Source organism: Cyprinodon tularosa, unplaced genomic scaffold (assembly GCF_016077235.1).
Source record: "Cyprinodon tularosa strain WSP-4 unplaced genomic scaffold, ASM1607723v1 ctg598, whole genome shotgun sequence".
NCBI classification, from domain to species: domain Eukaryota; kingdom Metazoa; phylum Chordata; class Actinopteri; order Cyprinodontiformes; family Cyprinodontidae; genus Cyprinodon; species Cyprinodon tularosa.
This window is the reverse complement of record NW_024039338.1, coordinates 444857-516249: the sequence shown is the minus strand read 5'-3', so window position 1 is coordinate 516249 and position 71393 is coordinate 444857. Positions and strand designations below refer to the sequence as shown.

At 39.6% G+C, this 71393-nt stretch overlaps 4 protein-coding genes across 5 annotated transcripts in view; 2 read left to right on the top strand and 2 right to left on the bottom strand.

Annotated features, from left to right (window-relative positions):
* Positions 1-16684, top strand: part of fbxw2 (F-box and WD repeat domain containing 2) — an 18128-nt gene extending 1444 nt beyond the window's left edge. The window contains exons 2-9 of one of the 2 annotated variants that reach the window (XM_038306961.1): positions 432-510; positions 3470-3756; positions 6217-6439; positions 6520-6714; positions 12436-12569; positions 12659-12745; positions 12842-13011; positions 15823-16684. In XM_038306961.1, the coding sequence (XP_038162889.1) occupies positions 498-510; positions 3470-3756; positions 6217-6439; positions 6520-6714; positions 12436-12569; positions 12659-12745; positions 12842-13011; positions 15823-16111 (1398 nt within the window). In that variant the 5' untranslated portion in view covers positions 432-497 and the 3' untranslated portion in view covers positions 16112-16684. The remainder of the gene's footprint in view (positions 1-431; positions 511-3469; positions 3757-6216; positions 6440-6519; positions 6715-12435; positions 12570-12658; positions 12746-12841; positions 13012-15822) is intronic. The other variant, XM_038306962.1, reaches the window with a different exon arrangement.
* A 3888-nt stretch (positions 16685-20572) lies between these two features.
* Positions 20573-37165, bottom strand: wdr45 (WD repeat domain 45). The gene is made up of 10 exons (XM_038306934.1): positions 36897-37165; positions 30729-30803; positions 29776-29880; positions 29569-29674; positions 29380-29474; positions 29222-29301; positions 28935-29143; positions 26438-26539; positions 26219-26364; positions 20573-20988 (listed from the first exon to the last, which is right to left on the bottom strand). Exons 1-10 carry the CDS (start codon positions 36943-36945, stop codon positions 20879-20881), a joined length of 1077 nt encoding a protein of 358 aa, XP_038162862.1. The 5' UTR covers positions 36946-37165; the 3' UTR covers positions 20573-20878.
* Positions 37166-39494: 2329 nt separating this feature from the next.
* LOC119797759 (astacin-like metalloprotease toxin 5) lies at positions 39495-49253 on the bottom strand. Its single transcript, XM_038306968.1, has 10 exons — positions 49109-49253; positions 48900-48959; positions 48701-48750; positions 44942-44983; positions 44750-44819; positions 44557-44674; positions 44264-44436; positions 41277-41358; positions 39945-40066; positions 39495-39649 (listed from the first exon to the last, which is right to left on the bottom strand). The coding sequence occupies exons 1-10, from the start codon at positions 49200-49202 to the stop codon at positions 39615-39617; spliced, it is 846 nt and encodes a 281-aa protein (XP_038162896.1). The 5' UTR covers positions 49203-49253; the 3' UTR covers positions 39495-39614.
* Positions 49254-55860: 6607 nt separating this feature from the next.
* On the top strand, positions 55861-70746 carry zcchc9 (zinc finger, CCHC domain containing 9). Its single transcript, XM_038306935.1, has 6 exons — positions 55861-55944; positions 56622-57036; positions 58596-58746; positions 58822-58914; positions 63951-64019; positions 70294-70746. The coding sequence occupies exons 2-6, from the start codon at positions 56644-56646 to the stop codon at positions 70404-70406; spliced, it is 819 nt and encodes a 272-aa protein (XP_038162863.1). The 5' UTR covers positions 55861-55944; positions 56622-56643; the 3' UTR covers positions 70407-70746.
* The last annotated feature ends 647 nt before the right edge of the window (positions 70747-71393 follow it).

The window sequence follows — 71393 nt, the reverse complement described above, 5'->3', positions numbered from 1 at the left end:
CAATATCGTATCCACAAAATAATGTTCCATTTTATTGTCTCTGATGACATCTGCTGTCATTTTGGATAGCAGGACTGTGTAGGATCTTATGACTGACATGTTGCAATTTTAAAGGACAAGTCTGTTCATATGAGGAACTCAAACTTCTGAAAGTTCTTTAAATATGAAATTATTCCATCCTGTTCAATAAATGATCAGTGTTTTTAATTCAGAGTAATTTTCATGTGAATGTGCTTTACTGGAGGCATCCATGTTTGTCAAAGAACACTACTGCCACCTACTGGTTTGTGACGTCACGGTGCGGTATCGGCTGTTGATCAAGTCCCAGTGCTGTATCTGGTGTTTGTCACAACGCGCTATTATCCAAGTCATCTTGAAAACATTCTTCTTCCAAATGTTGGCTACATATTACGTGTTTTTTCTCTGGCCAGAAGTTCGATGGCAAATCCTCCCTCTTCAAGTTGGCGATCCAACAACCAAACCGTCCGTGGAGGATCATGAATCGGAAAGGTGAAATAACGCTTTTTTTTCTCTTTTACCTGATGTATTCCAACATCCAGCTGCCATGCACGTGGGCATTGTCAGTTTCACTATAGCTCTGGTGAATTTCAATGGTGAAGTCCTCTGGAAATCTTCAATAATTGTTGTTGATTGCAGATGTGTCTAGTAGTTCCCATTGATTTAGCTTGTAAAGCGGGGAGAATGGCGCTAGACTTACCGCACCGTGACGTCACTGCTGGAAGATGGCAGGAGGGGGGGTTACTAGATTTGGGCAAAAATGGACGCTAGTTTTTTTTACTGATTAATGCTAAATTCATTAAATCACCGCCAACGTATTAATTTTAGGTATAGATAATGATCCATTGATTATTCCTTGGTGACAAGCCTTTTCCTTTAAATTGAGAAAGTGATGTCAGAATAGGAGTGGGAGGGAAGAATGAGCAGAAGTAAATTGGGGTTTCTTTCATCAACCCCCAACCCCCCCCCCCACCCACCCCCTCTCCTGGTAACTGGACTTCTCCTTTAAAGAAAAAGGTATAAAGCACTTATCCTATTGTTGCAAAAGTTTGTCCTTCATTCTCTATTTATTTTTGGTAGAATTAGGAGTATACACAAATGCATAATTTATTTAATATAATATTCCCTTTGTTAATTAATTCCCCCAAAACATAATGATGAAGCCACCTCCTGCATGACAGCTAATCACATGTTACTAGTTTATAGTGCTAGAAAAAATGAAGCTTAATTGTGTAGCAGTAGGAATTAGGCATGGTTTTGTATTTGTCTTATAAATAAGAAATGAAGAAGGGTGTGGGGTGTTTGTTTAGCCCACATGTGACCCACCTCTCTGCCTCTAGCTGCAAAATGTTTTTTTTTATGTTTTTTATGTATGTCAGCTTTGCACATCAAAAAGCTAAAATATTTTACCATTTTATTTTTCAATAATTGATTACAAAAGGATTTATATTTTAGAATTTCAATACAAATGTTTGCTCCAGATTTTGGGATTGTTGACTGGACCATTATAGCTGGTAAATATGCTGGGATCTTTACCATGTAGCTCAGGTTTTACTCTGGATGTCCTAATAAAAGAAGGCCGGTTCTCTTCCAGTATTTAGCTCTTTCCATCTCCTGTATGAACTCTAATGCTACGTTCAGACCACAAGCAGCAGGAGCAGCAAAAACGCATAGCGGCTTCATTTTTGGTGCTAAAGGCAGCCCTATAGGGAACCGTCTCACATTGGCAGCCATAAGAGCGCACCAAAGGCAACGTTCTGCGGCACGCATGGCCTCAGGAAATACAGAAACTGAAATCTGGATTACAATGTAAATTGTAGTTGACGAAACTGATTGATTGTACAGGTGTAGTTCTGTTGCGCAGCTGAAGCATCTTTGCTGCTCCAGCTGCGCGATCGATAAGTGGGGTCTGATGCGCGTTGGGCGGAGCTAACCTGTCCTTTCTCTGCCTGTAACAATGGCAGCTATATTTGCTTATATTTGCTGTGATCAGTGGGTAAAAAGTAGTTTGAATATGTTTTAAAGTAAGAAAGTTTATCTGAAAAATGTTGCTGTCTGAACCGCTCAGACCCCCGTATACCGGCGGTGCGCTGTCACTGGGAATCCCGGTCGCCTCTTTGCGGTTTTCCGCTACTGTTGTAGTGTCTGGAAGGCGTTTTTTACGTATGTAATCTAAACTGCAGCACCAGAATAATCAAATCAGACATATTTTGCCAGCAGATAAAACACATTTAAGTTACATTTGAAGTTAATTTAGGTGTTAATAAACTGTTTCAGAGGAGTGATCATAGCGCTCTGCATCAGCAGTGCTGTGTCTGACTCCCTGCCAGCTCCCAGATCAGCTCTGATTGGTCGCTGTGGCTCGTTGAGAAGCAAAAGTTCAATTTTTTTCCAACTCTAGCAACTGCTGCTTCTGAAGCCCATCAGAAGCTCATGAGGCGCCACTTCGGCTGCTCAGACGCGCCGCAGGACCTTTTGCTGCACCTTGATGCGCGTCAACCCTCGACTTTGCATGTAAGCTAGCTGTTTCCGCTGCCTCTGCTGCTGGCGGTCTGAATGTAGCATCAGCTCCTATCCTGTCCCTGCTGAACTAACATAACCACTAAAATGACTGTTATATTCTGGGTGATGCGCAAGCGTTCATTTTCCTCCAGACATGGTACTTTGCCTCTATGCAAGAAAAAACCCCAAAAACATTCAGGTTAGATAGTTAGCACCTACTCTCATGTAGGTTCTGGATGTTCTGTAACTTCAGTCGGCTTTATTATCTCACCTTATCCCTGACCTTTCTCCTGTCGTCGTGTTTACACTATTGTTCCTTAAATATTTTTTATCAAGAACTTAGCTTCCCAAAACATTTGTTTTATTTTCTTTTCTGTGTGTTTTCACCCAGAGACTTGAAACTTGGATTGTTAATTATTAATCTTTGATTTTATCACAGCAGTTATGGTTTAAAATCCACTGGCAAATATTAGATTTGATTTTTAAATGAACTATTCTGATTAAAACTCGAGGGAAAAAAAGTAGAGCTCAGATGAGGTTAACAATAGTTAATGAAAGTTTGATAAAGGAGAACTTTTGGATTAAAATGCATCTTAATTCAAAGGAAGTATATTCTGTCAGTAATATTTACATAAATGAAATAGTTCAAGCCTGCAAGATATGAAGAGTAAGTGTGGTTGTAGTGGGATGATGTTAGAGAAATGTTGGGACATTTTTAAAGGGCTCTATGTGTGATATTCTGGAGATTTAATCCATAAAGCTGCTCCGCTTGTTAGATGAGCCGTCAAGTTTAAAAATTCTTGTGTGGTTTCAATTTGAGGAAAATCACAAACGTCTTCCAATGTCTTTTCATTTTAGCAAAATAAATGGGATTATGTTTGATATTAGCAGACACTTTGATGAACGGCTTACTTTGGAACATTTAAAACCCGCTGCCACGCTCTTGCAGGTGTTGCTGGTCATGTGCCCATGGACAAAACGGCGTTTGAGGGGTGGCTGGAGTCTGTCTCTGCCACTTTCCTTTCTCTCAATGACCAGCAGCGTAACCAGTGTCTGGATCAGCTCATATCTCTGAGCGGCGCCGCCCAGCTTCGGCATCTATCCAACGGTCTGGAGACGCTCCTGAAGCGGGATTTCCTGCGCCTCCTTCCTCTGGAGCTGGCTTTCTACCTTTTGCGGTGGCTGGATCCTCAGACCCTGCTCACCTGCTGCTTGGTCTGCAAACAATGGAATAAGGTGAGCATCCTGCTCTCTGACCTCATGTTGTTATTTAGCCTATTGAGATATTTTCTGTTTGATATGGAAGCTCTGTTCGCCGCTCGTAATGACAGTCAGCGGCTAGGATGGAGCTGCCACCAGTTCATCTCACTAAATGATGCAAAATATGTTAAACTTGTATGATGGAGTATTAGAGCCATGCTAGAGATTTAGTATTTTAAATATGAGTCATAACTAAAAGTCAGAACATTATTAGAATAATGTTGAAACATTACACAGTTGCAACATGATTTACGAAAATAAAGTGGAAAAATTCTGAGAATTAAGTCATCATACCTGGTGAAGATGACTTCAATTTGGGTTGCTTTGTCAGTCAACTTTTAAGTCTCAACACTTCAGTTAACAATTAATAAAAAAAGTCATGTGACCGATCCAGGAGTTGTTTCTGACTGACTGACTCGCTAAACCGAGTTTAAAAACCTATCTGTCAACATGATGCATCTGCTAAATAAATGTCTCATCTTTTAAGGTTTATTATTAAAATGATCAATAACTTAGTAGCAGCCTAAAAGGAATAGGAATGTTTCAGCCGTTGCCTTCTTATTTTAATTTTCTCATCTAGTCATCACTGGAATTATCTGAATAAAAGTTTATTTCAAATTGACTCTTAGTTTCTTTACTGGTTTATTGTACTTATCGTTTCAAAATTATGATTTAAAATCCACGTCCAGCAGCATCCTCATTCACATTTTCCCCTAAATTATAACGTTATCATATATGTTTAAATTATTTATTGACTGCATCTGAAAATATAAAAGATATTTTTTTTATGATTTAAAAAACAGATATGAAATAAAACCTTTAATAACTTGTTAAGCTGACTGTAATGTTTTAACCCTTTATAGGGCACTCAGTGAAATATGTTATTGGAAATCTGGACAAGACCTTATTAGCTTTGTAACATTCAAAAAATATATTCAAAATATTTTGATGGCAAAAATGAATGTATAAGAAGAAAAGCCCACTTGCCCAAATATATGAAGAAAAATAACTAAATTGCTTCTATAAGAAATCGATGAAACACTGAGTGAATGAAACACATTTTTTTGGTAAAACATAACCTTAAAGATTAATGCTGATACTGGCACTTACATCTTTTTTATAAACCAAAATATAATTGTTACCTAGGCTTATTAACTTTTTACTTTACTTTTTAACTTTTCAATTAGATTTTAACCAATATTTCTTGACTTGTTCACTTTTTTTCCAACTTCATTTACATTAAAGGAATAGTACACCCAAAACATGATTAGCCTTCATTTTCTACTCACCCCCATGCTGAACAACACTCTGGAGTACTTTTTTGATATCTCAAATGCATCTGGAGATCTGGGAGGCTTCTTGCTGTCTGCTGACATTCAAATAATGGAGGTCTATGGCGCCCAAGGCAGAAAGGTCCATAAAAGTCCACAAAAAACGTGTCAATATTCCTCCATACTGCTCGTCCAATGTATTCCAACTGTCCTGAGTGGGTAGCATCCAGAATTTACTCGAAATGAAGTTATTTAGAATGTTTTTAGAGCATAAACAGTAGTGTATAGGATTTCCTAAACGAGTCTACGGAAACCGCGGCAGACCAAACCAGATGAAAGTGCGCATTCAGCGTCTGCTCTGCCGATAATGCAAGCGTAGAAGAAGAAATGTGCTGTTTACCTGTGCAAAGAAAGAAACAACGAAAGAAAAATGTCTGAGGACTTCAGTGTTGAGGAAGAGCATGAGTTCTTTGCCGAGCTGAATGCACACTTTCATCTGGTTTGGTCGTAGCGTCGTGAACTTGCTTTTAGGAAATCCTATACACTACTGTTTATGCTCTAAAAACATTCTAAATGACTTCGTTTCGAGTAAATTCTGGACGCTACCCACTCAGGACACTTGGAATACATTGGACGAGCAGTATGGAGGAATATTGACACGTTTTTTGTGGACTTTTATGGACCTTTCAGCCTCGGGCGCCACAGACCTCCATTATTTGAATGTCAGCAGACAGCAAGAAGCCTCCCAGATCTCCAGATGCATTTGAGATAGCAAAAAAATACTCCAGAGTGTTGTTCAGCATGGGGGTGAGTAGAAAATGAAGGCTAATCATGTTTTGGGTGTACTATTCCTTTAAGTAATATATCATTCAAGGGCTCATCTAATTGGTTAAATGCCAAAATAAGATGTGCAGCCATGTCGCATTATCTTTGCCGAATGGCTGGATATAGATCTTGTGCTTCTAGACCTCAATGAGGGATGGGGGGAGTCCATTTGTAAGGTAGTGATCAGAAACTGTAACTTGCCCTATAAAGGGTTAAAGGTCCAGCAGGTGTCAGTATTCTGTGAGACAGTATCAACGCAGCATCAGTACAGTTTGGTCAAGATGCGTGATCACTAGTAAGAAGTGTTAAAGCTGTTTCTGTGTTTGTCTTCGTAATGAAGGTGATCAGCTCATGCACAGAGGTGTGGCAGAGCGTGTGTCGGGAACTGGGCTGGCGGATCGACGAATCCATTCAGGACGCAGCCCACTGGAAAGGGGTCTATCTAAAGGCTAAACTGCGTATGACGCAGCTGAAGGGACAGGAGGCTTTTGAGACGTCGTCACTGATTGGCCACAGTGCCAGAGTGTACGCCCTGTACTATAAGGATGGCCTGCTCTGCACAGGTAAGCCGTGCCTTTGATTCACCTACTGTATGGTTGCAGCAGCTTGTTTGCATGTGATGAATGTCTTCTTTGTTTCCCAGGGTCTGACGACCTTTCTGCCAAATTATGGGATGTGCGTACTGGACAGTGCATTTATGGAATTCAGACGCACACGTGCGCCACGGTAAAATTTGATGAACAGAAGCTGGTGACGGGTTCTTTTGATAACACTATTGCATGCTGGGAATGGAGCTCAGGCGCTAAAATCCAGCAGTTCCGGGGCCACACTGGAGCAGGTCAGTATGCACACTGAGCTAACGTCTGTTTGAAGTTCCTGTTTTTCTTCTTTTGATCTTATTGATGGCAAAATGATTCCCTTCCAAAAACACTCCCAGTAGAATTAACAATTATTAAGGCTGATTCTTTATATGTTTGATTAATTCAACTCAAGGTTATTTTAACCCTTTATAGGGAACTTAGTGAAAACCAAAATTTCTCTGTTTTCTAAACAGTTTCCTGTCTGTCGATGTGACAATAAGAATAATTGTGTTGATGCCAAAAAAGATCCCAACAGGTTGTGCTTTCACAAGTGAAGCAGTACGGCTATCGCCATAGTGTTCCGCTTGATTTATGCTTATAAATAACTTTATTATAATTCATGCAGGGAGGATTACAGATTTTATGGACACTGTAATGTAAGTAGAACAGGAAAGGAAAAACATGAAAAGGGAGAAAAGATGAAAGAAAGAGAAGATAAAAGGGAGACATTGTTAAAAAAATTAAAATCCAAATGTCCAGCCAATGGTGTTATTGGAATCCAGGACAAGACCTTAAATATTAATGTCAGTTTGATATCAAGAAACTCCAACTTTCTCGAATATATTAAGAAAATAACAAAAGTGTTTCTATAAGAAATTCATGAAAAATACTCTGAGAGTAAAAGAAAAACATTTTTGTCTTTGTAAAACATAAACTTAGAGGCACTAATGCTGATGCTGGCACTTAAATGTTTGAGTTTATAAACCTAAATATAATTGTTAACTACGCTTATTAGATTTTTAACTTTATTTTTTAACTTTTTTACCTTTTTTTTTCTTGACTATTTAACTTTTTTTTTCCAACTTAATTTCCAGTAGGTAATATAGAATGAGGGGCTCATCTAATTGGTCAGATGCAAAAATAAGATGCACAGCCATGTAGCAACATCTTATAACTGAAAAACTGGACATAGGTCTTGTACTGAGGGATGGGGGGATCCAGTTATAAGGGGGATGCAAGTGATTAAAAATGGCAACTTGCCTTATAAAGTGTTTATAGGGCAAGTAATTAGTCAATTTTGTGTCAATTTTGATATAAGTGCTGCTAAATGTGGGTTTCTCTATCAGCTAAAGGCATGTTTTAGAGTCTCTGCACTTAATTGCATCTGGGATATAATCACAATTTATTTTTTCTCCTTTTTTTAAATTTATATATATTTATTTATATAACAAAAATTTAGAAAAAAGGCAAATTTTAAATCATATAGGGAGACAATTTTAATTACAATACACTGAAAGGAAAAGTAGTCAGCAAGGAATAATCAATGGATCATTATCTATAAAACTAAAACTAATACATTTGTGTTAATTTTATAAATTTATCATAAATCATAATCATAATTTCCGTCGCGAATATAGTAACCCCTTCCTCCTGTATCTTCCAGCAGTGACGTCACGGTGCGGTAAGCCTAGCGCCATTCTCCCCGCTTTACAAGCTAAATCAATGGGAACTACTAGACACATCTGCAATCAACAACAATTATTCAATTCAATTCCGTTTATTTATATAGCGCCAAATTCACAACACATGTCATCTCAAGGCACTTTACAGTTCAACCAGATCATACAGTCAAATTGATAAAGTTTTCTATCTAAGGAAAACCAGTTGATTGCATCGACTCATTGACTCAAATACAATCCCCCACGCTAAGCATGCTTGTAGCGACAGTGGAGAGGAAAAACTCCCTTTTAACAGGAAGAAACCTCCAGCAGAACCAGGCTCAGTGTGAGCGGCCATCTGCCGAGGCCGACTGGGGTTCAAGGAGACAGAAGCAGAGATACAAAAAGCAGCTGTAAAAGGCGGCCCCGTTCAGGAAACACACAGCCAGGCAGACAAGCTCCGAGCCAGCTCCCATGCCAGAGGACGAAGAGAGCACATCCACTCAGTCACGGTCAGAGAAACAGGACCACACTGGAAAACAGGCCGATCTCCAACATCTATAAACAAGGGTGTTGATAGAAGCAGCACAGCTGATGTTTCTTTCCAGGATGACGTCACAGCCAAACAGGAACAGACGAGGCAAAGCTACTCTGAGGAAAAGCAGAGAGAGCAGAAGGTTAGAGATTGAACTAACAGATTCTGCAGAATAGGAGAATAGAGAGAGAATGAAGCAGAATGATGAAATGGGGGTCCCTATGTCCTCCAAAAGTCTAAGCCTATAGCAGCATAACTATAGAGATAGCTCAGGATAACCTGAGCCACCCTAACTATAAGCTTTATCAAAAAGGAAAGTTTTAAGCCTAGCCTTAAAAGTAGACAGGGTGTCTGCCTCACGGACTAAAACTGGTAGTTGGTTCCACAGGAGAGGAGCCTGATAACTAAAAGATCTGCCTCCCATTCTACTTTTAGAAATTCTAGGAACCACTAGTAAACCTGCAGATTGAGAGCGAAGTGCTCTGTTAGGAACATAAGGAACAATCAGATCTCTGATATCAGATGGAGCTTGGCCATTTAAGGCTTTATATGTGAGAAGGAGGATTTTAAATTCTATTCTTGATTTAACAGGAAGCCAATGAAGAGAAGCCAGGATAGGCGAGATATGATCTCTCTTTTTAATTTTCATTAGAACTCTGGCTGCAGCATTTTGGATCAGCTGAAGGCTTTTAACTACAGTTTGTGGACTTCCTGATAGTAAAGAATTACAATAGTCCAGCCTTGAAGTAACAAATGCATGGACTAGTTTCTCAGCATCATCCCTGGACAGGAGATTTCTAATTTTTGCAATGTTCCTCAGATGAAAGAAGGAAATTCTAGAAACCTCTTTGATATGGGATTTAAATGACAGGTCCTGATCAAAAATAACACCAAGATTTTTTACTTTATTATCTGAAATCAGTTTAATCCCATCCAAATGAAGTGACTGGCTAATCAGTTTCTTTTTCAGAGACTCTGGTCCAAAGACTATAACTTCTGTTTTGTCTGCATTCAGAAGCAGAAAGTTAAGAGTCATCCAGGTTTTTATGTCTTCAAGACATGCCTGTAATCTATGTAATGGGTTAGCTTCATCTGGATTTATAGACAGATAAAGCTGGGTATCATCAGCATATAAAAAACATCAAAAAGTAATTAGTTTAATCCAGACAATTGATTTCATTGTGGTTGGACTCTTATTGAAGATTTAAGTACAATAGAGCAAAATAAAATAGAATAAGACAGAATAAAATAAGTAAAATTGCACCCTCCACATATAAACAGTGGGAAAATAAGAATAAAACAATAATATAAGGTTTCAGTATATCCAATCAACAGTATTTACAATGCTGCTCAGCACCTAAATTACTATTAATACAGTTGACCGGGTTATGGCGCAGAGTGAAGTAATGAAAGAAATGAATTATATGCAGAGGCGTCAAAAGTATTAATGTTTGTTAATCAAGTACAAGTATAAATCCTACTGTTTACCTTTAAAGAAGTTAGAGGATCGGCTAAGGATTTTTACTCTAGTAAAAGTGTAAAAGTTTTTAAAACTACTTAAATTATAAAAGTTAAAGTTATGCAGAAAAAATTGAAGGAAGCTTTAAACTTTATACTGGTTACTGCACCATGCTATTAAAGTAGAAAAGAAATGTTTTTACAATTCTGAATGATAATTTCCTTATACTTCATTTACTTAGTTTTATAACAGATGGTATCAGTGTCAGATTTTCTTGGTTTGTGGTGAAAAACAGGTTGGGGCAGCACCGAGTCCAACCACAATGAAATCAATTGTCTGGATTAAACTAATTATTTTTGATGTTTTTTATTTTTTTTAAATACCAACAGGTATTGATTTTTTTTTTTTTTCTTTTCAATAAACTTTATTATTTACAATACACAACAATACAAAACTGCATTGTGTACATATCACAAAACAACAAAAACATTTGCCAGGGGGAGCATTAACAGAAAACAATAAAAGTTTAAGAAGAAATGACAAAATAATCTTGTTTAAAGACAAACAGTACCAAAGGTGACAAAAATACCAGACGCCACAGTGAATCAACACAATAAATGAAGGTCAAATTGTAAATATATAATGTTTAAATTCAATCAAAAATACTGAAATGTCAGTTTTTTTTTTCTCAAAAATTAGCATTTATCAAGATGAAATTTAGCCTTAATAATGAATAAGTTGATAAGAAAACTCTTCGCATTCATTCTTTCATTTTGTTGAAAACCAAACAGGAAATTTACCCAATATAACTGAAATCCTATTGATATTTTTGACACATTAATGAGGCATCTTTAAGCCAGACTGTATTCATGCTGCCTTGATATACTGACACCTGCTGGACCTTTAAAGACACTACAGGCAGCTCATTTGACAGACTGAACTGAATTTATTTGATGACCCAGCAAATATAGTTTATGTTATAGTAAGTTATATTATTTCATATCTATGTTTAAATTGAAAATATCTTTGATCATTTTAGATGCAGCCAATAAATAATTTAAACATATAACGTTATAATTTAGGTTCACATGTGAATGAGGATGCTTGTAGACTAGGATTTAATTTGAAATTAACTTTAATTCAGATAGTTGAGTGATAACTGAGAGGAACAGGATGACACAATGACAAAATTAAAATAAAAACGCAACAAAGATTCCTATTCCTTTTAGGCTGCTCCAAAATTTTTGATAATTTTAATGATAAACCGCAAAAGATGAGAGTTTTTATTTTATTTTAGCAGATGCATCATGTTGACAGATACGTTTTTAAACACAGTTAAGTTTGTCAATCATTTAGAAACAACGCCTGTATCGGTCACATGACTTTCTTGAAACGACACATGCGCCGATACAGTGTTTTGCCACAATAAAAATCAGCTTAAATATTTATTTATAAAATGTAAGGAGTAGAAAGTAGAGATGATTGCAAAAAAATGTAAGGAGTAGAAAGTAGAGATGATTGCAAAAAAATGTAAGGAGTAGAAGTAAAAAGTCTAAAAAATAATTACACTAGTAAAGTATAGATAGCCAAGATTTCTACTTAAGTAAAGTATTTCTGCTTTATTTGAGATTGAAAAGCATCCAACGCATCCTTTCCTAGTGATGTACCACGGTCAGTGGTTCTGTAGCGTTTAACATTCGCTGTCATTTTATAGCAGGATTTTTTTGTTTTTCTTTTTGCATCCAGTGTTGCTAAATATTTTCAGTTCAGTTCTATTTATTCATAGTGCCATATCCCAAAATAATCTTCTCTAGGCAGAATACTTTTATATTTCCAGAGTTCATCTGTACATGTATATCTGAATTGTCATGAGTTTTCATCTATTCAATTTCAATTCAGTTTATTTTTATGTCGCCAATTCACAAAGATCATACAGTTAAATTGATTCAAAAGTTTTCTATCTAAGGAAAACCAGTTGGTTTTGACTCAAAGTCAAACCCTCACACTAAGCATGCTTGTAGCGACAGTGGAGAGGAAAAACTCCCATTTAACAAGAAGTGTGAGCGGCCATCTGCTGAGGCCGACTGGGAGACAGAAGCAGACAGAAAAAAGAAGCAGAGATGCAACTCCATGCTAATAAAATGTTTATAAAAATGCATTAAAAAGCATTGTAATTTCTGCAGAAACCCTGTTGCACTCGGAGCCCCATGCCTTGATACCCCTAAATATAATTAATTTCCTCAGAAGGTCAAGTGAAGAGTGACTAGTCTATATGTACTAGTCTCTATGACTAAATATGATCTGTGTGTGTGTGTGTGTGGTGCAGTCTTCAGCGTGGACTACAATGACGAACTGGATGTCCTGGTCAGCGGTTCTGCAGATTTCTCCGTAAAGATCTGGTCGCTGTCTGCTGGCGGCTGTCTCAACACTCTCACTGGACACACTGAATGGGTCACTAAGGTGAGCTCAGCGTGCCGAGGCATCATTGAATGATGTTGGTAACTTTACCCTTTACCGTTTGTTCTTCTTCTGCTGTTTTCTCCCTACAGGTGATATTGCAGAGGAGTGAGGTAGAATCGATGGTGCACAGTCCCGGGGATTATATCCTGTTAAGTGCTGATAAGTATGAAATCAAGGTAAAATGTGCTTCATATGTTTGTTTAAAAAAAGGCAGAAAGAGTCCCTCTGATCTGCTCCACAGAATGAGACCAAGCTCTGCTTTCATCCTGCAGGTTTGGCCTTTAGGCAGAGAAATCAACTGTAAGTGTTTGAAAACGCTGTCAGTATCAGAAGACCGCAGCATCAGCCTTCAGCCTCGCCTGCAGTTTGATGGACGCTACATCGTCTGCAGCTCTGACCTTGGCGTTTATCAGTGGGACTTTGCCAGTTTTGAAATTATTAGGTAAAGTGGTCATAAAAACACATTCAGTTTACAGAACGGAACAAATACTCTAAACCATCGATACATGTTGCAGAGTCATGGTGTGACACAGCAGCCATTGCTTTGCGTCAAATGAGGACTGCTTTAGTAGCAGCAGCTTCAGAACTAGAGCTGGGCAATTACTTACATTTACAACATAATCGCAGTTTAGAAAGATGCTATTTTCAAATCAGAGGCACTTTATTTTTAATCACTTTAATCATGACAATTTGATAAGAGTAAAACACTAAATTTCTCCTTCCAGCCCTTTGGGTGGCAGTGATATGGTTAAATGCCGTCTCTGACTCCAGGAAACGGTGTCATGATTGATGACCAGCTGACCTTTAAACATCATGTTACCTCCGTTTATCGATCTTCTTGCTTCACACTTCTAAACATCACAGCATCCGATGTTCTGTCAGATGAGCATACCCGGTCAGACCAGCATAGGCAGAGTCAATACCCTTTAATCACTTTAGTTTTGTATGAAAAATAAACTTAAAGCTGCCTCAACAAGCGTGTATCCCTTTAGTCATGTAAAAAAAACTATTTAATTACTTTTTAGGTGTTTTTTGAAGCGTATGGCGATCTGACCTTAAATTGTTTGTTTATTTTGTACATGACCAAAAGGATACATGTTGGGCACGTTACTTTGAAAAAGAAATTAGTTATATTTACTACTTACTTCTCCTAAAAAGTAACTGAGTTACTCCACAATAAAAGTAACTAGTTACTAGTAAAAGTAACTATTGCGTTACTTTTGCGTTTCTCGCCCCGTAACCCTCACCACCCAGCCCCCACCTTCTCGCCGTGTGTTTCCAAAGCCAGCTGAATAGAGCGGACGACAAAGACAAGAACCTGCAGAGTTTAGCATTTTTTGCGACTCAACGTAAATGACATCAGGGGGGAACGCTATCTGACGGGGTTTCTAGGCCCTTAACATGGGGGATACACTATCCGATGCGGTGTAAATATCATCAGGCTGCATTACCTCTACTCATGGGTGTAAAGTTTTTTAACATGGCGTTCAGATCTGGTGAGTGTATGAGATTAATAACTGGGGATGTCTAATTCTGAAATCCTGTGTGTTTGGGTTGTTATAGATAAAAGGCAGAAAGGCGCGCACGAGTCCTACCATGAAAAAATGGTTAATTGTGCGACCTGAGTAACGTCCAATAACGGGGTGTCGGCAATGGTAACTGCGTTATAGTTACAGTCAAAGTAATTAGTTAGATTACTCGTTACTAAAAAAAGGTAACAGCGTTGAAGGTAACGCCGTTACTTTCAACGCTGTTACTCCCATCACTGCACACAAGGTAGTTTAAAGTCTATTTTTTGTACAAAACTAAATTAAACGCAAATCTGACGTCTTAGTCATGCATATTCACTAAGTGTATGCTGGTCTGACAGAACACCGCCGCAATAAGGGAAGACGGTTGCAGCTGGTGCCTTGATTGATGCATTATAGTAGAGATGGTAAATGGAAGTAAGAAGTTTTACAGTGAAGTCCTGCAATACTGAACTCTGGACAAGAAGGCTTTCAGGTCATGAAAAAACTGAAACCTTGGAGTAAAAGATCAACAAGGTTGATCTTAGTGCAAAGGACTATCGCAAAGAAATCACAACATTGGTTGAAAATAATCGCAATTTAGATTTTTGGCAAAATCGTTCAGCCTTAGTCAAAATTAAACAAAATGAGCTCTTTTTAAAGGTCAATAAGCTCTTATTACTAGAATGATGCGGTGGTTCTCAGTCCTCCAGGTACTGCTGCCCTGCAGGTTTCAGATTTCTCCTCACTGCCACAAACCTGACTTATATGAGATAATGAGAAAGGGGCTTCTGCAGCACGTGATGTGCAAAATGTTGTTTTTTTTTGTTTTGTTTTTTCTACATAATTACTGCTGTAAGTGGGTGGTTCTGTCAGCTAAAGGAATGTTTTATAATCTCTTTTATTAGCGATTAAGCGATTATTGATTTAGTTGACAGTTAATTCAATAACTGATTAATCTAGGGCTAAATAGGGATAATATTAGGTCTAAAACAATCAGATTAATTGCGATTAATTAATTACTTTTCGCAATTGATTAATCGCTAACTGGAGTTTAGAGACTCTAAACTATGCTTTTAGCTGACAAAGCGACCCACTTAGAGCAGTACATATATCAAAATAAAAAAAAAAATAAAAAAAAAAAATATATATATATATATATATATATATATATATATATATATATATATATATATATATATATATATATATATATATATATATATATATATAAATATATTGCATTTTAAATAAAAAGAAAATGTTTTATTCTGTCAATATGCTCTATCCAGAACTCCTCAGAGGAAAAGTTTGAGTTTGATTTAGTAAGAAATCTTCTTTGAGGAACCTTTTACTAGCCAATTATAATCGAAAAAATAATCGACATATTAATAATCGTTCTCTCTGGCCCTAGATTAGTCCCAATTAATCTGATTCATTGTTTCAGCTCTAGTTCAGAGAGAGAGTTGATTTTTTTCCATATATCTTGACATCAGCAATCTTCTTAGTTTTGATTTGAACCTTTTTTTTAACAGAATCAAAGAAAGAAATAAGGTAGCAACCTTTTTGTAACATACATGCTTATCCTGCATCATCAGTCTAGTGCCGCTAATGTCTAATCTAGTCAAATATATCAACAATATCTCCATGTTTCCAACAGATCTGTTTTTTGTGTTAATGGGAAAGATTAGGAAGAACATGTAGTGATGCTCTGAACCTAAAGCATTCTGTTTTCCTTTTCTCAGAGTAATAAAAATGGAGGACCCAGCCAACCTGTCCCTGCTAAGCTTTGGTGAGGTGTTTGCGCTTCTTTTCGATAACCACTTCCTGTATGTCATGGACCTGAGGACAGAGTCGATCTCGGGCCGCTGGCCTCTACCGGCTTACAGGAAATCAAAGCGAGGATCCAGCTTCCTGGCAGGCGTGACCTCCTGGTTGAACGGCCTGGATGGGGGCAATGACTCTGGACTGGTGTTTGCCACCAGCATGCCTGATCATAGCATTCACTTAGTTCTATGGAAGGAGAACGGCTAGTCAACCAGTGATGTCACACGTTGGACTGTTGGCCTGTGAGCCTCTTTAATAATCATAACTGCCAAAAACCTCCTTCATGGAACAAAGCATGTTGTCTTCTCCCCGTTTCGTCCTCATGATTCAAGTCCTCCTCTAGATCCTTACATGAACATTAACCCATGGATCCTTCATACAAGCTAAGAACTGAAAGGAGTTTGTCACTTTTGTGCTAAAAATGGATCAGCGCCTCCTTAGAAGAACTTCCATGAAGCCAAAATGACAAAGATAAAAGAAACAGTAGTAACCAAAATAACATCACTATCTTTTGATATATATATAAATGTTTAAAAGTACATGGTTATTGCATTTTGCTCTTTAAATAGTCGGCATTATGCCAGCGAGGAAGATCTGTAGCTGACTTTGGATGTCAGTCGCTTGTGTTCTGTCAGATGAGCATACCTTTAGTTTATCCCTTTAGTTTTGTACGAAAAATACACTTTAAACTGCCTCAACGGTTGTCTTTCCATTTAGTCATGAACAAAAAATATATATAATTACTTCTTTTTTGGTGTTTTTTGAAGCGTATGGCGATCTCAAAGGCCGTCGAGGTAGTTTAAAGTACATTTTTCGTACAAAACTACAGGAAAAAATGCAAATGTGACGTCTTGCGCATGTGTATTTACTGGTCTGAAGGGTATGCTAATCTGACACACCGGGCTGACGCCATCATGATATCTTTGAACACGAGCAGGGGTGCCTTAAACTCACTTGCATCAAAGGGGAAATGATTTGCTTCCAGACGGCGTTGCGTGATGACAGGAGAGGAGTGGTTCGGTGTTGCGTTTCTAAACACCGTTTATCGTTAAGGATATCCAGTTTAAATGTCAGCTTTGATAAATGTGATGTGCCTTTTGGTTCTTTCCAGTTAGCTCCAGCAGACTGCAGTTAGGCAACGACTTTTTGTTTCTTTTCACATATTCAGACAGACTTAGATGCCTGTTCATTTAAAGCTATATTCTGGATATTTGTTCAATCAAAAACTGTTTTTCTGAACCATAATGTTGAACTTCCTTCTAATGAAAAGCCACAGAAAAATAAGACGGCGATGAAAGAATTCGGTGAGGTCAAACTTTTTTTATTTTTTTATATTTTTATGAATCTAAAACACCAGAGTTCGTTTACGGTAATCTGACTTTATATTTACCTTGTCCTCCTCAGCGGAGAAGTTAAATCAGGTTTATTAAAACATCAATGTGACCTGTATGTATGATAAGACTAAAGGAAAAAAAAGAAAAGCCAGAACAGCTCTAGGTTTCTAAGTTTACATCTGAGTACATAGTGTTTATCATCACAAAGGTTTCTGCCACACAATGACAGCTTGAGTCACCTTAATCTACTTCATTCTTCTTAATAAAAAACAAAAATGGTTATAAATGTGTCGTACGTTGTCTCTTTGTTTTTTCTGTGCCCACCATCACATTATCAGCATTACCATTAGGCAATACTAGGCAGATCCATAAAACTCTGTTTACATGTATGGTTAATACAATTATTCCTTTTTTTTGCAGCCATCTGTGTATAAAAATCCTTTCACTAAAAATGCCCCCCCCCCCCCCCCCCTTCAGTGTCCACCATATTGGATCAGTCCATTTGCTGCACATGTTCAGAAAGGTCCAACCAGACAGCAGCAAACCATTTGAAAACAAACCATGAAAAGAGCAGTTGAGTGAAATTATAGCTTTTGTCGCTATATTTAGCGACTTATAAGACCACTCTGGTACTTTTATCTCAAAAAAGCACCTAGCGTCAAATCTAGAGACTTTTTTCTGCTACTGGAGACTTTGGAGACAACATCTAAAAGCAGCGAACTCTGTTCTCCAGAGCGAGTACATTGGTAACCCCGCCTCCTGCTTTCCTCTATCTTGTCTGCTGTCATGATTCATGCAGCGATTATTTCATCCAAATGAAAAATGGAGAACAGATAAGCAGATCATGGCTTGTCTACAGTGAAAAGAAGGACTGGGTTATTTACTTTGGCCTTTTTGGAAACACAGGAAGGAGCAATCAGCTAAGTGAGCTTAGTGCTTGGAAAAAATCTTTCATTCCTTTAGAGACAGCATGAAAAGTCAGAGTACAAAACATAGAGAGGAAAACAAGAAGAAGAGAGGGACCAAACCTAGAACAAATAATGTTTATTCTATTAAAATTTCTGTATCTGTAAAATGTGTTGTCTTCTTAATTCAGAGGGCCGTCTGACTGTTTTTGCCTAGGGCCCTAAATGTCCTAAATCCGCAGCTGGGAAGAGGCTGAGGACTATACTCCATCATAAACACCATCCACCCTGACTTTCTGAGAAACTTCATAAAACTCAGATGGAGGCAGCAACAATCACCTGGATCAAAGACTACCTTACAAACAGACCAGTTTGTGAGACCGAAGGGTCAGTTGTGTAAGTAGGTAGTCAGCAGCACAGGGAACGGTACTATCACCATTTTTTTTTTTACTTTTTACGCCTCCATCTTCCTATACAACACAGATTCCTGTCTCTTGCAGGAATACTTCGATGACTCTGCAGTTGCTGGGTGCATCAGAGACTCCTTTGGGAAATGGTGTGGAAATAATTATCTAACCTTGAATGTGAACAACATAAGGGAGATTATTTTATATTTCAGATTAAAGAGGACACTGTTACCATCATGGAATAAAAAGTGGAAGTGGTGGAAGAGTCTAAATATCTCTGTTCATCTGGACATCAGACTAGACTGGAGATGCAACTGTGAAGGCGTCTGCAATAAGGGGACAGAGCAGACTACATGTAGAGAAAGCTTCCTATTATGAGGGCTGTTGAACACCAACCGTCTTCAGTAAAAAGCCTTTGACCCATCACTAAAGGAGCTCATTCACAGGAAGAGGGGGGCTGCAGCACCCCCTAGTGGCGCGAGGGAGATTTTGGAAAAAAAAAAAAGAAAGTATTAGAAATACTTTTGCACAATTTATAAATTTCATAAGAATTCTTGGTAAATGTTTTTGACTCTTTTATTTTACTATTAAGCGCATTATGATTTTAATTGAATTATTTTCAGGCCTAATCAATACAGGTTCATGGAAGTTGTGTTGTCATGGCAACGTCAAGCAAGCTGGGGCGTGGTAACCTGCTTGCAGCAGCAGACTAGTAAATGTACATGGCCTAATTACAGAAACCAGAGGTAGAAATATGGCACAGAAATGCATTTCTGATTCGTCTGCTGATGAGAGACTTTATCTCCACAACCCCAGAGCGCACCTGAACATTTGGACACCTGTAGCGAGGCAGAGCACCCTGCCTGTAGGTCAAAGTAAGACCATGATGCTGCCATGCACTTTCATTTCTATTCATGCAGTTTAATGTAACCATAGTGATATTTTTATCCTGGATTCTTTGTGTAATGGATGTGGAGAACTGTCCATCCATCCATCCATTTCATCCCAAGCAGGGACGGGAGGGGTGCTGGTGCCAATCTCCAGCCGTCTACGGGTGAGAGGCAAGGTCCACCCTGGACAGGTCGCCAGAGCAACAGAGAGGACAAACAACCAACCTAAGGAGGATTTAGAGAAGCCAATTAACCTAACAGTCATGTTTTTGGACTGTGGGAGGAAGCAAATTCCATGCAGAAGGACCCTGGGCCGAGAATTGAACCCGAAACCTTCTTGCTGCAAAGCAGCAGAACAACCCACTGTGCCAGTGAGCAGCCTGAGTACCGTTTTATGTTTAAATAAGACACATACATGCATAAAAAGATTTTGGAGCTAATAGTCACGTGTGACATAAACACAGTGACTCAGTTTCCTGCCAGATGACCAAATGTACATTGTTATATGACAATAAAGTAGTGAATCTCAATTTATTTACTTATTTTTATCGTATTTTTAATAGGCTCATAGATCTTTTTTCCCCCCAAACAAACACAAAAACATTTTCACAGCACACCCTGTTCTAAAGTACTTCCAGTAGCCCTGCCTACAGCTGTTAACATCTACAACAGCTTGCTAAAAAAAAAAAAAACTCCCTTGAGTTTAATTGAAATTCCCTTTGGGATCAATAAACTATTTTTGAATAGAAATTATTATAGGCTGGACATGATCATTTAAATATATAAATACGAATCCAGAGGTCAGAATATTTAGGACAATATATCTCTTTACATGGAGGAATATGAAAGCATTTGAATGGAGGTAAGAATTGGCAAATAAATGAGCTGACCTGGAGTTACTGCAAAGTCAAGGATTTGATGCAAAGACTGGGCTTCTTTATACAATAACCTTTAACCAGTTGGTTACATAAATCAACCAACTTTTACTGTTATACATTAATATTTAGGACTGAATAACAGATTATGTTACTGAATCAAATCAAAATGATTCCCCTTATACCCTATTTTAGTGATGCCTTATAAACCTGCAAAAACTACAATCAGATCTTATAATGAATGAAAAAGGATAGAGTGATATATTCATCAACATCAATAAAATATCAATTTATTACTTAGAATTAAGGAAAAATGGGTTTATATAAAACATTTTTCATTTTAGTTTGTCTCCTTTCAGTTTTTATACATACACTAAATTACTCATGTGATGTTCATCATCCAGAGAACGCGCATATTGGACTGTTACAAACAGAGCATACAGCTGTTTTAAACTGAGTTTGTGGGGCTGCATCGTTTGTTTTTCTTTCCACCATCTCCAAGTCACAGTCTCTTCAGGGCAGTGGCCTTTCTTAGGCTCCGCCCATTTTGATGACTTTTACTCTCAGAAGTCGTCATCATCACAGATGTCCAGATAAACGTCGAAGGCCTCTCGGTTGCAGTTTCCATCAGGTGTGAACACATACTTGTGGAAGGTCCCGTCTACACAGATGGCTGCAAAAAATGTTCAGAGATTTCCGATTAAAGGCAACATGATACAGCAGCAGCCATTTAAAAGTTCCCCACTTTCCATCATGGGTCCTTGGCTGCTCCCCTAAGATTCCTTCATAAAAAACAATCTTTGTACTAAAATATTCTTTCTGTCATGATTTGCGGACATTAAGTAAAAAAATATGCACGCCCATGCAGGGGTGGAGCTAGATGGGGGGCTAGGGGTTGCCATGGCCACCCTTAGCCAATTATTGGTCACCTTTATGGCCACCCTTAGCCAATTATTGGTCACTTTTATGGCCACCCTTAGCCAATTATTGGTCACCTTTGTGGCCACCCTTAGCCAACTATTGGTCACCTTTGTGGCCACCCTTAGCCAATTATTGGTCACCTTTGTGGCCACCCTTAGCCAATTATTGGCCACCTTTGTGGCCACCCTTAGCCAATTATTGGCCACCTTTGTGGCCACCCTTAGCCAATTATTGGTCACCTTTGTGGCCACCCTTAGCCAACTATTGGTCACCTTTGTGGCCACCCTTAGCCAATTATTGGTCACCTTTGTGGCCACCCTTAGCCAACTATTGGTCACCTTTGTGGCCACCCTTAGCCAACTATTGGTCACCTTTGTGGCCACCCTTAGCCAATTATTGGTCACCTTTGTGGCCACCCTTAGCCAATTATTGGCCACCTTTGTGGCCACCCTTAGCCAATTATTGGCCACCTTTGTGGCCACCCTTAGCCAACTATTGGTCACCTTTGTGGCCACCCTTAGCCAACTATTGGTCACCTTTGTGGCCACCCTTAGCCAACTATTGGTCACCTTTGTGGCCACCCTTAGCCAATTATTGGTCACCTTTGTGGCCACCCTTAGCCAATTATTGGCCACCTTTGTGGCCACCCTTAGCCAATTATTGGTCACCTTTGTGGCCACCCTTAGCCAATTATTGGCCACCTTTGTGGCCACCCTTAGCCAATTATTGGTCACCTTTGTGGCCACCCTTAGCCAATTATTGGCCACCTTTGTGGCCACCCTTAGCCAACTATTGGTCACCTTTGTGGCCACCCTTAGCCAATTATTGGTCACCTTTGTGGCCACCCTTAGCCAACTATTGGTCACCTTTGTGGCCACCCTTAGCCAACTATTGGTCACCTTTGTGGCCACCCTTAGCCAATTATTGGCCACCTTTGTGGCCACCCTTAGCCAACTATTGGTCACCTTTATGGCCACCCTTAGCCAATTATTGGTCACTTTTATGGCCACCCTTAGCCAATTATTGGTCACCTTTGTGGCCACCCTTAGCCAATTATTGGTCACCTTTGTGGCCACCCTTAGCCAATTATTGGCCACCTTTGAGGCCACCCTTAGCCAACTATTGGTCACCTTTGTGGCCACCCTTAGCCAATTATTGGTCACCTTTGTGGCCACCCTTAGCCAATTATTGGTCACCTTTGTGGCCACCCTTAGCCAACTATTGGTCACCTTTGTGGCCACCCTTAGCCAATTATTGGTCACCTTTGTGGCCACCCTTAGCCAATTATTGGTCACCTTTGTGGCCACCCTTAGCCAATTATTGGCCACCTTTGAGGCCACCCTTAGCCAACTATTGGTCACCTTTGTGGCCACCCTTAGCCAATTATTGGCCACCTTTTTGGCCACCCCTAGCCAATTATTGGCCACCTTTGTGGCCACCCTTAGCCAACTATTGGTCACCTTTGTGGCCACCCTTAGCCAATTATTGGCCACCTTTTTGGCCACCCCTAGCCAATTATTGGTCACCTTTGTGGCCACCCTTAGCCAATTATTGGTCACCTTTGTGGCCACCCTTAGCCAACTATTGGTCACCTTTGTGGCCACCCTTAGCCAATTATTGGCCACCTTTTTGGCCACCCCTAGCCAATTATTGGCCACCTTTGTGGCCACCCGTAGCCAATTATTGGCCACTTTTGTGGCCACCCTGAGCCAATTATTGGCCACCTTTGTGGCCACCCTTAGCCAACTATTGGCCACTTTTGTGGCCACCCTGAGCCAATTATTGGCCACCTTTGTGGCCACCCTTAGCCAACTATTGGCCACCTTTGTGGCCACCCGTAGCCAATTATTGGCCACCTTTGTGGCCACCCTTAGCCAACTATTGGCCACCTTTGTGGCCACCCTTAGCCAACTATTGGCCACCTTTGTGGCCACCCATAGCCAATTATTGGCCACTTTTGTGGCCACCCTGAGCCAATTATTGGCCACCTTTGTGGCCACCCGTAGCCAATTATTGGCCACTTTTGTGGCCACCCTTAGCCAATTATTGGCCACCTTTGTGGCCACCCGTAGCCAATTATTGGCCACCTTTGTGGCCACCCATAGCCAACTATTGGCCACCTTTGTGGCCACCCATAGCCAATTATTGGCCACCTTTGTGGCCACCCGTAGCCAATTATTGGCCACTTTTGTGGCCACCCTTAGCCAATTATTGGCCACCTTTGTGGCCACCCGTAGCCAATTATTGGCCACCTTTGTGGCCACCCTTAGCCAATTATTGGCCACCTTTGTGGCCACCCTTAGCCAACTATTGGCCACCTTTGTGGCCACCCATAGCCAACTATTGGCCACCTTTGTGGCCACCCATAGCCAATTATTGGCCACCTTTGTGGCCACCCTTAGCCAACTATTGGCCACCTTTGTGGCCACCCATAGCCAATTATTGGCCACTTTTGTGGCCACCCTTAAATTTTTTTGTGAAGGGTGGCAGCAATAATACTCCAAAGTGAATCGTTCTAACTTATTTAACATTTTAAGTTTTCATATATTAAGTTACTTGACAACAAAAACACTGTGGTTAATTATGCACATCAATATACTGACATAAAAAGATGCAGAATTGATGCTCTTTCCAGAACTAGATTATGTGTTATGGGGTGAAGAGAAAATGATGTCTTTGCAAGTCATCTAGGAGTCTTCAGTCAAATCAGAGATAAATAACTACTTTAATAATAAGTAATCAGTTTAATCTAGATATTAGTGGATTTAAATATTAATTTTAGGCAGAACGATTACTGATAAAAGTATGTAAGTAGTGACAATGATTAATATATTCTCCATACATCTCAAACTAAAAAGAATTTTGTCCACTACACGTTTAATTTATACAGCATGGATGTTTAAATATATGCGTCTATTTGTACAAAGGCTGCAGGAAAGTATAGTTTGTCTTTATTTAGAAAATATGGATGTTGTGGTTGTTTATTTTCCTGTTGGAACAGTGTAGATTGATTCTATCCACTTTTGGCCCCCCCTTCAGTGTACATTGGTTATTGCCTGGCCCCCTTTATTAACATTTTCTGGCTACGCCTCTGCACCCAGGAGAAGGAGGGAGTCACTCCAATGGCTGGAAGGGCCACTTTGAAGGGCTGCTACTGTAAAATGAGGATAAGCAACACAGTGACTTTCAAAGCTGTGTTTTAATTGGAGAAATGTATCTTCTAACAGAGGGAGATCGGTGGCTAATATTAGAAAAAAAAAAACATGTTTTTCTTATTGATCTCAGTGGCTTCAAAGACTAACAGATTATCATTGTAAAAAATGTTTTGCTGCCAGGCTGCTGAGCTGAGCCTGGAGTTCGATCCTTCTGTGATTGATGGACGGACGGACAGTGGTAATGGGGATGATGCTAAGAGGACTAGCTAAACTCTTTGTATCTAAAAGTGATCGAACTTCCTCTGGAAGTATAGAAAAACCTGACAGCAGCATCATGAAGCGTTTGAACACATTGAAGCCAACCTGTATTGATGCTGCATTGATACTGTCTCGCAGAATACTGACACCTGCTGGACCTTTAAAGACACTACAGGCAGCTTATTGGACAGACTGAACTGAACTGATTTCATGACCTAGCACTATAATATCATTGAAGTTATTGTAGGTTATATTGTACTGTGTCATATCTGTTTTTAAACTGGAAACATCTTTGATATTTTTAGATGCCATAAATAATGTAAACATATATCATGACATGAACATTTAGGGGAAAATGTGAATGAGGATGCTTGGGGACTAAGATTTTAAATCATATTTTTAAAACAATAAGTACAGTAAAAACATTAAATAAACTAAAAGTCAATTTGAAATGAACTTTGATTCAGATAATCTGAGTGATAACAGAGAGGAACAGGATGACACGACGAGAAAATGAACGGCTAAAACATTCCTATTCCTTTTAGGCTGCTCCAAAATTCTTGATAATTTTAATGATAAACCGCAAAAGATGAGACTTTTGTTTTTTTAGCAGATGTGTTGACCGGTGTTGTTAGACCTGTCACTACAGTTACCATAGAGGAGCTCCGCCCCTTTATAGGTCACCTGTATTTCCTTTAAATTAGCCTCCGGCACTATTTGTTATTTTACTAACTTGATATTTATACATAAAATATCCTGACGTTCACACCTTAGACATTAAAATAGGAAATCCAAAGCAAATGCATAAAAGGTTTAACATTAAAAAGTTTAAAGGAGCAGTATTGAAAGTTTCTGCAGACCAGCATCAAGTTAAAGATTTTCATTAATCCCATTCTAGCTTCTCTAGATCTCGATGTAGAGAAAAGATGCAGGCGGGGTTTACTTATTTGCCATACTGTCAAAAAAAAGTGAAATAAAAGGAATTTAGCAAAAATAACTGACTTTTTTACATCCAATAAAATGATTTGAGGACCAGAATGTTCACATTTTGGACAAGGAAAACAGGTGGTGGGAGGGGCTTGAAGGAAACCATCTATGTCACGAAAGGAAACTAACCTTAAACAGGGGGGGGGTGGGGGTGGACTCAGATTTCAGCTTTCAAAAACCTGCAATGCTGAGATAGAGTTGATTCCTTCCCGCTATCATCTCAACCTCAACCCCTTTACAGTGGAGCAGAAGACCCCGCCTATTCATCCAGGCCAGCAATTCCCTTTAACGACCCCCTTTCAGAGACATAGACAGGTATGGGGCATTGCAGGCTAACAAAGAAGCCAAACGACCCCCAATCCAAAGGGGTGGACACGTTCGTCCGTTTCAATTTGCATGTTTTCTAAACAAAAACAAGGCTTTGTGGGGCTACTGTATAAAGTCTGGAGCTCAAAGCTATTTCCGACATTTGGAATTGAAAAAGCTTCCTGGGTGGAAGAGAAACATCTTAAAACTTGGGGGAAAAAAGTCCAGTGGATTGTTTTTAACTTTTTTGGAATGGAGTTAGGAAAGTTTCCTCACCAATGACTGAGTTCACATTCTTGGATGTGTTTTTCCCAAAAGCACAGATGCAGGCACACTCAGCAGGCACTGTGAAGCTGGCCAGGGACCACTGGCTATCCACATACTGACCAATAACAGGGCCCACCTTCCCGACACGAGCCAGACTGCAGGAAGAAAAATGGTTACTGTGACGGCAAGTGGGTGCAGAAGAACGACGCGAGCAAGAGGCGGCCTTACGCTGAGCGCCTGTTGAGTTTGGTGTCCTTCAGAGCGAAGATGTGGACGGTGCCTTTATCGCTGGACGCACACAGGAAGGACGAGTCGTGGCTGAAGTTGATGCTGGAAGAAAGAAACAACATAAGGGCCAGTTTGGCACAAGCAGCTCCTTTAAAATCGTTTTAGTATTGATCAAATATTTCACATGTTGGATAATCAATCAATTATAAATATGAACTTTTTCACTAATTGCTACAAAAGCTAAACAACTTTTTTCAATTCCTAAAATGCATTATCAGAGGTGTCAAGTAAAAAAGTACAATTACTTTGTTAGCTTAGTTAATTAGAAATTTGGGCTGTCTATACTTTCCTGGACTTATTATTTATTTTTTTGCAACTTTTTACTTCTACTCCTTACATTATTTTGGAATTATCTCTACTTTTTCCTCCTTAAATTTTAAGGCGGCTCCTGCGGGGAGCAGCGATGCGTCCGGAAGCACCTGGGCTATAATAAAAGATGTCCTGATTCACCGCCCGCCCCCCAAAAAAACGAATAAATAAAAAGAAAACGAAAGAAAGAAGGTTTGCAGTCGCAGCAGATTCAGCGTCATGTCTGCTAGGAAGTTTGTTGGTGGTGGGCGTCAACGCAGGGAGGATCCATCACTCACCTTCTGGCTCAACCAATGATGGGGATGAAGTCTGGAGGAGAACTGAGGGTTTCCCCCCTTTATACCAAAACGCTGCCAATAGGACGTTATACAGTAGCTGGAAGTTAGAAACACCTTCAGCGCTCGTCTGGAACACGTCAGATACGTTGATATGTGTTGGAGAGAAGTTCTGGATAAGTTACGCAGAAGTTATCCACAAGTTCCTCAGAGGTTTAGGATATGCTAGACGCCACGACTGATGAGGAACTGACACTGAACGGATGTCAATCAGATAACTGACCTGCAACTTATGGCCCACATATGGCATACGTCTTGAGCAGGGGTTGACGTTAAGGATTTTTTCCACTTGCCCAAAGGGCAAGTGTCTTTCACATTTCATTTGCCCAGAAACAATTTTTACTTGCCCAGTATAACGTTTGATAAATATAGTTCCTAATATTCATTTTTGTATATATATCAACGAAACATGTTTGTTTTTTAAATGTTTTTTGTAATTCAGTATTTTTTAAGTTTCCAGGTTCCTGGTGTGTATCTGCATGCGTCAGATAATGAACTCCAGCCTACATTACCGTGTTAACATGCTTTTCAATCCTTCATGCACATTCTTTTCAAACTAAACTTTGCTTTAAACTGTTGTGTGCTTGGAAAAATATAAATTGTAATGTTAAAAATCTAAAAAAAAAAAACTTGACAGGTTAAAAACTTACACTACTACTACTCACCAATCTAACATGTTTAGCTCTATAACATTTAAATGCACCACTCCAATGTCTAAGAGAAAATAATTTAGTGAAAATTTTTTAATGCATGACCTGCATCACTGAACAGAAGGCTGACATATGATAGAAATATTTACACTGTGCGCATACAATTATTATTATTTTCCTAATCCCTGACTGATCATTTTTAATCTAGCGTGTTTTATAGTATAGATTAAATTCATCATCCAGCGGCTGCGCTGCAGAATTCTCTCCCCAAGGAGAGAAAAATCACGCCATCTAGCGGAAAATCATGTGGCTTTTTCAAATCACGTGAGAATGTGTACAAAACAACAAAGATAACCTGACTCCGCCAGATGGATTTGCTCCGCATATCCATCTGGAAACCTTCCGTTGAAGTAATTTTGGGAAGGGGTGAAAATACTGGTTAGCTGATTGGCCTATGTTGGTGATAGACGGGCCAAATAAACCAATCAGATCAACGAAGCATATGACGTACTAACAGAGCGACGACGAAAACACAACCACAAGCCAGGCTACTCTTGCCAAAACCAGTCGGGAGAAGAGCAAAAACATCTTTTCCTCTGAGAAAAGCCTCCAGAGCAGTGTTTTGCTCTTCTTTCAGTGAACAAATACTCTGTAATTCCGATAAAACTTGCTCGATAGCCACGCTAACGCTAGTTTCATCGGCTGAAGCTGCCATGTTCTTTAGACTGAACTGTCGCGCTTCTCGTTGCGTCACGCCTCAACCCGCCTCAAAGCCAACGCTGATTGGACGTTCGTTTGGTGAACGGCTCCAAATTTTCTTCAAAGGAGAGTCTCCAGAAATGATCCGAGAGTTAAACCTTGAAAGCTCGCGAGATCAGGATGGTCTCACGAGGCTAAATAACAACTAGAGATTTTGAGCATGCTCAAAATCTCTCGATATCCTAGCAGTAGGACGTGTCCCAGTGTGCTTCAGCTCATTACTTATACAAAACGTACGCATAACTTATCCAATGTATGCCAGCGTTTCGTACGTCAGGCATACACTGGCTTTACATCATAGAGGACAGAGGAAAAGAGCTTAACTTTCCTCTCTGATTGGAGTCCCTGTATGTTAGAGGCCATGACTAACTGAACAATAGGCACCAGTAGATGGTGGCTGGGTCAGTCCCTCTGCGCAGCTCCACCAGTTTGTCTCTGGTTGTGGTATCGAACAGACGGATGAGGGTTCCTTTGCGGGATGCCGAAGCTGCAACACTGCCCGGCTGGTTCAAGGCCACGCAGGCGATCTCACTCTGGTGGGCGTTGATGGTAAACGGTGCAGATGATGTGCCGGGTTTGGTGTTGGACAAGTCCTGAAAGAAAGACAAAAATATTTTATAAGCCAAATACCTGATCTAGAATGACACATTCTTCCTTGATTTGCAACTTACAACCAGCTGGAGGCTTCCACATTTATGACCAGGAAATACCAGCAGCTGTTTCTCCAGACTGGGACATAGATCACAGATACCTGCAAGAAACATCCATGTTTTCAAAGGTCGCACAGTGAAGGAAGGACAGAAATCTACCATCGAGAGAGAGGCGTCACCTTTGGGGTTATCTCTGGTGTCAAATTCAAAAAGCTTGACAGGGTTGTCTGGAAAACTGTACACAAAGATCTTGTTCTTCAACACAATGATGATCCTGCAACGACAGGTGTTCTCATTTAGCTGCTGTGATCTGTGCATCTGGACAAGGAGCATCAACAGAAAAAAGGCTGAGGGGAGAGGAGCCTCACTTGTCGTGTCTCATGCGGACGGCTAGAACAGGTTTGGTGAAGGTGAACTCAAGCACCAGCTTATCTTTGGAGTCCCGGGATTCTCGAGCATCATCCCAGATCAGAACTTAAACAAAAAAATGTGTTTGTTTTATTCACAGGAAAGAAAACAAAAAAGGAGGAAATAGATTAAATAAAAACTATTCAGGTCGGAAGACACCGACTCACCGGATATTTCTGAGAATTTAGGATTCACTCCACCTCCAACCAAGGCCAGCAGGTTGGAGCGATGCAGCATGGAGCACAGAGCTACACTGCCTACCTGCTCATGATCTGCAGACAAAACAGGTAAAAAAGGCTCCATTCATAAAAATAATCTTTAGACTGATTGGCAGCAGCATTAACACAGTTGATATCATGACAAGAACAAAGGTCTTAAGTCCGGAAAACAGCAAATCTGATTTTGCGTCTGATCCGACAGAAAATCGTGTCAGACGAGGTTGTGGTGTTTGAAAGTCAATGGTGATGATCACACCTGACATGTGTTAATGTGCATGGATCTGAGATAGACTGCAGGCAGGGGCAGGTTTAGGAAATATAAGGCAAACACAGGCATGTAGACAAGCCATGATCTGCTTATCTGTCTGCCATTCCTGTCTATTAGGCAGACAGGAAATGGGATTAGAGAGAGGGGACCCGCATTGTGGGCTCATTCACCTAGATTTGTGTTTCCTGGATGGGGTTCCTTTATACCTCTGCTGCTTTTTGTATCTCTACTTCTGTCTCCTTGAACCCCAGTGGGCCTCAGCAGATGGCCGCTCACACTGAGCCTGGTTCTGCTGGAGGTTTCTTCCCGTTAAAAGGGAGTTTTTCCTCTCCACTGTCACTACAAGCATGCTTAGTGTGAAGGTCTACCTTCAAGTCCATGAGTCAATGTCATCAGCTGATTTTCCTTAGATAGAAAACTTTGAATCAAGCTGACTGCATGATCTGGTTGAACTGTAAAGTGCCTTAAGATGACTTGTGTTGTGAATTGGCGCTATAGAAATACACTGAATGTAATTGACTTAAAGCTTCTGCACATGGGTGCAGAGAGCTTAGCTCCTGTACCACAGCTGCCCCTAGTTTTAATACAGTGAATAGATTGAATGATAGCAGGGAGGACAGCCTCCTAGACTCACCAAGGTGACCCTTCTCCATCAGCGGCTCCACGTTGTAGATTTTGACTCCAGTCTCCATTGCGCAGCAGAAACAGCCTGGAATGATAAACAGCAAAAGCTTGCCGTATTTATCGGTTCTGCATATTTTCTGTCAGGATCTCCTTCAGCTTTTTACACTGAGGATCCTCAAAGCATCACTGTTGATAGTTTTAAAAACAATGAAAAGGTTTTCTAGAAGCAAAGAGTGTTTGAGTATAAAAAACAGTTTCAAGAGACAGTTGAACAACAACAGTGTCTTCAGTCAGAGGCTTCTACAGGTCCGCTGTAAGACCGACTGCTACAGGAGATCCTTCCTACCAACACTAATTATTAGTTTTTCAATTAATCAATTAATAATCAGCCAAAGGTTCTTTAAAGAAGATTCTTTACTAAATTAAACCAGATGAAAGTAAAACTTTTCCACTTGATCAGTAAAGCGTTTTTGAATTAAATTCATCATCTTTATTTGTATAGCCCTTTAAAACAGCTACAGTTAAAAATAATGTGCTGAAAATAGCTAAAAATAATGAAACACAATAAAAGAATAAAATACAGCATAAAATATAAAATAAAGCTCTCCACAACCACTATTGAGCATTTTTTCTTTTGATAAACTTTACACGTTGAAGTGCACTTTCACAATCAACTACAGCTGCTTGGTTCCAGGTACTCAGAGATTCATTTCCATACAGAAAGCCCATATTCTGATCTTCAGTTACCACAGATTACATGTCAGATTAAATAATACTACTTCAGCGATAGTATCTAGGTGTTACTTTATTTTATGTCTCCTTCCATGTCTGTTGGTTGTTCTGTTCTTTTTCCATCTCTTTGCAGGTGATGAAGCAGAATGTAAATGTTTTATCATTATCTCCCTTTTATCTCCTCTTTCTTTCATTTTTTCTCCTTTTTTTCTGTTTTTCATTTCCGGTTTACTCAAATTGCAGTGTCCATATAATCTGTAAAACTCCCTGCATAATAATAATAAAGCAATTTATATCAATAAATCAAGCGGAACACTATGGCGATAGCCGTACTGCTCCTCTTATGAAAGTAAAATCTGTTGGGCTCTTTTTGGCATCAAGACAATTATTCTTATTGCCACATTGCCAGACTGGACACTGTTAAAAAATAAAATAAGGAAATAATAAGAATTTGCTTTTGCTACATAAACAACGTCACAACAACCAAGTCCTTCCAGTGTTTAAGGCCAGCAAATCAAAGGAAAGTTTTTATATTTGGCAGGGAAGGAGCCTCCCTAATGTGCAGCAGAGGTTATTCCATAAATGAGGAGCAGTGATAGATAGAGGTGAGTATTGGCATGAGTGTTGCGATTCAATACATGTTGCGATACTTGGGTCACGATACGATATTATCACGATATTGCAGTATCACTATATATTGCCATATTTTCCCCAGCTATCAAAATCAAATGATGAGATAAAACAGCAAGTGCTGTATATTTTCATCAGAAAATATTGATTAGGTATTATTATCCATGTTGTTTGGGGTTTTCTTCCACTATGACTGCCTCAAATACAGATTTGGTGCTGCACACACAGTTAAAGGGCTCCACAGCGCTTTCTGCCAGAGTGGTGGTGCAGAGGTAGCCCATTTTCCCATCAATGTTTTATGTAACCATTTTCTTTATGAAAATCGATACTAAGAAGCGAAAGATCGATATTATATTGGGCAGCCAAATATCACCATATATCGCCAAAACGATTATTTCCCACACCCCTAGTGATAGAGAAGGCTGTCGCCCCTCTGAGCTTCCTCTTAAACCTCGGTACCTGCAGGAGCTGCTGTTCCGCCGCCCTGAGGGACCGAGGAGAAGAAAATCAGAGGTAGCAAGGTCATTTAAAAACAAGATAAAATGTTAAAATCAACTCTAAACACACAGGAGCCAGTGGAGTGAAGCCAGGACAAGAGTGATGTGATCATATGTTGGAGTGCCAGTTAAAGGAGGGCCATTACAGTAATCCAATTAAATAAAAGCATGTATAACTGTTTCAAAGGGCTGCTGTGAAAGATAAGGTTTTAGTTTTTGCAATTGTCTTAATTCATAAAAGAGTCACAACTGCTCCAATTTGCTTTCACAATCTAAAGGGGTCCTGGGTCTATAGAAGTGGATTAGTCGGCCGATGGGGGAGGAAGTGGGGGCAAGTTTGTGCGACAACAGAAGGACATGAGGGTGAAAAGGAGTGGCGATCCAGGTGGAAAAAGGGTCCCAGCGTTCTAACGCACCTCGCTCTTCTAGCTGCTCCATCTTCAGTCATTTTCCACAATGGCGGCCATACAAACAAAACAAGCCGGTGAGGAACCAAACAGGAAATACGCATAGTGTAGAGCTGATGTACATTTGACCAATCAGAGGCCTCCTGTCTGCGGCACGGCCTGGGGTCACCTACAATTTTGGAGAGGAGCACCCAGATGACCTGGAGTATACAGGTGCTGGTCATAAAATTAGAATATCATGAAAAAGTTGATTGATTTCAGTAATTCCATTTAAAAAGTGAAACTTGTATATTATATTCATACATTACATACAAACTCATATATTTCAGATGTTTATTTTGTTTAATTTTGATGATTACAAATGACAACAAATGAAAATCTCAAATTCATCATATCAGAAAATTAGAATATTACTGAAGACCAATAAAAACAAAGGATTTATAGAAATGTTGGCCAACTGAAAAGTATGAACATGAAAAGTATGAGCATGTACAGCACTCAGTATTTAGTTGGGCCTCCTTTGGCCTGTATTACTGCAGCAATGCGGCGTGGCATGGAGTCGATCAGTCTGTGGCACTGCTCAGGTGTTATGATAGCCCAGGTTGCTCTAATAGTGGCTTTTAGCTCTTCTGAATTGTTGGGTCTGGTGTATTGCATCTTCTTCTTCACAATACCCCATAGATTTTCTATGGGGTTAAGGTCAGGAGAGTTTGCTGGCCAATTAAGAACAGGGATACCATGGTCCTTCAACCAGGTACTGGTAGCTTTGGCACTGTGTGCAGGTGCCAAGTCCTGTTGGAAAATGAAATCTGCATCTCCAAAAAGTTGGTCAGCTGCAGGAAGCATGAAGTGCTCTAAAACTTCCTGGTATGTGGCTGCGTTGACCCTGGACCTCAGAAAACACAATGGACCAACACCAGCAGATGACATGGCACCCCAAACCATCACTGACTGTGGAAACTTTACACTGGACTTCAAGCAACGTGGATGAAGTGCCTCTCTTCTTTTCCTCCAGACTCTGGGACCTTGATTTCCAAAGGAAATGCAAAATTTACTTTCATCAGAGAACATGACTTTGGACCACTCACCAGCAGTCCAGTCCTGTTTCTCTTTAGCCCAGGCAAGACGCTTCTGACGCTGTCTGTGGTTCAAGAGTGGCTTGACACAAGGAATGCGACAGCAGAAACCCATGTCTTTCATACGTCTGTGTGTGGTGGTTCTTGAAGCACTCACTCCAGCTGCAGTCCACTCTTTGTGAATCTCCCCCACATTTTTGAATGGGTTTTGTTTCACAATCCTCTCCAGGGTGCGGTTATCTCTCTTGCTTGTACACTTTTTTCGACCACATCTTTTCCTTCCCTTCGCCTCTCTATTAATGTGCTTGGACACTGAGCTCTGTGAACAGCCAGCCTCTTTAGCGATGACCTTTTGTGTCTTGCCCTCCTTGTGCAAGGTGTCGATGGTCGTCTTTTGGACAACTGTCAAGTCAGCAGTCTTCCCCATGATTGTGTAGCCTATAGAACTAGACTGAAAGACCATTTAAAGGCTTTTGCAGGTGGTTTGAGTTAATTAGCTGATTAGAGTGTGGCACCAGGGGCCATCAATTTTGAACCTTTTCACAATATTCTAATTTTCTGATATGATGAATTTGAGATTTTCATTTGTTGTCATTTGTAATCATCAAAATTAAACAAAATAAACATCTGAAATATATGAGTTTGTATGTAATGTATGAATATAATATACAAGTTTCACTTTTTAAATGGAATTACTGAAATCAATCTACTTTTTCATGATATTCTAATTTTATGACCAGCACCTGTAAACCAGCCTTTACTCTGAGCTTGAGGTGAGCATGCGTTATTGCTAAACTCATAGGAGCAAAACATGCACACACAAAAAAACGCTTAATTTCATATGACATATTAAAAAAATCTCCATCAGCATCCAGCATACGTTCAGTTTTTGTCCAAATATTTTCCATTGTTGTGGATTTCCTTTGACAGTGATAATTAGGATCAAACAAAATTCTTTAAATGAATTATGTTTGTTCTCTACTTCCAAACTCAGCCTCTGCATCCATGCCGCCGGCGATAAGAAGCTTCTTTTGAAGTTGTCCGATGCGCCCTTGGAACTGTTGCCTGTGTTTGACAAAACTTTCAAGCCTCTTGGTATAAAATAAATATTTTGATCGAGATGAGAAATCTGCTTCCTGGTCTGTTGAGGTACCAATAGTTTGCATCCAATCATTTAAACACTCTTTCATATTTATTCATGTAGTGTAACGTAACCAGAGTATCTTAGAGTATTATTTTGATCTTTTGTTCTTTGTGTAATGGAAGCAGCTTTTCCAACGGTTGCATTTCCGAATTCTCCCGAGTGCCCGACTTTAAACAAGTGGATAAAGTGAATGTGATTGGTCGATTATCAAGGGGGATTGTTGTGGCGGAAGGTTCACAAGCAGTTTGATTGTGGCCAGTTTGTCGGAAGCATCTTGTTAACCAGTTAGCAACTTAGTGCTAGTAGGTTCCAAATGCTAGTGCTACTTGGTCCCAATTCCATTGGGACCAAGTAGCACTAACATTGGTGACTTAGAAACAAGGCTGTCAAGGAACGCTATGGACAGAGGAAACATGCAAGAGGAGGAGAGTTTAGTGTCGGAGGTCGTGGATGAGTCTCCTCCGTCATCCATTTTTTATTTAGAGGAGGAAAGCGGGGACGAAGATGTTGTGGAAGAGGACGCCAGGGCGGCAGAAGCTTGGTTTGGTGTAGAAGGCTTACGGCCGTACATGTTTGAGCCCTTGCCTCACAACGCTGCCAGTTCTGTTAGCTCTACGCCTGCTGAAGACACAGACGTCCATCCCCGTGAACACTGGGACGGAACTCAATGGGAAAGGAAAGGATTCTGATTTCAACCGTTGCATATATTAGCTGCGACATATGAACCAAGATGCTATGGCCGAAAAAATTTGATTGACAGATGAGCGTTGATATACGATTGGCCGAATTTAGGTGTTCAGGCTGACATATAAATAACTGGCCTGCGTAAGATAACAACAAAAAAACACAGATTTTAACACAGGATTTTTTTAAAATAAAAATGTGCAAACATTTGGGACAATAGGGTCTGATAAAGAGTACATTTATATACACGTTTAATCTAGAATGATTTGACATTTAAATATGACTTCCATCCATTAATTTTGTGACACAATTAATCCAGAGTGGGTCCCATGGGGTGCCTATGCCTGTGCCAACATAACAGTCATGTTTTTGGACTGTGGGAGAAAGCCAGAGTACCCAGAGTGAACCCACACATGCACAGGGAGAACATGCAAATTCCATGCATACAGACCCCGGGAATTGAACCCAGAACCTTCTTGTTGCAAAGCAGCAGTGCTACCCACTGATCCACTGAGCAGGCCTTTCCCTACCACCCTGAATAGTATAGTAATATCATTATTTCTTTGTGGATTTTGGATTTTAAGAGTCACGCGTGACATAAACACAGAGACTCAGGTTCATACCAGATGACCAAATCTACATTGTTATTGTGAATTTTAATTAATAGCGCATATATTCATTCATCACCTGAGAACTGATGTCTGTGTTACTGATCCTGGTTGCGTGCACTGAACTGAATATCACAAGTAGTGAATCTCAATCTATTTACTTATTTTCCTGTATTTTAAATAGGTTTCTAAGCCTTTTGTCCCAAAATAAATTCACAGTTCTCCCTGTTCACAAGTACTTCCTGTTAAAGCTGCCAAAACACAGACCTAATGTAAACACGAGCACCAGAGCCTGTCCAGCTGCACTCTTCCTCTTTTCTTTTACTGTAGTTGTTCAGTGGGATTATTTTCCTGGTCGGTAAAATAAATGTTTGACAAAGGGCTCCAAAGCGAGGCTTACTTTGATCCTGGTTGAACTGCAGGCTGTTGACTCCTCTCTGCTGAGCCATAGCGGCGGTGATAAAAAGCTCCCAACTGTAGCTTTATTTTCCACCCAATTAGAACCGAGGAGGAGAGACAGGCTTCACAGGTATGTTCAGCTTCCAGGTGACAGAAAGACAAACGGCCGCTGTCGATCCAACTGCGTCAGTAGCATCGGTTTCTGCGATGTAAACAAAAACAAAGCGCAGCTCTTCTGCCTCCTTCTGTCACTGTTGGCTTCTTGGAGCTTTGCTGCCACCTACTGGTCCGGAGGACTTGGGCTCTTTTTGAAACAGACACAAATATTGCTGGAGCTATTTATTCATTTCTTTATCCATATGGATTCTGATAGTTTATTCTTAAAAGTATATTCTTGTATTATTTACAGAGTTTATTTGCAGGTTAATAATTGTTGACTTTCTTTTTTTGATATTTATTGATTTAATATTTTGTTCTGAGGTAAGACAGGAAGTAATGTAGGCAACTGGGAAAGGAATCCCATCTGGGTCAGAGAACCAACAGTTCAGCTAATGACAAGTTTAAAACTTCTGTAGCAGTGTCCCAAAATTGCAGAAGAATAATTGATTGTAAAATAGGAAATATTTATACTTTTCATGGTAGAAGTGATCAATTGTAGTGCTCAGACAAAGAAAATGGAATAAATTAAAATAGTGAAAGCTGCAGAAACGTATCTTGGAGTTAGAGATTTAAACAGGGAAAGGGTTGAAAGTATGAAGGTAAAATGAGTAGGACCATCAGAAATTGGCAGTGACAATAATTTAATGATAAATTAGAAACTATGAGGACGAATTTGATTATTTGTTGGTTTAAATTAAACAGCTCAGAAAATAAATTTTAATTCATTTTTATTTAATTTTTTCGGAGGGTTTTTTTTTTGTTTCCCGTTTCCTTATTTAACTCCTTATCAGTTGGTGGCAGTAATGTACTTTAGTTTTAGAACCTCAATGAAACAAGAAAAAGGACCAGCAGGCATTTTGGGTTTGGGCTCTATGGTTTTTACCTGAACAAGAGAGATAGCAGAAAGAACAAAGCAAAGTTTGAACTCTAATTGCTGGCTAAAAGAAAAAATAAATCATCCAGAATAAACAAGTTTGAAACAAACCTTTTTTAGCTCAACTCCTCCAGTCTCATTTTCAGAGACCCTGAAGGATCCAGTCCAGGTCCTTGGAGGATGAAACTGCTGAAATCGAACACACCCCGGGTGTTCAGCGCTTCTGTGAAAGTCTTTCATTTATCAATATACAGGGCATCTTCTTAAAGAAAAGCTCATTAAAACCTCTTTTGGTCAGTGTCCTTAATTAAAAAAGGCATGCAATGAAACATGATTTTAAATATGTTCTACATGATTTAGCCAGAAACTTTTCCTATATTTAGATTGCTCAGAAATTCTGAGCTGGTATTGAAATGGCCTAAGCTGTATTCCTGAATATAAAAACCCAAGATTCCTACATGCTGGAACCAAGGGGAAAAAGATAAGCTATACAGTTTGGAAGCTGCATCAGAATTGATCAGTACCACAGTTTAGAAAGAAAAATATACATATAAAACACAGTACATCCAGGGGAGGATTTAGGAAAATTGGGGCCCTAGGCAAAGACAGGCAGGGGGCCCTCTGAATTGAGAAAACACAAACCTGACCCATTACAGAAATTTTAATAGAATAGACATGGATTATTTGTTCCTCTCGCCCCTTTTCTTGTCGTTTTCCTGTTTTGTACTTAGTCGACTTTTCATGCCATCTCAAAAGGAATGAAGGATTTTTTCTAAGCACTAAGCTCACTTAGCCGATTTCTGCTTCCTTTGTTTCCAAAAAGGTACAAAAGGCATAAAATAAAATAACCCAGTCCTTTTCACTGTAGACAAGCCATGATCTGCTTATCTGTTCTCCATTTTTCATTTGGATGAAATAATAGCTGCATGAATCATGACAGCAGACAAGATAGAGAGCAGGAGGCGGGGTTACCAATCTACTCGCTCTGGAGAGCAGAGTTTGCCGCTTTTCGATGTTGTCTCCAAAGTCTCCAGTATCAGAAAAAAAAGTCGCTAGATTTTGCGCTAGGCGCTTTTTTGAAATCAGAGTGCTAGAGGGGTCTGAAGTGTCACTAAATATAACAAAAACACTAAGTTAGCAACACTGCTCTTTGCATCGTTTTCAAATGCTTTGCTGCTGTCTGTTTGGACCTTTCTGAACATTTGCAGCAAATGGCCTGATCCAAAATGGTGGACACTGAAGGGGGAGGGGCCTGAGACGGACTTAATATGATTGCATTTTAGGGAAAGGATTATTATCCAAAACATAATTAAATTGCACAAATAAGGAATAGTTGTATTTACCATACATGTAAACAGAGTTTTATGGGGCCCCCAGGAACTTGGGGCCCTAGGCAACTGCCTAGTATTGACTAATGGTAAATCCCCCCCCCCACCCGAGTACATCAGTCGAGCATAACCTCGTGATTAAAGTCTCACAAATGTTTAAGTAGCCAGACACGTTTTTTGTTTACCTAAAAGAATAAAAACATGGACAAAAGCAGCAAAGTAAACTAAACAACCAAACTCAAGTAACAATTTATTTTAAATTATGGTAAAACATTTAGATAAGTCTAAGTTCTGCTCTCCGTTGGTGTAGCCATCCCCTCTGGTGGCTTAGTTCAGGTTCTTCCAGGAGATATTTCAATCAGCTTTCCACATCAGGCTTTACTTTTAAAGAATCTGTGGGAAGGGGTTAAAATAAATAAGATTATTCTTTGAATAAGTAGAATATCCAACAAAACTTGAAACTCCAAGGCAGAAATCTAAATAAACCTTTTAGTACAGAATAAGTCTTTAGGAACCGATTATAGATTCAGCCTTTAATGCTTTATCAAAACATTTCTTGGTTTTAGAACTATTGTTAATATCCCACCCCCGTTTTTATTCTCACCATCCTTGAATGCAAAATATGCCTAACTGGTAAACACAATGAGGTCATAGTTCACATTAAGAGCAGGTCAACTCTGGAACATACCACAGTTGTAGAGAAGTAAGATTTTCTTGATATCCGTTTCCATCAGTTTATTCCTCTGTCCCATTTCCTTTACGGTTTGTTTGGGGATGATCGTGGGTTTTCCATTTGAAGAAAAAAAACTTCTGCCACAGGAAAGAGTTATTAGAATAAGCCTTATTTGCAAAATCTGTGTTCAGAAAGATTTTGATCGTACAGAGAAATATACAGACTAGCGATGGATGATAGATTAGACAAAAAAAATCTTGGGGTGGAACCTGAAACCATCTTTGTGTGATTTTTAATCCTAAGTCACTGGCTTGGCATAATGAGATGAAACACTAAACTGATGCTGCTACAATTTACACCGGCGAGTGGGTGGCCAGTAGCCTCGCGAGACCATCCTGATCTCGCGAGCTTTCAAGGTTTCACTCGCTAATCAGTCTGGCTACTCTCCATTGAAGAAAATTTGGAGCCGTTCACCAAACGAACGTCCAATCAGCGTTGGCTTTGAGGCGGGTTGAGGTGTGACGCAACGAGAAGCGCGAGAGTTCAGTCTAAAGAACATGGCGGCTTCAGCCGATGAAACTAGCGTTAGCGTGGCTATCGAGCAAGTTTTATCGGAATTACTGAGTATTTCTTCACTGAAAGAAGAGCAAAACACTGCTCTGGAGGCTTTTCTCAGAGGAAAAGATGTTTTTGCTCTTCTCCCGACTGGTTTCGGCAAGAGTAGCCTGGCTTGTGGTTGTGTTTTCGTCGTCGCTCTGTTAGTACGTCATATGCTTCGTTGATCTGATTGGTTTATTTGGCCCGTCTATCACCAACATAGGCCAATCAGCTAACCAGTATTTTCGCCCCTTCCCAAAATTACTGCAACGGAAGGTTTCCAGATGTATATGCGGAGCAAATCCATCTGGCGGAGTACGGTTAGGTGGCCAGGGCATTGCTCAGGTTGGCCGTGGCCGTTGATATGCGTCGGAGATAAGTTACGCATAAGTTAAGCACAACGTCAGTAAATTCTGAGCATGCTCAAAACTTTGTCGACGTGTGCCAGCGTGTTCATAACTTAAAACATACCCAGAACTTATCCAACGTATGCCAGTGTTTTTGCCAGATTTTCCGTACGTCAGAGGGCACTCGCTGGTCTAAACTGTCAAGGTGTGACCGGGGTTTTAGATGCTCAACCCTGGTCCTCAGGGCCAACTGTCATTCATGTTTCAGAAGAGCCCAAAAAAAACGGCAAGACTGCTGATTTTTGCATCAATTATCTGTTAAAAATGTCCAATGAACAGTATAGAAATAAATACAAATTTACCGAGAAAGCCATTTTTAACTAAACCTTTAAAACAATCTTACCTTCCATAGTGCATGATCGAACTGTAGTCATATGGAACAGAAAACGTTTTCCCACTCATCTTTTTAAAGTTCTTCTCCATTCCTAAAACATTCACAACAACATTATTTAAAAACACTTTAGACAAGTTTACCTTGAGCTTTATCATTCTGTTGAACCAGCAGTAGCTTAAACCATGTAGACCCAAAGTACAGGCAGACATCCTCTTTAATCTTCATTTCTTGTAATATGAATAATTACAGTAAAAGTTAGTTCATAAAATAATTCTTTATAAACTTGAGAAAAAGATTCTAACAAAAATAGTTTTTTGTCTGAGAAGTTTTGCTCTATTCTAAATATACTAATGTTAAAAACAATAAGGGAAGACCTCAGAAGAAATAAGATTAATTCCTTATGATAAGGATTGCAAACAAGTTGATTTGATAAAAAATTCCATAACTGAGAAAGGAATCTGGACAATGGTCCTGAATGCAGCAAAAGTCTCCATGCAGCAGTTGGTCTATAGTCACACTACAGGCGTTAACATAGTTGGACCTTCAAATAAACCAAAATCTCAAACTAAAGCTTAGAGCACACTGGGTCAAAAAACATTGAAAATACTCAAGGCTGCTGAAAGTCTTGAATATAAGGCCTGCACTTTGTTGACTTGGAAATTTTGTAGGAATCAATGGAACAGCTGGTTCAAATTGTATCCATCCGACCAATTTCAGTTTGTTCACATCAATGATAAATCTTTCTCATGCTCAAGGGCTACCTGTGGTGTACCACATGGATCAGTGCTAGGACCAATTCTCTTTACTTTTGATTTTGATAATTTCATGCGCTTACTGATAAGTAAAGAAAACGCTAACAGATGTATCGCACGCTACTCTACAGGAATACGTTTTGAGCTGTTAAAGCTTGGACAAGCTTTTTCACTAAGGGTTTAAACAATGATATAACAAATGTTCATGTCTTCCTCATATGCTCATTACATTTCCATTACCAAATTATAACCAAACGTTATTCAATGGAATCGTGATGTCTATTCGCTGCTAGCTATTTCAAAGAGGGTAAAGAATCATTTAACTAAAGGTTATTGGTTCCTGATTAAGAAAATTATTTAATAAAACATTATTTGGCCACAATAATGTTTTATTCACCTCGTGGATTTGCATTGTGAATTGGTTTGAAACCATTTCAATTTCTCTAAATTAGCGAAAAGCTAATTTGATCATATCCCAAATTCTTCCAGATAAACTTTGGTTTTCAAACAAAATCCATCTTGAACTGTAATATGGTTTTCAACCATGTTTCCCTTCCTCTTTGTACATAGTTTAGTTTCACTAGTTTTAGTCAAGAGTTTTTAACTGAAATATGTTTGACTTTGAGTTGAATGTTTTTTGTTATACTCTTATTTTGAACAGAAGTTGTGATGAATTTATTCCATGTATGTGCAGAATTAACTGTTTGACCATGATTAGTGCTCGAATCACTCTTTCATTTGTTGTTCTTACACACAGCTAGTAGGGCATGTGTTCATAGAAAAAAATGACAGTCTGAATAATATCCGACTTAATAGGAGATTTTTCACCCCAGGAGGGTAGGGCAACAAACATCTTAAAGTATCACAGCATAATATGGCGTCCCAGCTGGCAGGACATTGAATATAACAGTTATTTACAGCACTATCAAGTCCACAAACTGTAGTTAAGAGCCTTCAGCTGATCCCGAATGCTGCAGCCAAAAAAATTAAAGAGATCATATTTCCCCTCTTAGTTTCTCTTAATCGGCTTCCTGTTAAATCCAGAATAGAATGTTAGATCCTTCTCACATATAAAGCCTTAAATGGCCAAGCTCCATCTGATATCAGAGATCTGATTGTTCCTTATGTTCCTAACAGAGCATGTTGCTCTCAGTCTGCAGGTTTACTAGTGGTTCCTAGAATTTCTAAAAATAGAATGGGAGGCAGATCTTTAGTTATCAGGCTACTATACTAACTACTACCAGTTTTAGTCCATCAGGTAGACACCCTGTCTACTTTTAAGGCTAGACTCAGGTTATCCTGAGCCATCTCTACAGTTATGGTGCTATAGACTTCGACTGCTGGAGGACATAGGGACCCCTTTTCATCATTCATCTACATTATCCGATTCTGCAATTTTTGCTCTCTGCTTTTTCTAGTAGCTTCATCTGGTCTGTTCCAGTTCGGCTGTGACGCCATGCTGGAGAGAAATAGCTGTGCTACTGCCATCAACAGATTTGTTTATAGATGATAGAGCTCGGCCTGTTTTTCAGTTTAGTCCTGTTTCTCCGACTGTGACTATGTGCTCTCTTCATCCTCTGACATGGGAGCTGCCTCGGAGCTCGTCTCCCTTACTGTGTTTTACCCCGACGGGGCCGCCTGCAGAGCTGGTTGAAAATTGCCTTTTGTATCTCTGCTTATTTCTGTATCTCTGCATCCATCTCCTTTAACCCCAGTCGGCCTCGGCAGATCCCGCTCACGATGAGCCTGGTTCTGCTCGAGATTTCTTCCTGTCAAAACAGTTTTTCCTCTTCACTTTCACTACAAGCATGCAAAGTGTGAGGGATTGCCTTCAAGTCAATAAGTTGATGCATCAACTTCTTTTCCTTAGGTGGAAAACTTTGAACCAATCTGACTGTATGATCTGGTTTAATTGTCTGTTAAGTGCATTGAGATGACCTGTGCTGTTAATTGGTGCAATATAAATAAACTTAATTTAATTGACCTACATCCCTTTATATTTGCAGCTGTAAAACTAATTTCCCCACTAAACCAATAAAGGCGTTTCCTATTTTAAATTTAATGCACTTTTTGCTTTCCCTAATTTTGTATTTACCATTTAAAAAGTTGTTTTGGTGTAGAATCTGGCTTCATCTCTTTATTCAGGTTCAATTTAAATATTTACAACCAGGATTAAGACTTAATTTTAATTTGCCAATGCATGAAAGCCAAACCACCATCAGATCATAGACATTTACACTTTACCTGGGATTATGTTGCTCTGAACAATTTCAATATAATCGTCCCGGTCCAACCTGGTGTGTTCATGTTGGAAACCAAGACTGTGAAGAATTTCATGAGCGATGTTTCCGACATTGCACGATGGTCCGACAAACACACTCTGCTGACCTCCCATGAAGCCCACATGTGCAGCACAGCTAAGGGGCGACAGATGAGATTTTATTGGAGAACATTATGCAAATCTGAACCCAAATCTCACTTGAGTAAACTGAGAATATGTTTTGTTTTGAGTTCCACTGGTTGAAAATTCCACATACCCATTGCTAATTTCGAAGAGCACATAGTTTTTTTCAGTGGGTTCTCTCCTATGGAAAGTTATACAGGTGTGTTCAGACACCATAGCCATTGCAGCAATTACATCATCTGTTCTATGCTCTTAAAAAAAAGAAAGCGTTTGTTAGAAAGCATTTCATTAGTTGTGTTTTTCTAGTTTACATCCAAGGCACTTACTTATTTCTGGGCTGATCTCATATGGTAAGGCTGTAGTTGGCCAAGAATCTCCCACAGCATTCCTGTCTGTCTGGAATGCAAACAAGACGTGTACAAAAAGGTTACGGGTGTCCAGTTGACAACAAAGTTTTAAAAAGTTAAGACATTAAAACAGGATGTCTATGCCTAAACACATTCCATCCATTGCTATACCCGCTTGTTCCTATTTTGGATCCCCGAGAGGTCAGTGCCTATCTGGGCATCACCGGGCCAGGCCGGATACACAGTGGACAGGCCATCAGTCCATCAGAGGGCAACACATATGACAAACAAGACAAAACCATTCATGTACACTAAAACCCAAATGCAATTTAGAATCTCTAAATAGCCAATACATATTCATACAGGTCATACTTTTACCCAAAAATAGAGCCATGTATGCATTGCAGTGGGTTATGAAAGTATATGTACTCTAAAGCCACTGGTCTCAGAACGACAGCAACTTCTAGATGTATATTTGCTTCCACACACAGACTGCTGCCAGCTGCGGTTCAGTCATTTCATTTAGACGTTTAGGTAAAGAGATATTACTAGTTGCAGGACCCCTGGAAATGGAAGCGAGACCACGATCATAAGGTAAAGCCATTTTAAAGCTTGAAGTTAATAGATCAGATGAATGTTCAGCCACAGCTTGCAGGATAACTATAAGTATCTAATCCGTCTAAATAACCAGCTGATATTCAATCATACTGGAGAAGCTCAACTTTAAAAAATAGCCTGCACTAGAGGAACATCACATACTGGTCTGAAAATGTATCTTATATTACAACATTGATATTTGAAAATCAGTAGGCATAATCCTCTTATTTCAGCTGAAATTAGACAGATTTTATTCTACATTCATTTTAACCATAGATATTGCTCCTAATTTTTGACTGCTTAACTTTACAGATGGCGCCCCATAACTGCGTCACTAAAACCAAATAAACTGGTATGCAGTTTATGCACATCGGCATCATGTGGCTTCAATCACAATAATAATGCACAAAAATACTGTGTAGCACAAGAACATACATAGAGTTTTGAAATATAATTAAATTGTACAAAAGGACAATTGTATCAAACAAATAAAACCTTATTTGTTCTCCAACTACTTTACACTGCTCCTTGTCTATGTGTTAATCTGGACCCAAGACTTGATTCTTTTTGTATACAGGTGATGGTTTCTACATGAATTAAGTTATTTTCTTCTAAAATGCAATTATGGATATGTAATCAGTCTGGGTACCCGTTATATGCTGTACGTGGTGTGTTAGGTGGTGGGTGGCACCCCATTGAAGAGACATTAATGTTATGACAATTTTTGTACTTTAGGGCCAGCTTGCTTTGTACAGGAAAAAATACCCACCAAACTATGTAGATTAAAGCAGTGGATTGAAATGTAAATGGCGGCAATTTTTCCTCAGTCTTAAAGGAAAAGTCAGATCATACTCAGAATTCAAACTTCTGAAAGTACTTTAAATATGAAATGATTATATACTTCAAGTGTTTTTAATTAAGAGTAATTTTTTATTTAAATGTACTTTACTGGAGGCATCCATGTTTGTCAGAGAACACTATTGCCACCTACTGGTTTGCGACGTCACGGTGCGGTATCGGCTGTTGATCAAGTCCCAGTGCTGTATCTGGTGTTTGTCACAACACGCTATTATCCAAGTCCTCCAAGTGGGAAGAATGGCGCTAGGCTTACCGCACTGTGACATCACTGCCAGAAGAGGGCAGGAGTGAGGTGTTTTATTTGGGCAAAAATGGCCGCTCCCGGACTTTGATCACGACAAAGATTATTTTTAACTGATTAACTCTAAATTCATTAAATCACTGCAAATGTATTAGTTTTAGGTATAAATAATGATCCACTCATCATTCCTTGCTGACCGGACTTTTCCTTTAATTACTTGAACTTTATACCGTTACAAATGGCATGCACTGCCAGAGCCAAAAGTATTCATTTTTATTGCCCAAGTAGAAATCCTACTGATTAAAAACCATTTTGTAGAAGTTAGAGAATAAACTTACTTTTAAACTTTAATTTTAAAAATGGTTCTTTTACTGGAATAAAAAGGTTAAGTTAATTATCAAAAGTGTTTTTAAACAGTACAAGTTCTACGTAAGTAATGAACATTAATACTTTTAACACTTCAGCCTGCAATACAGATCAAATCTGGATAAGAAAAAATGGCTAAAAATTGTAGCGTTCGCCTATTAGCTTGCCAGATGGAGGTCAGCCCCGCTCTGAAACTATTCATACAAAACATGTCTGAAGCACAAATCTGCACTAAAACAAACCAAAAAAAAAGCTCTTTTTTTCGGCAAAACTTAAAGCCCTGTAAGAAATCCTTTGAAAAATAATTTTCAGAAAACATAGATCACTTTGCGTTAAATTCAAAAATGAAAAACGAATTTAACATTTTCAACTAAAAGTTCTGATGTTTTTTGTAATGATGAGTTTTGGTTTACTTGACATTTTTGTGAAAAGAAGCCAAACCCTCCCATAAAAAAAAAAACAACTTACATTTAATTCAACTCAAACTGACTGGAACAAAGTAAATAAACTGCAGGTGTGAAAATGCTCTAAAACACAGCATCAATCATCACTGCGGACAGTGATTAGCATGTCTGCTTGGTTTAATAGTCGTTTCTGTAACAAAATGTAAAATCTGAGCTTAAAAGTAGAATGGGAGGCAGATCTTTTAGTTATCAGGCTCCTCTCCTGTGGAACCAACTACCAGTTTTAGTCCGTGAGGCAGACACCCTGTCTAGTTTTAAGGCTAGGCTTAAAACTTTTCCTTTTTGATAAAGCTTATAGTTAGAGTGGCTCAGGTTATCCTGAGCTATCTCTATAATTATGCTGCTATAGGCTTAGACTTCTGGAGGACATAGGGACCCCTTTTTCATCATTCTCTCTCTATTCTCCCACTCTGCAGAATCTGTTAGTTCAATCTCTAACGTTCTGCTCTCTCTGCTTTTTCTCATAGTAGCTTCATCTGGTTTGTTCCTGTTTGGCTGTGACTCCATCCTGGAGAGAAATATCAGCTGTGCTGCTGCAATCAACACCTTTGTTTATAGACGTTGGAGCTTGGCCTGTTTTTCAGTGACTAACTGGATGTGCTCTCTTCATCCTCTGACATGGGAGCTGGCTCGGGGCTCGTCTGCGCCTAGCTGGGAGTTTCCTGGACGGGGCCGCCTTTTACAGCTGCATTTTGTGTCTATGCTTCTGTTTTCTTGAACCCCAGTCGGCCTCGGCAGATGGCCGCTCACACTGAGCCTGGTTCTGCTGGAGGTTTCTTCCTGTTAAAAGGGAGTTTTTTCTCTCCACTGTCGCTACAAGCATGCTTAGTGTGAGGGATTGCTGTAGAGTCAATGCAATCAACTGGTTTTCCTTAGAAAACTTTGAACCAATTCGACTGGATGATCTGGTGAACTGTAAAGTGCCTTGAGATGACGAATTGGCGCTATAGAAATAAAACTGAATTAAATTTAATTAACAGAACAAGAGGTTTGAGGTATTGTCTTGGCTTTCAAATGTCAAACCTAACACCCACATGCAAATCCATGATAATGGACAAACTAGTCCAAATCCTGGTTGCCGCACCTTGCAATGAAACACCTGGTTTTGTAGGATCTGTTTCAATCTGTTCCAGTATACATGAAAAATTACAACCATTTGTTCAACTAAATACTAGTGAGAAAAAATGTCAATTTAAAAAAAATGACCCATCTATTTGTCTTGAAATTTTCAGAACTAATTTCCACAGAAATTGAAGTGCAGATTTCATTTTGTAAAATGTTTATGAACAGTCATCTGTAGTAATAGATAGAAATGGACATTGCTGGCATTTTGCTGGTTTGAATGAACCTTTATAACAAAACAAAACGGCATTAAAGGCAAATGTGAGTGTTGCTTGCTCTTACCGACATCAACATATCTCCTTCCACCAATTCGATTCTGTCAGAGACTATTTCTGGGGGGAGAGAACAAAAACAAAATCACAGTTGTTAGGAAGGTATTGCTTAAAGTTTCTTAAAAGAAAAGAGAAAGCTTTCTCTGCAATATACCTAAAGACTGACCAAAAAGTAGCTGAAATGAAAACCAGAAACAGTGTGGCCTTACCTTCCAAAGTCTCTGGTTGAACGTTACCCATTGGTAATGTCTTGACGTCAACTACAGGAACTGAGGAAAAATAAATTGAGTCTTTGATTAAGTAACTTAAACTTTGTTTCCCCATAGATTTATTTGCATTTATACTAAAACATTGAGGAAGCACAGACTCCTGTCTTCAGAATGTTCTATCAATGTAACATTACAAACTAACTTCTCACCATTTTTTACTTGTTCAACAAACAGAAGAACCACTAAGAGCTGAAACAGCATTGCTTTTGTTCCACTTGAGCTTCTAGTGCCTCCCAATGTCATCACATGAAGTGAGATCACCTGGGAGCTCCAGACCTCTTCAAGATCCTGCTTCTTCTTCTTGTGAGGTTTAATGGCGGTTGGCAAACTTGTGAGAAGTGCATTACCGCCACCAACTGATATGGAGTAAAGCAAGCAAACAGGAAACCATTCACCCCAGAAACAAAAAAAGAAAAATTGTTTAATTTAACCCAACACAATAATCACCTAAATATCACTTTTTCCCTCATAATTTTAATTAATCTTTAAGTCATTGTCACTCTGCCAGTTTCTTATGGTCCTTTCGGTTTTCCCATCATGCTTTCACTGCAAAAACCATCTAGAAATAAGTACAAAATTTCTTAAAATAAGTGTATTTACTAGTGATGGTGAGATGAAGCCTCATGAGGCATTGAACCATTTGGCCAAATTGCTTCAACGATCCCCACAGTTCATGACGCTTCATGTGAACATGTCACCACCTACTGGTGGACAGCAGAACTACAGTTTGTAATAAAAAAATGTGATTTTTTTTTTGCATCTGTTTTTTCTTTTTTTCCCCTTTTAAGTTCCCTTGATATTGTTAATGGTTGGTGTGTATAATAACATTTTTATAAGTTTTTTTTTAAGTGTAAAATTTCTTAGAGCAATCATTTAAGGTGCACAGTTTATCTGCCATTTTATTGAAATAAACTCAAGCAGACAGTGAAAGTGTTTGTGCAAATTGGGCAATGATGAACAAAATGAACGGTGTTAGTCATTTTTATTCAAACATGATAGTTTTTCCATGTTTTTTTTATTTTAATCAGGTTGGAAGTTGTGTTCAACCAATCTTTTTACTAAACCGACCTAATTTTCCCAATCTATATTTTTACTCGGGCAAAACAATGCAGTTTAGTGTCATCAGCCAAAATAATTAAGTTTAAAGGAATAGTACACCCAAAACATGATTAGCCTTCATTTTCTACTCACCCCCATGCTGAACAAAACTCTGCAGTACTTTTTTGATATCTCAAATGCATCTGGAGATCTGGGAGGCTTCTTGCTGTCTGCTGACATTCAAATAATGGAGGTCTATGGTGCCCGAGACAGAAAGGTCCATAAAAGTCCACAAAAACGTGTCAATATTCCTCCATACTGCTCGTCCAATGTAATCCAAGTGTCCTGAGTGGGTAGCATCCAGAATTTACTCGAAACGAAGTCATTTAGAACGTTTTAGAGCCTAAACAGTAGTGTATAGGATTTCCTAATAGCGCCCCCATGCGCGCTCACGATTCTACGGAAGCCGGCAGACCAAACCGGAAGAAAGTGCGCATTCAGCGTCTGCTCTGCCGATAATGCAAGCGTAGAAGAAGAAATGTGCTGTTTACCTGTGCAAAGAAAGAAACAACGAAAGAAAAATGTCTGAGGACTTCAGTGTTGAGGAAGAGCAGGAGTTCTTTGCCGAGCTGAATGCGCTGGTTTGGTCTGCCGGCTTCCGTAGAATCGTGAGCGCGCATGGGGGCGCTATTAGGAAATCCTATACACTACTGTTTAGGCTCTAAAAACATTCTAAATCACTTCGTTTAGAGTAAATTCTGGATGCTACCCACTCAGGACACTTGGAATACATTGGACGAGCAGTATGGAGGAATATTGACACGTTTTTGTGGACTTTTATGGACCTTTCTGTCTCGGGCGCCATAGACCTCCATTATTTGAATGTCAGCAGACAGCAAGAAGCCTCCCAGATCTCCAGATGCATTTGAGATATCAAAAAAGTACTCCAGAGTTTTGTTCAGCATGGGGGTGAGTAGAAAATGAAGGCTAATCATGTTTTGGGTGTACTATTCCTTTAATCGCAACTTTCAAAAGAGAGAGACAGGTCTTGAACCATCAACCTCTAGGGTGAGAGTCTGTCCCTTACAGAGGACGCCTCTCATGTAGATGGTGTGTGGTGGGAGAAAATACTTATTAAAACTGACATATTAACACTGGCTTTGTCTGGTGGTTTGCTCAGATTTTGATCATTACATTGTTTATTCAAACCAAATTAGCTTTAAGCAACTAGATTGGTTGGAAAAACAACCAATTTATTCTTAGAATCTATCCAAACTTTTTCCAGCTGACAGCAGCTCTCCTCCAATCTCCCACATCTTGACTGAACACTGAGACTGTTTAGATGCCTGTCAAAATTCTTGCGCTTCCCGAACCACTTACCGAAGCGGCCACATGGTATCACGGTAGCGAGGCCTCGGACGTCATCAATTTTGGCCCCTCCTCTAAATGAATCACGCCTCGACACGCGCATCGGGGAAACGCCCCCTCCCATTACTCGACACACGCCTCGAAGCCTCGGCTCATCTCATAACATCACTAGTATTTACCCTTAATTTTAGTAGGTAAATAAGACGATTTGCCAATGGAATCAGTATTTTTACTCCTAAAATAAGACAATTAGAAAAAATTCACTTGAAATAAGACAAAGATTTTTTTTTTCTTATTTTAAATGTAAATTGTCTTGCTCCATTGGCAAGGTGTCTTACTTATCTCCTCAATTCAAGACAAAATTCACTCAATTTAAGCAAAAATAACTCATACAGATTTCCATTTTTTGCAGTGCGTTTCCCAGTTTAAGTCTTTCACTTCCAGATATTTTTCTGCAGCTCTCACTATTATTTTGATTTTTTTGGTTTTTCTTGTCGTCTGTGCAGCACAATTGATGACTTCAACCATGAATAGAACAAAATCTTTCTTTTTAACAATTACTGAATTCTCTTCAATTATGGAACATTTCTCCAGAGGTTTGGAATTTGCCATGTGTTGAACTGTTGGTTTGGTTTTTCTAACTGAGATGGGATCCTTTTTGCAGCTTCAGCTTAAGTTGTTCCAACCTCAAATTTAATTTTTTTTATTTCCTCAGACCTTTTGCTCACTTCACAGCCGCGATATGCAGCAGTTTATTCTCCACCACAGTTACAGCATTTGATTTGAGCTTCTTTCCCACATTTTCTGTATTCATGTTCTCCTGCACACCCTCCACATCTCTGTTTCCCTTTACAAACTCCTGCTATGTGTCAGAATTTTTGGAAATTGAAACATCTGAAAGGTGGAGGATTGTACATTTTGACATTATAGCTGATGTAACCAATGATACTTTTCTGGGTAATTGATCTTCCTCAAATTTAATTAACGCCGATAAACTATCAGATTTTTCTCTGTTTCTTATTTTTAACCGTTTTACTTCTTTTACTTTTGCACCGCTTATGTTTTCTAGAATCTCTTTTTCAGACACTCTTAGAGGAACTCCTCCAATGACTCCCCTGCTGATCGTTTTGTTCTCCACTAAGCTGCACGGAACTCTTACCCCGTCAATTTTGTCTATCCGCATTGCTTTGCCTTGCTGGGCGCTGTCTCTGCAGTTGATTAAGTCTCCACTGTACAGGATTCTGGCACCTCTGACTTCTCCAACAAGTTTATTTATGGATTTTGTTAAGTGAACCAGATTCCAATTTGTAAAAGAGTCTGCCTGATTAACGAGTTTGAATATGACTTTGTAATCATTTTGTTTTGCTGTGGAATGTATTGATTGATCATCACTTGAATGTTCTGAACTGGACTCCCCCTCAACTGATCTTTCCGCTTTTTCTCCTTTTTTGAGGCTACCCTCTTCCAATCTTCTTCATTATCACTATTTCCCTCTTCCATCCCACAAGAATCGCTTCCTGTTTCCTAACTACTCACGGCCCAGGACATTTCTCCACAAGCGACTTCGAAACACGCGCCATGCACATACGCCACCCGGCACTTTTGATGTGCATTACTGTAATCTTCTGAAATAGAGTTTGGGACGGGAAGGCCCCAGTAGTTCTCTCTAAATTCTGTTGAATAATCCAGAGGATCTTAAAAATATAAATAAGGCCTTTAATAACAAAGTCTGGTCCAGTCCGTGCTAATGTTTATTTGATTAGATATAAATGTTTCTCTTTAAATAATCTCCTCTGGTTTTCATACTTAATACAATGAATAATGAAATGTTCTACAGTTTCTGCTTCTCCACCCGCAGCTACAATTTCCCATTTCATGTTTTACCAAAAGTATAAAGTAATAAGTACTGGGACATAATATAATGTGTTGGGGGAGTGTGATGTGCTCTGAGAAGGTTGCGCTTACCCAATGTTCTGTCAGCTGAGCATAACCAGAGTCAATACACATGCACATGATGTCAGATATGGGTTTATGCCTTTAGTTTTGTACAGAAAAAAATAAATAAAAAATTAAGGTGAGATCGCCATATGCTTAAAAAAACAAACAAAAAGTAGGTAATTAAATGTTTTTTTGTACATGACCAAAGGGATACTCGCCCGTTCAGGTAGTTGAAAGTTTATTTTTCATACAGAACTAAAGGGATAAAGGTATTGACTATGGATATGCTGGTCTGCCCGGGTATGCTCATCTCACAGCACACCGGTTTGATCACCACTGGTAGGGTCAATAATCATAACCACTTATTATCCTGGAAATGAAAACCAAACAAACCAATTATTATTTTCTGCAGAAAAATGAGAGAGAGGACAGACCAAGGGTGAGACCCCTTGAAAAGTCTATACTTAACTCTGCCCAAACCTCTCTTTTCTGCTGATTTTATTATTGGACTTCAAAGGAATTACAGGAGTGGTCAAAAGTTACCAGGAGGGGTCTGATGTTATCAGGAGGGGTCAGAAGTTATCAGTCACCTACGGCTGCATTAACATTCCTGGAGCAGATACCTGTAACTTGAAATAAAATGATAACATATACATTGTTTATCATTTTATTCACATTTGAAGCTTAACTTTAGGCTACTTCAACTACTCATTACTTGCATACTGCATTTTCAAAGAGACTATAATTTTGTTAAGCATTTATCAAGAGAAACCTCAACTACAGGTTGTACTTCTTGAGGAATTTGTGAATTTGATATTGAAACATTACATTTCACATAGTTTTAGCAACCATAGATTTTAGGCAAGGGATTACACAGGCAGTAAAAGACAAAAAAGGATAAGATTAACAATAAACGATGTCATTATTTTCAGGTAGAGTTGCCACCACAATCCTGACATGAACCAGGAGAGGAAATCCAAATCTAGAGGAATTCAAACATTTAAGATTATGGTTAGATAGTTCATATACATGGAAAATGAATGTTAAGCAGTTAGAAACAAAAGGTAAGAAAATAATAAACCTCATGAAAGCCGTGGATGGGAATGACTGGGGGGCTGATAAGCAGTCATTATTGAATAACTACAGGGCACTTTGGAGATCAGCAATAGATTATGGATGTATGGTATATGGAGCAGCAGTAAAATTATTGTTAATAAATTAGAGATAAATTACAATATAGGGCATTACATACAGCTACTGGAGCAACTAAAACTACCACCATTAATGCTCTTCTATAGAGGCTGGAGAAGCTACTTTAGAAATGAGACGGGTCAAAATATAATTTTCATATTGGATCAGAATTAAAAGCAGTAGTGAAGAAACCAGGCAGCAGCATAATGAAGAACTGTTGGGAATATTCCAAATTTACAAGAAATGGCTTTGGCTGGACTGTGAATGGATGGGCAAAAATATATGAGTTGGATGAAAAGATATTTGCTAAAAATAACCCCATCAGTGCTGTATCACCATGGTTGTACAGCACTGCAGAAACAAAAGTTAATTTGAAAATACATGAAATGAAAAAAGAATGGAAACATAATGAAGTTGGGGTTAAAACTAGCATATATATTAGACAATTGTATTATAGTTTTTTAAAAATGTACAAAGATGGTTCAAAAAATACAAAGGGAAATGTGGGAATAGGGATACTCATTCCAGAGTTTAATGTATGTATACGTAAAAGATTAGCTGAACTTTTATCGATATAGACAGCATAAATGGTAGCAATTATTATTAGTTTCCAGTTGGTGGAGGAGGTTAGACCGGACAGGGTGGTGATTTGCACAAATTCTAAAGGTGCAATAGAAAACATTCATTCAGGAGGAAATAATAGGAAAGACCTCGTACTAGAAATTCATCAGTTTGTTTAGATTATTTAGGTATGGAATAGATTTCAGTTCTGTTGGGTTCCAGAACACGAAGGGGCAAGATAGCAGATAAGTTAGCTAAAAAAGCTTTAGGAAAGCAGAATATAGATCAGATCCCGTTTGGGAAAGGGGAAGGTAAATCAATCATTAAAAAGAAAGAAAAAGAATTTTGGCAAACGATTTGGGATGAAGATAAAAAAGGGAGAAGATTATATAGGGTTCAAAAATTTGCAGTTGTTAAAAATTATGGAGAAAGAAACAGAAGGGAAGATATAATAACTGGTCATACCTACTTGAATGAGTTTTTGTTTGTACTAGGGAAGAGAAATAATGATTTATGTGAGGGATGTCAAAGAAAAGAAAGTGTGGATCAAGTTTTGATGGATTGCATTAAATATGCACCTGAAAGAGAGAGGATGAGGAAAGTAATAAGGGAAAAACGGAGAAATTGGAATATTAAAGGAATTTTAGGGACAGATGGAGATAGGGAAGAAAATGTGGTTATTCATAAAGCATTGTTTTTATTTTTACATAACACAAAACTAAAAAATTTGAATATAATAGGTGGAACTATAGAGCTACACACTCCTGTACAGTAGGTGGCGGTATGCACCTATAAGCTGTTTGCAATCCGCTATTCAACATAGAAGAAGAAGAACAAAGTAGGCGAAGAAGAAAAGACACTCGTCACATGGGAGTTAAAAAGTCTTAAGGTATGATTGTTTGACCTATTTGTCATGTTCAGAAATGCTTAAAGCCTTATTTCGACTGTAAGTGAAATTTATCTTGTTTTTAATATAAAAGGCTTTTTTTTGTGACGGCTTTTCTAACAGCTGCTCGGCTGTCATGCTAACAACAGCTGGTGCTAACACAGGAGACTGGGTTTCCTTCTTTACGGTTATTATATTAAGGTTTATAAGTTAATGTTTTTCTCTCCCTCACCTTATATGATTAACAAGGAAATGACGCAATGATAGCAAATGTTGCACGAGCTTGGATTCAAACGAGAATAAACCTTTCTTAAGAAATTTAACAAAACTAGGGTGACCAGATTTGGGTTTCTAAAAAAGACACTTTGTTGACTCGGTGATATTTATCTTTCTAGATGTTAGAGAGATGCCTTTTAGTGCATTACAAATATAGGACCCTAAAACATCAATTCATGAAAAAAATGATTAATAATTTATCATTTATCCCTAGAAGCACAATTTCAATTCCATCCAGAATAAATGGATATGCTGCATTTTAAATATAGTATAGCATATTTTCTTCTTGTAAACTTTCTGGTAACGTTCTCCAGTTTGAGATCAATAAAGTTCAATTATAATTAATTGAACTGATGCATCAGGAAGTCATTGCTTAATCACTTAATTTTAATATTTCTCTGCAGGTTGAGCTGTTCCTCTGAAGCCATGACAAGGTGGGCGAGAGCCAATAATGTGCACAGACACAAACCGGCCGAGGCAACTCCCTGGAACCAGCTGAGAGCAGCTGGCAGGAGAGGAGCAGGACAGGATGGAGGTCACTCTGTGGAGGCTTCTCGACGAGGTCAGACAGACCCTCTGAGAAAGACCTTCAATACCGCCGGGAAGACGGCCAACCACAGAAAGAAAGAGTACCTCAACGAGGATGTAAACGGATTCCTGGAGTACCTAAACCAGGGCGGACACGGCCTGCCTGTTGGGAAGGAAGGAGAGAAAGAGACGGAGCAGGAGTTGAAGGAGAAGGTGGAGGTGGCCTTGAAGAAGGACCAGAGGAGGGAGGACAGAAGGGTTAAGAGGCAGAAGGACAAGAAGAATAAGATGGTACAAATTTTTTTCTACTGATGTTTTCCTGCAAACACGGAAAAACACCATGAAAGCCATTAGAAACTCTGGATGAAGCTGCAGACTTTATAGATCCACATCTTGACTAGAACTCGGACTGAATAAGTTGAAACATATTTGTTCCACAAAGGTGTTAGTGAGCAGTGTGCTAGTCAGAAATGTGATTTTGGTACAATGCCAAAAGTGCAAAAATGCATTTTTCCCCTCGTATACCCCATTTACACTACCCTTGAAAAACCGTGCCGAGTCCGGTCCGAGCTCAGTAACTGAGATAACTTATGGTGTGTAAATGGAAACTGAACTGAACCGAGCTAGACACAACCGGACCGCGCTAACTGCAGACCAGTTCCAGAGGTGGGCTCGGCTCGGTTCTCCGTTAACAAGAGCGCATGAGCAGAACACGTCATTTCCGTCTGGCTGCACATCCCGATTCACACTCCATTCCAGTAGTTGGCGGTAATGCCCCTCCGGAAACAGAGGAAGAAGAGCAACTTCTTCTTCAACTATAAACAACAATCGAAATCTTCTCCACACATCATTTTAAATAATAACACCGAAGTACAGCAATAACAATCAAGCATACCTTTCGGAATGTGACCAGCGCCGCCATTTTGATTTGCTTGATTCCCTCCTTCTTCGTCTTTTGGTGCACTACCACCACCTACTGCTAGATTTCCTCCTTCAATACAGGCAGTAATACCGCAGATCGTCACTAGGAGTCGAGGAACCGAGATAGCGTGATGTGTAAACGGTCGTCAGAACCGAGCTCAGCCTGGTTAACTGATCTGAGCTCAGACCGGTCTCGGCATGGATCGGTTTGATGAGACAAATATGCTAATTTCCATTATTGGAGACCTTCTGCATAAGAAAAAGCCTTTGCTCCTATGATTTGGCCGTTGTTTCATTGAAATTTACCAATAATAGAAAATCAGAATAACTCAGTAAGCTTTTGTAAGGCGTGCCGGTTCCATCACATGATCTTTCCCTCTTGGAAAGATCTGAGCCTCTAGTTTTCAATGATGGAGGCCATTTGGGGGGCGGGGCTAAAAATGAATACCTGCTGTTGCATTGCACACATGTCAGGTGGAATTTTAAATCTCATTTTATTTGTTTACGCAATAAAACAAAAAGTACTTTTGAAAAAATAATTTTGAAACATGTTTTAGAAATTTTAAATCCCAATTTAAAGGCATGTGGATGAAACACCATGTGACTGAGTTTTGGCCATTTCTATAAATAGATAAACATGAGCAGTTGCCCGCCGGGCTTAAGGGGTCGACTAATAATGGAAAACCTCAACGTATTTGGTCTGGTTTTATTAATAATGTAACAGAGAACCGAGGCTCTTTCCTGCAATTTTCTTAGTTTAAAAGATTCAGCAAAGGATTATTTGTTATGGTTGGTGAGATGAGACTGATTAAAATGTGTTTTTAGCTTCTCCTGGCTCACTAAAACTACAGAAAGCATCCAAGGAACCGTAATAAAGACTGAAGCTCATTGGCTGACCGAGGTAAAGGTCTCTTCCTCTCTTTCCTCAGGTGTGCTTTAACTGCAGGAAGCCCGGTCACGGTTTGGCCGATTGTCCTGAAGCCGACAGAGACGAAGAGATGGGCAGAGGGATCTGCTTCCGCTGCGGTTCCACTGAACATGAGATCCAGAGGTGTAGAGCTAAAGTGGACCCAGCTCTGGGTGAGACCCTCAGCTGGATCAACCCTGCCTCTACATCTGAATGGGAGTCTGTTCTAACCGGGCTCTCTCCCTCAGGCGAATATCCGTATGCTAAGTGCTTCATCTGTGGTCAGACTGGACACCTGTCACGCTCCTGCCCCGACAATCCCAAAGGACTGTATGCACAAGGTAAACACTCACTCAGGCATGTGTTTCTGCTAGGCCTGAAGCATTCAGTTTTATTAATCGATTATTGCAATTTAGTAATTGATTCATTGTTAACTGGAACATAGAGAATCTATAACGTGCCGTCAGCTGACAGAGCAACCCACTAAGGCTACGTTCAAACTGCAGGCCTTGATGCTCAATTCCGTTTTTTTTTTTTTGTGAAATCCGATTTTTTTTTTGCGTTGCCGTTCACATTTCCAAATATATGCGACTTGTACGCGATCTTCTGTGTAAATGACCTTCATACAGCTTAACTGTATAGGTAGAGGACGTAGATGACATCACAAGCCAGCGTGCTTCGTGTTTACGGAAGTATAAATGGATGTAGTGCTGGAGAACATCAATCTGGTAAAAAAAAATACTATTCTTCGCATCATCGTCCCCCATGGTGTTTATTTTGCTTGGCGCTTCTGTGTAGCAAGAAGCAGAATAGTGACCTTTGTCGGGTATTAATGACATTCAGGTCAGATGAATATGACCTGGCTGCTCAGACAGAAGTTCGCATTTGTAAAGATCAGATTCGTATCGGATTCAGGACTACAGAACCGAGTGGCCTGGGCCGCATTGGAAAAAATCGGCTCTGTGTTGTTCAGACTGTCATGAAAAGATCAGATACAGGTCCCATATGGGCAAAAAAAAAAAACAGATTTGGTGTAACTTCAGACTGCGGTGTGAACGTAGCCTTAGAGCAGGACTTATACCAAGATTGTAAAAAACACACAATCATTTGACATTTAAGATAAATCCCAAAGATGTAATCTGTCAGTACTCCTTATCCACAACTCCTCTAATGGAAAATTTAAAAAAATTATTAATTGATTAACCAAAAACATAATCTACAGATTAATCAATTTGTAAAATAATCGTTAGTTGCATCTAGTGATGGTTAATGAGGCATCTTGAAGCGTTTTGTCAAACTGTATTGATGCTGCATTGATACTGACTCGCAGAATACTGACACCTGCTGGACTTTTGAAGACACTACAGGCAGCTTATTGGACAGATTCACTTAATTAATTTGATGACCTAGTACAATGACATCATTTACGTTATTATAGGTTATATGGCATTATTTCATATCTATGTTTAAATTGAAAATATTTTTTCATAATTTTAGATGCAGCCAATAAATGTAAACGTATATGATAACGTGAAAATTTAGGGGAAAATGTGAATGAGGATACTTGTGGACTTGTGATGCTTGTGGATTTTAAATCGTATTTCTAAAACAATAATTACAGTAAAAACAGTAAATAAACTAAAAATCTTTTTGAAATTAACTTTAAAGCTACAGTGTGTAATTTTCAGCGACATCTAGCGGTCAGACTGCAGACTGCAGCAACATGAACATCCCCCCCCCCACCGCTTCTCCCCCCCAATAGTACAGCGAGCGTTACGGGACAAAATTTCTTCTACGACGTCCACATCACCTACCCTCTCAAGTGATGAGGTTTGTTTACATAGATAATTTTACAGATAGTATTTCATTAGTCTGTGTAGGGTATAGATTTCATGTAGACTTAAGATAATAAATATACCCGTTATTTTTTCTACATCGTTGTGACGTCTTGGTGAGCTGCTTTGCATGGTGATATAAACAGACGAAGTAATTGTAGTCATTAGTTTAACAGCGAGATTGTGTTCGCTGGAAGAATATATATTCCCCGTTTACAGAGTCCAAGTCTTGTTTGTGGCACGGGGGTTACAACGCAAGGAAGAGGGAAAGGAAGAGGGCAGAGAGGCCGGGGTGAGCGTGCAGCTGGGGCCAGGCGAGAGAGGGGAGCCAGCGGGGTGAGAGCAGAGGAGGAAAGGCTTGAAGATCTCCAAAGGAGCCGGAGAGAAGTAACCGAGGTATATATCCAGAAAATTATTTTACAGAAAATTACTGAATCATTACCTATGAAACGTCAGGGACGTTGCTGAATAAGTATACTGGAGAGTAACAGCATCATCACGCAGCGTGTTATTGTTTTAGACAGGTCTGAGCATCCTGTACTCCAAAAACTGCAGTGATATTAGACAATTGTGTGTGTAGGATTAATTACCTGTCCAAGAGAAAACTGGCAACTTGAGCGTCACTTTGAAAACCTTTTTCCTCCATCAGTGACTTCCATCGTGTAAATGCCGTGCCAATGTTGATCCGTGTTTTTTGCCGTTTCTTGTCACGCTTGCGTTTATTCTCGTCGTGTTTCCGCTTCTTAGATGACGGGGGTTCGGTGTCCGCCGCTTTTCGTTGTGATACAGAGTAGGCATGATCCTCCATTCGTCTGATGTTTGGCCACACAGTGCCAAACAGTTTGCAAAGTCACTCACGCCTGCCGCCTTGTTCACCTTTCTTGTTACTGAGGCGCAGTATACCTGCTTCTTCTTCTTCTTTGGTTTCAGGCAGACTAAACGCTTCTCAGGCATAATACTGCCATCTACTGTTCAGTACCGTCTCAGTTAATCTCTCTCAACTTGCCGTAGTTATTTTTGAGCGTCATGGGAGATCTCGCAATCGCTAGTTTGTTGCCTCTGCGCTTGCCGTAGCGCAAAGATGTCAGCCTCCATGGCTGCGAGACCCGCTCCTATGTAATTATAAATAACGAATTCTAAGGCAACGCAAATATTATGGTTAAAAGGCTGAGCTCATAGGTGATGATAAATAACATAGTTATGTATAATATATTAAATTTCTGACTTTATATGCCTGTAATTATTACACACTGTAGCTTTAATTCAGATAAGTTGAGTGATAACTGACAGGAACAGGACGACACAACGAGAAAATAAAAATAAAAACAGCTGAAACGTTCCTATTCCTTTTAGGCTCCAAAATTCTTGAACATTTCAATGATAATCTGCAAAAGATGATTTTTTAGCAGATGATGCATGTTGAGAGATACATTTCAGGGGTTGACGTTAAGATCTTTACCACTTGCCCTTTGGGCAAGTGACTTTCACATTTCATTTGCCCAGAAACAATTTTTACTTGCCCAGTATAATGTTTGATAAATATAGTTCCTAATATTCATTTTTGTATATATATCAATGAAACATGTTTGTTTTTTAAATGTTTTGTAATTCAGTATTTTTTAAGTTTCCAGGTTCCTGGTGTGTATCTGCATGCGTCAGATAATGAACTCAAGCCTACATTACCGTGTTAACATGCTTTTCAATCCTTCCTGCACATTCTTTTCAAACTAAACTTTGCTTTAAACTGTTGTGTGCTTGGAAAAATATAAATTGTAATGTTAAAAATCTAAAAAAAAAACTTGACAGGTTAAAAACTTAAGATAAATCACAGACAGAAGTCAGTGTCACAAATGAATAACTTTTATTTTAGAGTCACGGTATGTTTATACAAGATAATACTATTAATATAATGTGACTTTTCTAGAGAATCATTATTCATAGTTATTTTATTCAGGGTTTCCACGGTCTTACATCATTTCAGAATTCCCTGACTTTTAACTGACTCAGGATTAGTTTTCCCTGACAAAATAAATGCAGCAACAAGACAATAATAACATAACAGGTCACCAATCTAACATGTTTAGCTCTATAACATTTAAATGCACCTCTCCAATGTCTGAGAGAAAAAAATTTAATGAAAATTTTTTAATGTATGACCTGCATCACTGAACAGAAGACTGCCATATGATAGCGCTTTCTAGCTTGTTTGTCGTTTTGGTAACTACATCGAAATTACCGCTAGGTGGACAAAAGTCCCGCCATCTGGCGGAAAATCACGCGGCTTTTTCAAATCACGGCAAACAAAAATGGCGCCGGCAACGCTTCTGGGTTGTTTTCATCAAATGTCGTGATTTTAAAGTAAGTTTGAGTGATAAATAAAAAAAATTTTGCGATCATTGCCCGGCGGGCAAATGCAATGAAATTTGTACTCTCCCAAGAATAAAAACTACTTGCCCCGGGAGATCGGCCGATGGTTAACATCGAGCCCTGCATTTTCAAACACAGTTTAGTGTTAGAAACATCTCCTGTATTGGTCACGTGACTTTCTGGAAACGACACACACACTGATACATGATCACTAGTAAATGGCATTTCATTATACAGCGCCTACTGCTACGCTGTGGCAACCATTGCCTCACTGGATCCCAGCACGCGGTGCGACATGACTGCAGTATATTTATATTAGTAAGGCTGAAACAATCAATCGGATTAATCATGATTGATTATTGAAATAATTATCAACTAATTTAGTAATCGATTACTTGTTAACTGGAGTTAACTGGCTCCGCATATCCATCTGGAAACCTTCCGTCGAAGTGATTTTGGGAAGGGGCGAAAATACTGGTTAGCTGATTGGCCTATGTTGGTGATAGACGGGCCGAATAAACCAATCAGATCAACGAAGCATATGACGTAACAGAGCGACGACGAAGAGGAGCCAATTGACAGATCAAACTATCAAAGAGAAGAGCAAAAACATCTTTTCCTCTGAGAAAAGCCTCCAGAGCAGTGTTTTGCTCTTCTTTCAGTGAAGAAATACTCTGTAATTCCGATAAAACTTGCTCGATAGCCACGCTAACGCTAGTTTCATCGGCTGAAGCCGCCATGTTCTTTAGACTGAACTGTCGCGCTTCTCGTTGCGTCACACCTCAACCCGCCTCAAAGCCAACGCTGATTGGACGTTCGTTTGGTGAACGGCTCCAAATTTTCTTCAACGGAGAGTCTCCAGACTGATTAGCGAGTGAAATCTTGAAAGCTCGCGAGATCAGGAAGGTCTCACGAGGCTAACCCGATTATAGCAGCAGTTATACCATTTAAGATTTAAATCTTTTATGTCTCACAATCTGCTCAATCCAGAACCGCTCAAGTGGAAAAGTTTTAGTTTGCACTGCTTTAATTTCATAAAAAGTCCCATTATTAATTGAAAAAATAATTGACAGATTAATTGATTTGCAAAATAATCATTAGTTGCAGCGCTACTTCATAGTATAAAAACCTCCCTGAAAAATGCCTTCATGCTGTTTTCTAATGTGTGCTTTCAGGCGGCTGCTGCCGTGTCTGCGGGTCGGTGGAGCATTTCCAGAAGGACTGTCCGGAGCACCAAGCAGCAAGTGAGTTCACTTTAAGTCGCTGTTTCACATCTATCTGAGGCAGCAGCTGTTTCTCCCTGTAATGTTTTCAGATATTTATATTCTTATTTTCCACAATTTCTTATTGTAACACAGATGAGCTGATAAGCATTTCTAAAAACTAGGTTATTGATTGTTTTTTGCAAAGAGTCTGTATTTATTGTGCAGATCCTAAACCTTCTGCTGGATGCTAGCCTCTGGTCCAAACTATCAGCCGTTCTTGTTATGCTAGTGCTTAGAGCTTGTCAGGGTTTATTAACTGGTCCCATAAACACAGAGAATCCTAAGACTAAAGGTAACTTCTAGAGGCGCCATCTTAAGAAAAATTGAAGTCTCAAAGATTTAGTGGAATTTGCCCCTAAAAGATCAGTTATTCACAAAGCATCTTAAAAGGGCTCCTAAGGCGAGACATGCCTAGCCGTGAGACTCACTCAATGATATTTTTGATTCATGCCCAATATTGAAGCGTGGTTTCTATGTTATTCAACGCCACAACTCAAGAGGGCCAATCAGGAAGTAGCTGTGGGTCTAGATACGGCCAAGGCGGTGAGGAACTGGGGGCAAGTTTGTGCGACAACGGAGGGACATGAGGGCCAAAAAGAGTGGGGATCCAGGAGGAAAAAGGGTCCCAGCGTTCTCATGCACCTCACTCTTCTAGCTGCTCCAAATTCACCAGTCATTTTCCACAATGGTGGCCATCCAAACAAAACAAGCCGGTACGGAACCAAATAGGAAATACACATATTGTAGAGCAGATGTCTACAGCAGTGTTTTTCAACCCTGGTCCTGAAGGCACCCTGCTCTGCATGTTTTGGATGTTTCTGAGCTTCAGCACACCTGATTCAGATGATTGCTGTTCAGCAAAGCCTGATAATCTGCTATCAATTGATAACAGGTGTGTGAAAGCTGGGAAACATCTAAAACATGCAGGGCAGGGTGCCTTGAGGACCAGGATTAATAAAACACTGGTCTACAGCACTGTCTGAGGTCACCTACAACTTTGGAGAGGTGCGGCAGAGTGTTTGTGGAAGGGGGAGGGGCATATCTGCATTCACTGCGACACACACAGACGACCTGGTTTCTGAGTATAAATCAGCCCTAATTCTTCGTGCCTGACTTCCTGTCTGGCTCCTTTGTTGACATAAATCAATATCTCCAATAGGACACTGAACAATCACAGCCTTCAAAGTAAAAAAAACATTCAATAAAGACAATTTACTGCCATAAAAACCTCTAGATTCATGTTTTTATGATTATATTCATATGTGTATATTAAAATTTTTCTTCCTGTTTATGGCTAGTGACGTTAGCTTAGCATCTTTAGGCTACTAGTTGTTGTCTCTGAGTTAGAAACAGTTAAGTCGATAAAGTGGGTCATGAGTCTGTTCTGACAGCAGTAGCTCTATGCTCTAAAGCCGGGCGTACACTGTAAGTTTTTTTTTCCCTTTTCTGGACGATTCTCCAGTTGTGCAGGAATTTTTCGATTGGGCCGACTATCAGTGTGATTGTGTGTTGTGTAGTGTACAGGGGGTAACGAGGGGCAACTAACCACCAACTCCCCATCAGGAATTATAAGGTTGGGAGAAAATCAAGCATGTTTGAATTTCAGTCGATCCTCATTCGAGGTGGTTGGTGGCAAATCGCTCAGTGGGCAACAAGGATTCTTCCTCAGACATAAAATTGACAGACCGTAGTAGCCATGTTTGCTCAGCCATGTCTTTGTCCAAATACATCGTCTCCTTTTCTTTTTAGGGCTTACAGCACCAAATTGCACAAATTGCCAAGGCGGCTCGTTTCAATCTAGTGAGCTTCATATTCCTCTTCTACTGGTTTGGCTTCCAGATAGACTGCTGCTCGCTCGCCATGTTTTCCCACGGTTACACATTTTCCTAGGTGCTCCGTAAGGAAATTCTGTCTGGAAATCCTTATCTGTGCAGATTTTTTTTAATTTCTGTTTCTGCTTCCCCATGAATTCAAACATTTGACTGGTTCATATTAATAAAGTAAAATGAAGACATTTTAAAAGAACAAATAAAGCCTGTGCAGCAGAACAGACAGGATTCTAAATGAATTATGTTTAAAGGGAAACGCTGTGGGGGGGGGTTTATGGGTGCTGGTGAGACAGTGAAGAGGTGATTCACAGAGCCGTCTGTCAAGTTGGTTAAAGTGTTTTACATAAAGAAGGGGGAGTGATAAGTTGGGATTTCTTGCTTTAGACCTCGTCGTTTTACTTTTTAGAAGGTCGATGAGAATCACTGTTTTACTTTATCTGTTTTATGGCCTCCTTATCCCCTATTATAAATAAGCTATTCTGTTCTTGAAATGTTTAAAATAGACGTAGGGTCTCTCTGTCGGAGCTACAGGAGCGATCTTGCATAGAATTGTGTCTGGTTTGTCCATCTCCATTGACTTTAAATGACAGCTAAGCACCATTGTTTGACATGATTTTCTATCCGATCGGACAAAAAATCGTATTCGGTCTGTTCAGGGCTTCAGGTTGTTTACACCCTCAAAGTGGCAACAGTTGATGAATGCACAGAAACAGTTCCACACAGGTGTACGTGAAGATCTACAGCTGCATGAAAAAGCGAGCCAAAGGAGCATGCACCCCTGGCCTCGTGGTATTTAGGGCTGGGTACCGAACTTCGGTTCTTTTATGGCACCGACCGAAATGCTTCAGTTCTACAGAGTATCGAAACATGCCTCGTCTTTCGGTACCAAGTTTCGGTGATTGGCTGTAACACTTAACGTGATTGCGTCATCCAGGAAAAATACACCGGTGGTCCCGCCTACAGCCAGGGTTCATGTGTATCTGTTGTGAACTGGTTGCGAGCGTCATAGAACCCCTTTAAAATGCCCCCCAGGTCAAAAGTGCGGCTTCGTTTTATTAAGACTGATGCTAATAGTGCGCAATGCAATACATCGTGCACGGAGACAATTTAAGAGCAGAAAGTTGCTCGGTGTTTGACTGCAAGAAGAGCAGACCGCCGCCGGCGCGACCATCCTCCTCTCAGCAGCCCGTGGGCGGAGCAAAGCCAGAGCGGAGTGAATCATGCTGCTTTCAAACTGGACGCAGCAGGAGCAGCAAAATCACGTCTGCTGCTTCCTTTATGCTGCTTGTACCAGCTTCTGACGCGCGGCTGAAGCAGCTTTGCCGCTCTGGCTGCGCGGTCGAAAAGTGTGTCTGACGCGCGTTGGGCGGAGCTACTCTATCCTTTCTCTGCCTTGCAGCTATATTTGCTGTGATCAGTGGGAATAAAGTAGTTTTATTATGTTTTTAAGTGGAAAATCCACCTGAAAACTTAATCAGTGCAGTCAGCTCATCCAGATTACCATCCTGCCTTCCAATATTTCTGTCGGAGCCGCTCAGACCCCCCCATACCAGCGGTGCGCTGTCAGTAGGATCCCATTCAACGGGCTTGTTTGTCAGACATGGTCATTTTTCTAAAGGAAAACTGCTAAGTTAAAAGGTCCTCAAAATGTAACAGTGAATATTAGACACTGATTTTTTTTTTTATGTAAGAGGAAAAATGTAAATGGAAAAATCAGAGCTTAAAATAAAACTCAAGATTTGTACTTTTTTATGTTGTGTAATTTTCTTTTTCTTCGAATTGATATTATAAAACTGGTATCGAAAAAAGTATCGTTCAGGAACCGGTATCGAAGTGAAGGTATCGGTATTGGTACCGGAACCGAAAATCTTTGAACAATACCCAGCCCTAGTGGTATTAGATCTGCACGCAGAAAACATTTCAAACGCACATGGAGAATAGTTTACATGCATGTGTTTTAAAGAAAATTTCTTGGATTAGTTTTTATTACGCTTGTGCCCTTTTGGCAGAATTCTGGTTGTCTTTCTTTCCGCTTCATCTTAGCAGGATGCAGAATAGTGACCTTTGTCGAATCTTAACAACGTACAGGTCGGAATAAATGCGACCTGGCCATTCAGACACGGGTCGCGTTTGAAAAGATCAGATCTTGGTCACATATGGAAAAAAGAAAATTAGATTCGGGTCACTTCAGGCTACATTGTGAATGTTGCCTTAAAGTCCTCCTCACTGCAACTTTCTTATCCCAATTAGGGCTGCAACTAACGATTATTTTGAAAATCGATGAATCGGCCGATTATTTTTTCGATTAATCGATGAATCGGACACAAAATATTTTTTTTATATTAACCTCTTTATTCCAAAATAAACATTTTAGACAGAACAAACAAGCACACAAGTACAGGTTTCTCATTAACTGTACTGGTGCAATATGAAAAATAAATGTTTGTGTTAAAACTATGCAAACTTACATGAGAAATGTAGCTGTACATCCACAAAATATAGGCTACTTTGTTTCATAAAGCGCAAAAAGAGACAGGCATTTTTGTTTTTTAAAGCCCCTAAGGGGTTCAAACAAACCCCCCCCCCCATTTCAACAAATGAGGTTTTTTTAGACTAGAAGAGTTCTGCCTTTTAAGACAGGAAAGTATAGCAGTTAAAGTTGCTACTTGAGAAAATCCTGAACCCTAGAGATAAAAATAGCCCTGTGATTCAAATTATAAATTGTATTTGGAATAAAAATGAGAGAACTAGGGGTGCTAAAAAACACATCCTCCAAAGACAGATATTTACATGGGAATGTGGCAGATAATTAATTGACATATTACTGATCTTGCTGGATTTTATTCTGCTTTACTTCCATAAATTGCAGGATCTTCTTTACTTTATCTTTGCCAGAAGATTTAAACTTTAAAAGCCTTGCCCTCATAATTTGCAAATTAATTTATTTATAAAGAAAATATAAACGCTGCTTAAGCTAATTCAAATGAAATTAAAAGTAAAATAAGTAGCCAACCTTATCACTGTCTGTAACCTACTAACAAGCTAAGGAAAGCATCAGATGAGCTACCTGAGAAACTAACTTACGTTTCCCCACTTTAAAATGAAACAAACATGGTTACTCATCCTGCTGATCAGCTCTCTTCACTGCCATTGAAGGCTCCAACGTGTTTTCTTTTCAGGTGCTGCGTCATAACAGTGGTGCTTCCGTGCCATGTTTATTTGTTTTTACAAAAGTTGCATGTTATGACTTTTTTCACTTTACAAAGCGCAGGCTATTTTAATTATTGTGATCAATTTGCGCCGTCAATCCCGGTGCATGCGCGCTTCATTTGCAGTCTGGACGCTGAGGGTAAACTCCTCACTAAAATCCTGCAGCGCTGAGAGGGATTCTTGTGGGAAAGGGAGAAAGGCGTTGGGATGGGGGAGGCGCCCCACGGCATCAGCTGCCGCTGGAGGACTAGAGTAGGAACGATACATGCTTTCACGTAAGAGTCTCCAAAAGCCGCCAGTGACATCGTAAAAAGTCGCCAGATTTGTCGCTAGTCGCTTTTTAAAAAAATAGTCGCTGGAGGGGTCTGAAAAGTCGCTGAGTTGGCAACACTGCAACTGCGGCGCTGACTCGCTCCGCCATATTTTTTTTTCTTCCCCGGGATGACGGCGGCGGCGGATGACGCATTAATCGCGCGACACAACTAATCGATGATTAAATTCGTTGCCAACGCTTTTAAAAGTCGATTTTTATCGATTTTATCGATTCGTTGTTGCAGCCCTAATCCCAATCCAGCTTCTTTAGCTGCAGGCTCCTGCATGATGCGTTGATGGACACTGCATGCTTTTCTCAGTGTGTGATGAACTGTGTGATCATCGCTGCCCGATCATGTAACACTAAAACAAACTGCCATGCTATTTAATCTCAGTGCATAAAGGATGAGGTTATGACTGCTGTCAATGGTTACCTGTGTGGGGTTTACTGGCTGAGGCAAAACAATCGGCTCGCATTGTTTCTACAGTTACACTGCAAGGAAGGGAAAACTTCTGCTGTTTTTAATGATTAAATTGGAGTTCAGTAAAAAAGCATAGCATTAAAATCCAGTGGTTGTAATTAGGGACCAATCTGATAGGAAGGAAGTGAGAAACTGCTTGGTTTTAGCTGAAGTAAGTGTCTGGATGTCAGATTTCACATCCATGTTCTAAGAAAACCTTTAAATCCTAGAAATATTTCCATGTGTTTACATTGTGCAAAAAAACGTGCATTTTTTTACTATTTTGTTCTTTAGTTGGAGACATTCTGAAGAATTGGATCTAATCTGAACAATGTGTAAACAAATCTCAGATTTTTATTAGTTTTATGCTGTTAGAATCAGGGATGGGTAAATGGATCACCGTGTCTAATCCCACATGTTTATTTGTTTTTGTCCTTCCAGCTAACTCTGTGACTTTGGGCTGGTTGTCCAATAATAGGAGTGCAGACATGGAGGATATTCACATTCCAGTGAAAAAAGCCAAACCCAGGCAACCCAAAGTGATAACCTTTTGAGGACTCAACATGTAAAGCTGCTCTGCATCCTATTCCTGGACCCGGATCTGTTGGAAATAGTTTATGAAACCTGGATGTGTCTGGATGCTGCAGAACAGAACAGACCACAGGTTCAAACCAGTGAGCAGGTCCTGGATCAGCCGCTGAGCAACATTTCGTGAAAGTTGATTTAAAAATGTCGGACTGGAGCTGCATACAGACGGTGTTACTGAACGTTTGCAGCACATCTATTTTGATTGAAATAAAAAGGCTTCATCTGTACAGATTTAGTATAATTTACAACAAATTTTACAAACCTCTGAACCAATAACCCATCCTAAATAAACTGTAACTTTTACAATGTGCTGTTTGCCAGTGGATTATTTCTGTCCCACAGGTTCTTTTATCACGTTTCTCCTGCTTAAACTGTAAGTTAAAGCCAATCTGCAAATATTTAATATTGCAGGAACATTATTTAGAGATAATCCTTCAAAACTTTGAGGGGGAACAGGTGTGCAGAAAAAGAACTAGAAGAAAACCAAAGAGAAGGAAGGTGACACTAGGAGACGATGAAGGGTAACTGGGAAATGTATCCTGAAGATCAATTTAAACAACAGCTACGAATAGGAGATAACTGAAAAACCACCTAACAGGAACAGTAAGACTAAGAATTCAATAACTTAGGGGAGGTTATGGCCTTGTGTTCTCTGAGAAGATTTCAAATACCTGGTTTGATCCCCACAGCTGGGTCCCTGAGCAAGACCCTTACGCCCACACTGCTCGCCGGATGCCACACAATGGCAGGCCCCTGCTCCCCAGGAGGATGGCTTAAATGCAGAGGCAAATTTCTCCAGTGTGAGATCAATTTTATAAATTATAAGTCATAACAGTAAATCCCAGTCAGCAGAATTGGGCTGGTGACTCGGATCAAAAATGATGAACTAAGGAACAAGCAGAGGTCGGCAATGCTTCATAGACAAGGGAAAAAAGTTTTCTGCAGGCTTGAAG

What these genes read in the sequence shown, in the direction of transcription:
- wdr45 (XM_038306934.1), bottom strand. Translation starts at nt 36,945, where the DNA reads ATGGCTCAGCAGAGAGGAGTCAACAGCCTGCAGTTCAACCAGGATCAA. An exon ending in GCAGTTCAACCAGGATCAAA is followed by an intron (nt 30,804 to 36,896) that starts GTAAGCCTCGCT and finishes TTATCATTCCAG; the next exon opens with GCTGTTTCTGCTGCGCAATG. An exon ending in GAATGTGAACTCAGTCATTG is followed by an intron (nt 20,989 to 26,218) that starts GTGAGGAAACTT and finishes CATTTTTTGCAG; the next exon opens with CCATCTGTGTAGACGGGACC.
- zcchc9 (XM_038306935.1), top strand. Translation starts at nt 56,644, where the DNA reads ATGACAAGGTGGGCGAGAGCCAATAATGTGCACAGACACAAACCGGCC. An exon ending in AGGACAAGAAGAATAAGATG is followed by an intron (nt 57,037 to 58,595) that starts GTACAAATTTTT and finishes CTCTTTCCTCAG; the next exon opens with GTGTGCTTTAACTGCAGGAA. An exon ending in CAAAGGACTGTATGCACAAG is followed by an intron (nt 58,915 to 63,950) that starts GTAAACACTCAC and finishes GTGTGCTTTCAG; the next exon opens with GCGGCTGCTGCCGTGTCTGC.
- LOC119797759 (XM_038306968.1), bottom strand. Translation starts at nt 49,202, where the DNA reads ATGACATTGGGAGGCACTAGAAGCTCAAGTGGAACAAAAGCAATGCTG. An exon ending in CTCTTCGAAATTAGCAATGG is followed by an intron (nt 44,437 to 44,556) that starts GTATGTGGAATT and finishes GTCGCCCCTTAG; the next exon opens with CTGTGCTGCACATGTGGGCT. An exon ending in CTTACTTCTCTACAACTGTG is followed by an intron (nt 39,650 to 39,944) that starts GTATGTTCCAGA and finishes CCCTTCCCACAG; the next exon opens with ATTCTTTAAAAGTAAAGCCT.